Genomic DNA, 60,948 nt, shown 5'->3' with positions numbered 1-60,948 from the left:
CTTTTGTAGAATCGGCCTTTTAGCGAACGTCTTTCGATTCCAAGATTGAGAACAGATCACCCCTAACAGAGGTCGCCTACCTTTGACAAGATCGCGATTTCAAAATGGTTCGGGGATGTTGTGGCGGGTTTACCAAGCTCGAACCCTCGATTGTTTGTCGATGCGAAATGAGTATGGTTCGAGTCGAACATTTTGTGACAAGCAGGGCCGTCGTCGTGGTTGTTGGGGCATCCGCAATGATCGCCTCCTCGTCTTTCTATTGATAGAGAGAACAATGGACAATGGTACAAAATGGTCCATGAATTTTAGCTAAATCTGCAATGTGATTCTTAAACTTTTAAGTTGTTCTACGTGGCCCATGAACTTTCGATAGATAGTCAAATCAATCTTTGCACTTTGTGAAAATATTTAATACTGAATATTTTTATATAGTTCAGAAATTAATTTGAACATGTATAAAAAATATAATAATTATATTTAAAAAAATTAAAAAAAATTGATCGAAATTGAAGGATTGTTTGTGTTATTTTGTTTTAAGTTAGAAAAATCCGTGCAATAATGACAGAGTGCTAATCAATGTATCACGAGAGGGAAAACCGAGCGATATCACCATGACTAGTACAGTGTTGTTGTTTGGAAAGACTTTTGTGACAGACACAGACACCAACACACTTACACACATCTCCAATTCCCAAAAGCTTAAAAAGAAAGAATTTCCCATTGCACAAGAAAAACTCCCTCACACTTCCCCAAGCCTCCCTCGAGAAAAGGGGACCATCGCTAGATCCACATCAAAAGCCCCACCTTGAAAACTGGGATTAGTATTATATATTTTCATAAGTATGCTGTAGAGAGAGAGAGAGAAAGTTACATCTTTGGCTCTCTCTCTCTCTCTCTCTCTCCTTCTCTCACATCAATCCCAACATCACATTAGCAAAGAACCCACATCAAAATTCATTCGGCTGCAACATAAGGTGAGCTCTGTGCATTTGTTTATTGAAGAAAGACACTTCCTTTTGTGGATCAATCTGTATCTGTGTGGTCAAAAAGATCCCACTTCACCAGAAAACATGAACATCTGCTAGTCTTTGCCCATCATTTCCCACAAACCAATTCCCCCACGCCACCCATCATTATCGGTTGGACAAGAGTTATGTAGGCACGGAAGCAAATAAAAACTCTTTAGAAAGTGACCATTGCAGTCCTCTGTCAAATAATGTCTTCTTTATTGAGAAATTACTTGGTAGAATGGAATTGGCTTGAGTTGAGCCTATCCAGCTGAGCTAGCTACGTTTGCCTGTACCCTTTTGCTTTAATGTGCTAGTGGCTTTGGTTTTTCTGAAGATGGGTAGTAGGGAAAATATGTTGTTTTCACCACAGAATTTCTGTTGATGTTGGTTGACACAGTGATTTGGACTTGAAAGCTCCCATCTTTTCATGTCTATGTGACATTGATAGTTGATATGTCACTTGGCTGGTTCATGTCCTCCTTTTGACACTCTTGCTTTCCCTCCCCCCCCCCCCTCTCTCTCTCTCTCTCTCTCTCTCTCTTCCCCTTGCTTCTACATCCATGTGAATGCCTTACGCTCCTTGAGTTAAGGGGAAGCTCAAAGGAAAAAGGGTCAGAGAGAGAGAGAGAGAATGTGGTGTGGAGGAGGTGAGAGTGCAAAGAAGAAGGCAATGTGGCTCTATCCAAAGGTTGTGGGATTCAATCCTCCCGAGAGATGGGGACACACTGCTTGTTATTCTCAAGGGCATCTTTACATTTTTGGGGTATGTGTCTGTAAGAGTTTCTTGAATTTCAGGAGGGCTTAATTCTTGTATTTTCCCTGAATATCTCCTAACATACAAGACCAGCTATCTCATGAAATCTGTTCTTTCTGTCTGGTCTCAGCATGCAGTGTTGTCTCTGAGAATTATATTTAGCTGGAACGATTTGCTTCTTGGTTTGTATGGGTTGTGTGTTATATTTGACAAAAGACAAGGCCGCTTTCTGTGCAGTTTCTTAGTTCTTTGCTACTTTTGATTTCTGCTTCATGATGGAAGATTTCTGGCTTTGCTCTTTCTGGTCTGCACTGTTTTTTCTCCATTTAGGAGGGAAGTTACAAGGCAGGACGACGATTGTCATCCTCCTCCTTAATTCTATAAATATTGTTCTGTCTATTTTCTTTCTTTCTTTCTTTCTTTTTGTGTGTTCGAGAAAGCTCTGCCTTTTGCATGAACATGGCATTCTCTGCTATCTTCTTCTCCCAAGAGGGCCATATAATCCAATCTTCCAGATCACGTCTTTTTCCTGGTGTGACCATAATGACTTTGATCTGAGTTGGTATCTGCAAGAGTGTCTATCTCGGACTGAAGCTTCCTTTTCTGTAACTGTTCACATGATTTAAAGCGCCATAGATTTAGGATGGAGGACAAGAAAGAGTCAAGGATTAGCAAAAGAGAATGAAATTGCAAACAGGGTAAATCCGCGCAGTCGGACCGGTTGTTTGTAGATCTTTCTTTTGCTTCCTGTTAGTCTGTATTTCGTTGTCTACACTTTGAAAGTTGGTAAACAGTTTAAAATGGGAATTACATTGGAAGTAGTAATGAAATTTTCCTGTTTGCAATCCATTTTCAGGGATGCTGCGGAGGTTTGCATTTCGGCGACGTGCTTGTTCTTGATCTCGACAATATGGCTTGGAGAACCCTCGCGACCACCGGCCAAGGACCCGGCCCGAGGGACAGTCACAGTGCTGTTCTTGTGGGGCACCGGATGGTTGTGTTTGGGGGCACGAACGGCTCCAGAAAGGTTAATGACCTTCACGTGCTGGATCTCAGGACCAAAGAGTGGACTCAGCCGAACTTCAGAGGGAGACCGCCGTGCCCTCGCGAGAGCCACTCTGCCACGCTCGTCGGGAATGATAAGATGGTCATTTTCGGGGGTAGTGGCCAAGGCGAAGCGAACTACTTGAACGACTTGCATGTTCTGGACCTAGAGACGATGAGGTGGATGTCTCCCGAGGTAGAAGGCGAGATTCCTGTCCCTAGGGACAGTCACAGCGCTGTTGCCATGGAAAACAAGTTAGTGGTGTATGGTGGAGACTGCGGCAATCGGTATCTTGGCGATGTCGATGTACTTGATACGGACACAATGACCTGGTCCAAGGTATGAAAGGGTAAAAGAAAACCCTTTGCTTGTCATGGAGTTTTACGTAGATAAGAACATTGCTTAGGCTTGTTTCATTTGCTTGACAGTTGACTGTTCAAGGATTTACACCCGGAGTCAGAGCTGGTCACGGCGCCGTGAGCATTGGAACCAAGGTAACTTGCACGCCCATCTCGATCTAGTAAGCATAACTACAAGTGATCCTAGGAAAAATGCATTATGCTCTTAGTACTCCGACTCGCATTGTTGAGGCCGATGTATCAGTGTCAACGCAACCAAATGCGAATTAGAACTGATATAGCTCCTTCTGAAATGAGATGCAGATCTATGTCCTTGGAGGGGTCGGAGACAAGCATTATTACAATGACATTTGGGTGCTTGATATGGTCAATCATCTATGGACGAGGCTTGGTGCACACGGCCAACAACCTCGGGGAAGATTCTCGCATACAGCTGTTGCTCTAGGAACTGACATCTCCATCTACGGCGGGTGAGAATCTCCCTCGATGTTCTTCACATCCTCCTTGTTTATCTTCACCGTCTCTTCTCTGCTCCGTGTAAAAGGAAATCTTATTATTCAGTGTTCCGAATTTGCAGATGTGGAGAGGACGAGCGGCCACTCAATGAGCTATTGATCCTGCAGCTTGAAGAAAAAGATTCTAAATCCCATCAGAACAACCCTTTGTGTAGCATCTTGCCGGAGCAATGGAACAAAAAGAATAGAAGACGGCCAAGAGGAACCGGTAGCACCGTGAGTTACCGAAAAAAGTGCCGACTATTAAGACATCACATTATCTTTGCTTTATTCGTCGTTCATATAGCATTTCTTGCGGTGCAGAACGATACCTTTTACAATGGCAAAGACATCTTCAGCAGAGGAATTTCGGCAGCTGGAGCCGAATCGAAGGAATCCGCTCGTTTCTGTCCAGGTTGGTGCAATATCGTAAAACTCATCGACTTTTGCTAATTTATGATTACTTTTTGAAAGGATTTTGTTTATCAGATGCTTTTCGCCTAAAGCGGGAAAGAACTGCCTATTCGAGGGTCTTGGAAGTAGATTCAGAGCAAGAAGAGCATTCCCTCTCGCTGTCTCAGCATTCGTCCCCATCGCAGTCCGATCAAGAGCAAACTCAAGTTTTCAAAGCCACCAATTCAGTCGGAGGATCTCAAGAATATCATTTCCTTAAGAACTTCAATCAGATCCACAGCGATGGCCAACCTGATGGCAATGTTCTTAGCAGCCCGAACACAATCACGATTGACAATCACGGAAGTCCGCCGGATCTTGTTCTAGGGGGGCAACAAGTCATCACTAGACAAGAACCGTCTGCTCACGTTGCTCCCAATTATCAACAAGGATTGCATTGCCGACCCGAACCACGACCCGAACAGACACCAAATGGTTCGGCGCCTGTTCAGAATATGGTAATTAGCCAGATCTACTGTCTCTTGCAATAATTTACAGACGGAACCTATCGCCATTACTGTCAATTCGTTTGCGCAGATTGGAGCTGAAGTTCGTGGAAAAGTTGATGGAGCTTTTGATTCGGGCTTCTTAGTGACCGCAAGCGTCAATGGAAAGATATTCAGAGGAGTCTTATTTGCTCCGGTAAGCATGGTAGAATCCAAACCTCACATTATAAGATTGTCTGATTGAGCATCATAGTTTTCACTAGTCTATGAATATTTATGGCTCAGGCACCGAGCTTCACGTTCACAAGCGCCGTTCTCACTCAAAATCCTCCACCTCGTCCAACTCAGATTCCCCTCGCCCGCCCGCCGCAAAACTCGGGCCATGTGGAAACCGCGAGGCATGCTCAGCAAGTGCAAGGGGCGAGGCTGCCGCCGCTTCAGGCCGATAGAGCCTCTCCTCTGCTGGGCAAGGAGCCGAAGCAGAGGAGCGATCTTCAAGGCGTGGTTCTGACATTGGGAGGACCGGCTAGCGGTCATTAGTTATAGCTTTACCGATTAACCCAACACTCCCCACTCCATAATATGTGAAAGCTTAAGAATGGAGCGCACACTCATTCCTTGTGCTGCTCATTAAGTACCGCATGCTAAGTGTAATCTCCTGGTCTTTCCCTTTCGTTTGTGCCTACGTAGTTCTTGAAGGCATGCTCTATATTTCCCTCAAAATTCCGAACGAGATTTCACTTCTTTCGTGCTTTGTTTCGACGGCGGATGGCCGCACAAGAACAGAGAGACGGGGGGATGTGGAGGGTGACCATTGCTAGGCCTCCTGCTGTCAAAACGATTAACCCATCAGGAAACCCGGTTGAATATAACAAGACGGCTATAACACACGAGAGGAGGATGCCGGGATTAATCTAATCTTTAGGAAACTCTTCATGAGGGATGTGATCATAGGGGGTTGCTCGCATCACCCTGTCCTTTCTTTGCTTGCTCTGTTCTGTTCTGTTCTTTCACTGTTCTTCTGTGAAATAGAAGCCAAAATGGAATGGAAAACAGAGCGCGGGAGATAAGGGTGAGTGATTTGGAGATTGATTGGATGTGCGGGGGACAGAACACGGGTGGTGGGGGGGGAATCAGAGAAATAGCTCCCGTGCATTTCGCGGGATGCTGTCCTGTCTCCGAGCAATAGCCCTAAGCCCCATCTCTCTTTCTCTCTCTATCTCTATCATCTGCAGGGGGGTCGCAGTCGCACTGGTCTCTGTCCGTGTCTTTGAGATTTGAGGTGAATGAGGAAGAGGGAGAGGGAGAGGGTCTTTCCACTGTCACCCGTCACACTTGTCAAAACGGGTCGCTGTCACTCTGCCTCTCTGTCTCTGTCCGTCTGCGTCATCCACGTACTCCCTTCCCGACTCGACCAGATTCCCCTGTTTCCAGTTCATCCAGAGCAGGGTAAACGAGATTTGCGTGCTTTTGGCTTAATACATAATACGATTTTTGAACTTTAAATTTATTAATGTGATATAAATATAATATCAAATTTATATTTTTAATTTATTCAATAGATTCTTTAAATTTTTTTGTACATATTTAATTTCCTTCGTCTACTGTTTAGAGGAACGAAATTGAATATTTTCACACGATTCAAGAATTAAATTGAATAGTTACTAAAAGTTAATGAATTTTATTAAATAAATTAAAAGTTCAGAAGCACATTGAGCATTGGATTGAAGTTCAAGGGCCACATTGAATAAATTTAATGTTCGGAGGTCACATTGCATGTTGAATCAAAGTTCGGAGATTATTTGTGTCGTTATCCTTTCGCAGTAAGATCCAAACACGAGATATCGAAATTATCAATACGACCCATCATAATTTACAGGAGATGACCTTCAAGTTCTTACTCTCATTTGGTAAAGTGAGGTTGAAAACTTACGGGGATTCGATCGAACGAGTTGAACAATGGCGGATATGGTTTAGTATAAGTTCGAATACTAAAAAATGGATTCAACACTTTCGCTTGGAACGATCATTTAAAGTCGCGATCCTTCAGAAGAAGCCAATAAAGAGATGGGGATGCGAGAATAGGATCTCTTATCCACATCCGAGCTCTAAGATTTCGATTTGTTCACGCAAAATGTGGCATGTCGGAAGAAGCCAATACAGAGATGGGGACGTGAGAATAGGATCTCTTATCCACATCCGAGCTCTACGGCTTCGATCTTTCTCGCAAAATGCGGTGTTTCTAAAAAAATGTTTTCTAGAAAATCGTTTTTCGAAAAAATAAGGTCGTTTTTAGCATTTGGCTGAAACCTAAAAAGTAAAAACGAACTGAAAAATAATTTCGGTCGTTTGGTAAAAGAAAATCAATTTCCACCATCTAGGCCTTTTAATATTTTTTTTATTTATTTAAAAATCAATTTTTTAATTATTTTCTTTTATCTTTTTCGTCTCTTATTTTAATTTCTTTTTCTTTTTCTTTTCTTGTTCTCGTGGCAACCGACAATAGGCCGACAAGGCTTTAGCTCGCTAGCCTCATCTGAGGCCGAGCTCGAGGCTCGCCTCGCTACCTCAACGACCTCGAGATCGCCATCAACGAGGCCGACGACACTTGTCCTTGCTCGCATTTGTTGCAACCCCTAGCCAGCGATTAGTCAAAGGAGAAGGGAAAAAAAGAGTAAAATTTAAAATTTTCAAATATAAAATTTTCAAATTTTGATAAAAAAAATAAAAAGAAAGTAAAAAAATTAATTAAAAAGAAAGAATATGTGAAAGAGATGGGGAAGGAAAGACAGGGAAAAAGGTTTCCCTCTTTTTCAAAAGGGGAAAACATTTTCCTGACTTTTAAATGAGATTTTTTCCGTGGGTGAAAACTGTATTTTTTTTTTAACCAGCTTATTTTCCGCGAACCAAAGGCTGAAAAATCAGAAAAAAATTTTCATAAAAATTATTTTCCACAAAGCAAATGAAGCCCGAGTGTTTCGTTATCATACCTGCAATGAGAACAAGAAAAGAGCCTCGGCGCGCCGTCGACGTTTTCACGACATAAACGCTTAATTTTGGTCAGACATTCGAATTTGACGCATCAGCATCAAACACTTAAACTCGCCGCGTACTGTCTTGGCATGCAATTTGAACAAGCCCCTCTCTCGGTTGAGAACTACAGACAACAACCAATGCGAAGGGACAAACCTTGAGGGTTAGGGGATCGTTCGGGCCCAATGGGCTCGCTTTGGTGGGCCGCGCAAGCTCGATCCACGGGCCGAATTCTCGTGCACTGCCCAACCTAGTTTCCCATGTCTCCACAACGTCACGAGAGCTCGACTTCGCCAAGGGGGGGCGGTTCCGGTCATCTTTCGACAAGACCCCTTGATTCGAGGTCGCGCCCGGTAGGCCGACGGCCTCGCTAGCCTCCCAGCTCGGGCCGGAGAGTTCTCGAAGGGCCGTTTAAATCTCGATGCACCATCAAGATCGGTGATGATAATATGCAGGCAGCTCTCTATGTCCCGAGCCTCATGGAATGGTCATTTTCGAAGCGGTTGGGGTGGGGGGTGGTCCAAGGGCTTTAAGAACCATCACGAAACTTCTGACACGAATGACCACAACATTGACATGTATGGGAGACGATTAGACTTTCTCTTTGCGAGGCCTCTATCGAATGGAGGTTGCTATATTCGTCAATCTCACCCTGGGCTTCACGTGCCACCCTCGTGGGTTGTGGATTACCGACGTTAATTACAGAATTGTTTAATTAAAGTTGAAATTGAAAAAGGGTAGGCACCGAGTTTCGTTTGTTTCACAAAAAAAAACGAGCGAATTTAAAAATATTTTTACTGAATATAGTGTGCTTATATCGTTTAAAATAATTAGCCCATAAAAAATGTTTTCATTACTGAAAAGAATTTGTGGGTAAATATATTTGTAAGCGATAAACATATTTTTCTCGTTTATTTATTTATTTTTTGTAAGCGATATATGTTATTAATTATTTTTCAAACAAATATTTTTTTAGTTTTTAATTACTTATTTTTCGAGAAACAAATACCCGATAAGTATTCACTCTGTGTTCCCTATCCCTCCTATGTTGTTGATGGCCGCCATTGTCGTTCATATCGTCTTCTTCAATGTGTTTCCATTGTCCCCTACTAGCAAGCCTGGATTATACAAAATGAGATACTCAATGACTATTTTGGGAGAAATAGAGAACCCGGTTCACGTGCGCCGTCGGATGACGTGACTTTTCGAGAGGAAACTCGTCCAACTCGTCTCATCCAACGGTGCGTGTGAAATGAAATCATGGCCGTAGACAAGAGATTATAGAATTAATTCAACATGGCGATGTCTTTTGTCTGGTTCTTCGTTAAAAGTAGTAGTAGATAGATTCTACGTGTGGTTCTCTGTCCAAACCGTCAAGGTCTCTCTCTCTCGTTGAAGCCCGACAGGGATAAATTACGAAGGAGAATTCTCTTCATTATTCGTAAATACGATACGATTCGTAATTAAATAGGTTTGCGTTCAGCATCCATGAATTCGTGCCGTAAATGGGTACGGCACGTTTAATTTATTTAGACACGAATTGAAATGTTTGAATTGATGTATCAATATTTCGACATGGCACAATTGGACAGATTTTAATGTGTTTAGTACGTCTACTTAGGACTTTTTTTTCAATCTTCAAAAGTTTGTTGAAACAACCTTACGCCGAAGAGAACATATGGTAAAAATACAAACATAATTCCTCTCGTAAGATGAAGCGCCTTTTTAACAATCCACTTTAGATAAATGTGAAGTGAAATTGCTTATATCGTTTCAAAAGTGTTAATACAATATTTGCTTATCGTATATATTGGTAAACCAATGTATGTTTGTCTACGAGTCAGCGTATTGTGTCGTATTGAAAACCGACACCTCGACATGTTTGATGGTTGTTTAGTTAATTGGACGTGGTAGCATGCTTGGTAGTCATTTAGTCAACCCTAACATAGTGACAAGTCGCGTTAGTTATGTCTAGTAGTACGACTCTATTTATTAGGTGTGTTGTGTTCGACATGTTTATTAAGCGTGTCATGTTCAAGTTAACCATACTCATATTATATTCATATTTCGACACGATTTGTGAGCCTTGGGTAAAATCCTTGTCAACTGGGCCTATTACCATTTGATTACACGGATAATTGTCCAAAAGATTCTAAACCTATTGTATGACTGTAAATTTTGTCATAAACTTTCAATTTAACAAATTTTGCTCTAAACATTTTGACAATTTTTCAATATATTCTTTTTGGTCAATTTTAACTGGAAATTATCCACGTGGACGCTAGCCGTCCTATGTGGCACCATCAGTGTCATGTATATTTTTATTTTTATTTTCGAGTTTTCTTCCCGTTTCTTATTTTTTTCTCGATGATGACCGGCAGAGGAAAATAGGAAAAAAAGAAGAAATACAAAAATAAAAGAAGAGAAAGTTTGAGAAAATTGCAAAAATCGGTCGTGTTAGCAATTTGCACTCTAAATATGTAGGAAGGATCATCTCGAAAAATTGTCAAAGAGTCGGGATTAAGTTGGTCAAATTAAGAAGATAAGGGCTGAATTGATTAATGTACAATAAATTTATGATTTTTTGGACAATATTCCCTTGGATTTCGCGAGTCATGTGCAATGTCTCCAAATTCCGCAGTGGCAATTAATAAGTCATGGACCTTAGTCCAAACGAGAGAACACAGGATGAGAATTACATCCATTCACTTGGAAGGTTCGATTGTATCATAGTACGATTAAGACGAGATGAGTTGTATTGACTCGTGCTTCAATCCAAACATAATTTGTCAGGATATGTTCACTAAAAGTCATAAAATTTTATGATGAAATTGCAATTAAGTCATAGAACTTGCAAAAAATGTAATCGAGTCCTAAAACTTATCAAATTGGTACAATCGAATCATTCCGTTAACTCCGTCAAATTTTACTAACGAAAAATGCTGACATGACTTTTATATATATTTATATTCTCTCTCCTATGTGGCGGCGACGTGTCTAAAACAACATCATTTTGATCAGAATCTGATTTTTATTTTTATTTTTTATTTAAATTAAATTAAATTAATTTAAAAGTAAGGTAAATCTAATAAAGAAAAAAGAAAAGAAAATAGAACCAAGATAGAACCAACAGCAAGGTAGCCTCTTCGCCGTCGCCCCTCCACCACTTTGGAATGGTCGGTGATGGTGGGTGAAGGGTTGGCGGGGGTCACCGGGCCTTAGCCATGGGTTGATGACCCTTACATCATCGGCCTCGCTATTGGTTTGCGAGGGTCATTGGCCCCGGTCGCCGGCGGCTACTTCCCCACCATCACCGGCCCTTACCGGAAGCGGCCCTCGTCATTGGATGTGATCTTGTTTTTAATTTTACCTTATTTTTAATTTAAATAAAACATTAAATTAAAAATCAGATTTGGATTAAAATGACTGTTTTAGTCACATTATCACTACATAGGAGAGAAAATGTATTAGAAAAAGCAACATCGGCATTTTTTGTTAGCCAAATGGACGAAGTTAATGGAAGGACTCAATTGCATTAATTTGACAAGTTTTAGGACTTGATTGTACTTTTGACAAGTTTTATGGCTCGATTGCACTTTTATGATAAGTTTTAGAACTTATAGTCAACATATCCCTAATTTGTCCGGAAAAATTAAGGCACGACACTTGTGACTCAATATGACGAGGGCAATTTTGATATGCTTAAATTCAACTCGACCCGACCCACCATCGGCCCCCTAAGTTAAGAGAAAATATTTTTCTTCCATTCATCCCAGGGAATCTCCCCGAATTTAGCGTTCCAAAGTTCAGACCAAGCAGTTTAAGGATTTTACTTAGGTTTAAACTTAATAATTAATGATAAAAAATGTATAAGCATTGGTGCTGCCTGGCATAAATTGGAATTTCGAACTGGACATCAAGTTCACACAGCTACAAAATCAACAGATAACATGGCATTTCACGTGTTTATTCTCACATGTACGTAAATGAGTTAGCTGCTTGATCATGCTAGCAAGTCGAACGAATCAAGTATCATGGAGCTCAAGCCATTTGGGTATTCTAGAATTTGATTCAATTCGGTACTCAAAGCATCGTTCGGTTCATCTTTGATATCGTACCCAAATGAATGCTGGTCTCTTCGTTTGAGGATGGCCACGACGCCTCAAAACGACGGAGCTTCTCGCATCCGAAGTAATTTGATTCCAACGCGAGCCGAAAGGTCCTTCGACGGGGCATTTTTCCATGGAGCAATTATGAGGGTGGGTAGGCATTGGAATAATCGGCCGAAGTTGGTAAACAATGAATTAAATCTGGTGGGTACCAAACAAGAGGCAGCTCTTCCTTCCGAAGGGTGTGTTGATGAACAAGCTGGTGTAATCAATGATGCATTCATTAGATGATAACAAATCTCAGCAGCAAATGCTGGTTAGAAGCTTAAGAGGCACACTTAGGAAAAGAACTCGAAAAAAGTTTCCAGCTTTTGTATTTCAATATTACATTGCTTGGATCCTACTCGAGTTCATCTACTCATCTACAGCCTATAATCTCTGATTACAGAAAATTGATTGATATAGTGACAAAAAACTCCCTTTAATTCAAATGTCAAGCAGGCTTTTTCTTTTTCTGTACCAAGGTCCTTTCTCTCGTAATGGAGCAAATCATCTTGCAGTCGCGCACTTTCTTCAATCCTTTCAGAAAGTCTCCAGCTTTGGGCATTAATTGAGCTGTCTTTGTCAGACCCTTTGGTTTTTTCAAATTAAAGAACATTTTGGCAGGGTCGAACCGTGAACTGCACGATAGGGTCGAGCATAATGGCGCGCTGCTTCGGTTCAAAGATCTGCCGTCGTTTTGAAAGCGGCGAAGTTTGAAGTTCTTGATGGTGGAAAGAAAGAAAAAGAACATTTGATGCAGCAGGCCTTTTATCATCATCATTTGAGGTGTCATTCTTCAGTTGTAACGTGATCTTGATTGTGAATTAGCTGTCGTGATTCAAAAGTCAATCGAATTTTAGGCACAGATGAGTCGATGTTTTGTTTTGTTTTGTTTTTTTTTTGTTGTCTTTTTGACCCAGAAAGGCTGGGACTTTAGTCTTCCAAAGTTCTGACAAGACACAGCAAAAGCAAAGACGAAGCCCCTCTCTCTCTCTCTCTCTCTACTGAAAAACTGAGAGACATCACGTGCCTCCCTAAGCCCTCGCTGCTAGAACTCTCCCCTGTTTCGCTTTCAATTTTGTCTCAACTCGCCCGTCCTCCCCCGCCCCTCTCGTTCTTCCTCCCACTCTCTCTTTGCACCCACTTCTCAAAATCGGCTATTCTTGCGTCTCAAGACCCTGTGGGAGGTCTAACTCCTTCCTGGATCTGCCTCTGCAGGGGCAAAGGTACGTCCTTTTTCTCGACAGTGTCGCCGTTTTCTTATTGTTGCTGTGCGTCATGTGCTTATTTGTTCGTTTGATCATTGCCTTTATTTCTGCCTCGCTTCTCTCTCCATTGCGCGTTTCTCTTGAGTTCTGGTCTTCTGGGTGATCGAGACATTGCTCGTGCGAGTCTTTCTTTGCTGCTTTGTCTGTGAACAGTTTTTGACATGGTTGGTTAGTGTTATGTTCTTTTGCTACTCGTGTTGTCGTCAAAATGTGCTTACTTTAAGCATTACCGAATTGTTTTTGAACCTTACAATGGTTTGTTGCGATCATGCCTGCTATATTTTGTGCTCTACATGGTGTGTTTCGATTTTCACGGTGCAGAATCTGCAGATCTTTGGTATGAGCTGGTCCTTCGGTTTTTAACCCCAATATTTCTGAAAAAAGAGGTTTTTGTTGCGCCTTCGGTGTCTACCAATGAATGCCGCAATTTCTAGTAAGACTTGCGGTCTTTGTCGGTGATCTTTCCACTATGATTTCATTTAAGCTTCAGTTTTCAGAGATTCAATTTATGATATATATTTTTGCTTTGTATGATTGTTCTTTTCTCCAACTGTGTCGTACGTTGGCTTCTGGGTGTTTCTCTCTCTATTTCTAGTTAGCGTGTTATCTTTTGCGAGTGCTCTTTGATCTTTGACCTTTGTTAGTCCCTGGAGGCAAATGAAACGTCTGGAACTTTTGCAGGAGATGGGTTTCATTTCCAGGAAGATCTTCCCAGCATGTGGAAGCATGTGTGTGTGCTGCCCTGCTATGAGGTCAAGATCTCGTCAACCTGTCAAGAGATACAAGAAGCTTCTTGCTGACATTTTCCCCAAATCCCCTGTGAGTGTCCTACAAAGTTTCATGGCATTGTGCTCTGGCCTTTACATGTGGGCAGATCAATCATTTCAAACAGTTAACTTTAGTAATTTGTATGACAGGATGGTTCACCCAGTGACAGGAAAATTGGCAAATTATGTGAATACGCTGCAAAAAACCCTTTTCGAATTCCAAAGGTGGTGCTCTTGTTGAACTTCTTATGGGTTGTTGGTCACTTGTGCTTTTTTATATGGGAAATGGCTTTCTAAATCTGGATCTCTCCGGCAATGGTTATCAACTATAGATTGTCAAGTATCTCGAAGAGAGGTGCTACAAAGAGCTTCGAAGCGAGCACATCAAATTCATAAATATTGCTGTCGAGGCCTATAACAAGTTGCTGTGCATGTGCAAGGAGCAGATGTAAGTGACTGTCATTTCTCTCCCTCATCAAATCACGAATCATCAATTCAGATCATTTTTGCTTTCATTGCACAGATGGCATTGTAGTGTGCTCAATGCATTTTGCGCTTTTTAGGAGAAAGATTGTGTTGAACCTAGAGTAGAAGGGACACTACAATCGTTCTGATAGACTTGGCTTCTAATGTTTCAATGATAAAATGTTGAAGGTGCTCTTCTAATTAGCAGTGCATCAACTTTAATCATTTGTATTTTGCAGGGTATATTTTGCTGTTAGTTTGTTGACTGTCGTTAGCGAGCTTTTGGATAATGGCAAGCAAGACTCTCTGCAGATACTTGGTTGCCAGACCTTGATGAAATTCATCTACAGCCAGGTAAACTAGGATCTCAGGTAAACTAGGGTCTAATCTTGATCCTAGTTCTTCCCATACTGCTAGATAAAAAGGATAAGATTGAATTTGCGGTGTTTAATTTGTTGGGTGCAATTAATGTAGGACACTGGGGTTTGTATGCTAATAATCTGCTAGTATTATGCATATATTGAGTTTGGAGCTCATTCTATCTTCTGTTTTGGGAAATCTAATTTGTGTGCTTGTTGGCCAACACTCCTCTCTGACTAGTCAAAGTCCCAAGGGTATTGCGTTACTAGAGTGTTTAGATTCCTTCTAATATATTAACTTCAATTCGATGTTATTTAGACGCTGTGAAAAGATGCTGAACATGTCGTCCACGATGCGCGCTAGTATTGTGGTAGTTGCTTGTTTTCTGACATCTTGTGGGATGTTTGGTGAATGATAATGGTGCTTGTTTTTCTCGTACAAACTCCTCATAATATGCGGAGTATGCTATTTACTTCTTGTTTTCCCATTTTGATTTTTGTTTGATAGAAATTTCTGAGCTGTAAGGCAAAACTTTTTTCTATGCTATTTGCTTCTTGTTTTCCCATTTTGATTTTTGTTTGATAGAAATTTCCGAGCTGTAAGGGAAAACTTTATTCTTTGCTTATTTTCTCGTTTTGTCCATGTCGTCTTGTTCAATGCAGTCAGATTCAACTTATGCTCATAACATCGAGAAGTTTGTACATAAAGTATGTATACTGGCACAAAAGAGTGGGGAAGGCCGCCAACGGTGTGCTTTGAGGGCTTCAAGCTTGCAATGTCTGTCTGCCATGGTGATTTTCTTTCCCTATATTTAATTGCTTTTGTACTGCTTGCCTTTCTATACCATTTCTCCTTTCACAGGTATTCTGAATCTGAATTTTTTTGTTAAGATTTTTAATCTGTTGGAGTGGACTTTACTGATAACTTCTCTTCTGACAGGTTTGGTTTATGGTAGAGTTTTCAAGCATATTTGATGGTTTTGACGAGGTGTGTCATTGCTTTTTTTAATTTTCGAACATAAGAATCTGCAATTTTTTAGACAGATGCAGAAATATCTTTGATTTGATGTTGTGTTTCTTTTTGCAAGTGTTTAAGTATCTGAGATAGTATTATTGGCAATTGACTGTCAGTGTTGTGTTCAAATTGCAGATTGTCCAAGTCACTTTAGACAACTATGAGCCTGATATGTGTAATGAAGACGAGGATGAAAGAGGTGGATCACTTCACAATTGGGTCGATGAAGTTGTAAGATCTGAAGGCAGAACTGCAGGGGAGAGTAGTCCTAACTGCATCATCTTGAGGCCGCGGCCTGTGTTTAAGGATCCTTCACTATTAACAAAGTAATCTGGGTTCAATAACCTGTTATATTTTTCGAGCATGGAAGTTGAAATCATGTTAATGGTGTAAACTTCACAAACTAATTATAACCTCTTATTGTTTTGCCTTTTTGCTTTCTGTGAGACAGAGAGGAGCTTGAGACACCGACGGTATGGGCTCAAATCTGTCTCCAGAGAATGGCTGATCTTGCCAAAGAGAGTATTACAACTATGCGAAGAGTGATGGACCGGATGCTTGCATACTTTGATTCTGGCCATCACTGGGTTCCTCGAGATGGGTTGTCCTTAATTGTTTTGTCTGATATGAGCTACAAGTTGGAGAGTTCAGGTAGCCATTATCTTTTGGACTTTATGTGTGGTCTCATCCTTGCTTACATATTTGTAAGCACAGATGAGACAGTGGTCCGTGTACCTGCAGCATTCTTGTCTGCGTATGTTTTTATTCTATTGCCATAGCATTCTTGGTTCAATTTTCTTCTTTCTCTGAACTCTCCAGGGAATCAGCAGTTAATCTTGGCATCAGTTATTCGTCACCTGGACCACAAGAATATTTTTCACGATCTCCAGCTCAAATCCTGTGTTATCCGAGTTGCCACTGCGTTGGCTAGGCAGATCAGAATCAGTTCTGCGCTGACTGAAATTGGATCTGTAAGTGATCTGTGCAGGCATTTGAGGAAAAGCCTACAAGCGACGGTCGAAGCAGTGGGAGAAGAAGAGTTGAACTTGAATCATTCACTTCAGAATGCCATTGAAGATTGCTTAGTAGAAATAGCAAAGGGGGTAAACGCAATATGCCTTTACCACTATGGTTGCTGCTTTCTTTTTTTGGTTCTCTCTTTGTTAATCCTCACATAAATATGTTAGGTTTGTGACGCACAACCACTATTTGACCTGATGGCTATAATGCTTGAGAAGATGCCCACTGCTGGAGCTGTTGCTAGGGCAACTATGGGTTCGTCAATTATACTGGCTCATATGATAGCATTAGTATCAGTCTCTTCAGCCCGTCGACAGGTAAGAGAATGCGACACTTTTAGACAAATCCCAAGTTCCTATGGAATCTCCCAATAGACTTCATCTCATTTAGAATTCTGGATGTTCCGTTTGTATGATAAATGTCCTTAGAGGGAATTATTTGCACACTTCCTTTTTTGTCCTCTTTCAGAATTTAGCAGGGAGGAAATTAATATATCATCATTTTTAAGATACATTCACATGGATATCCACAGAAATTTTTGATATTTTGAGTTACTTATATGGATGCTATCATTTTCCTTTTCGGAGGCCTTTCCATGTTTGTTGTTAACAGTAAAAATGACTAAGAATTTCTATCCATTGGCATCTAGGTGTTCCCCGAGGCACTTCTTGTTCAACTTCTGAATGTAATGTTATATCCAGATGTTGAAGTGCGAGTGAGAGGACACCAAATACTATCTATACTTCTGGTTCCAAATTCTAGCTGCCCCAGACAAGTAGCGTCTTCTGTACGAGCTAACTGTCCTTATGATTCAAGAAGATGGGAGTCTAGTACTGCATCTGCACTTGCTTCAATTACTGCTCGTCTTGAAAAGCTTAGGAGAGAGAAGAATGGTGCTATGCCAGAGAAGCAGGGCAATGCTGTTCAAGATGATTTTAAGGGCATGGACATTAGTAATGAAGAGGGAAAGCAGGGGTTTGCTCGCAAGAATTCCCCCAACTTTTGCAAGATTTCCATCATGGAAAAAACAGCGGGATCTGCCGGCTTATCTGATGTGGTAAATAAGTTCTTGAGTGGTTAATCTGGTCAATGACACGCAGTCTGAATACTTGTAAATATTCAATTATTGATCTGAATTTCTATGCATTACAGGAGCCCTATATACTAAAGTTTAGTGAAGATCAGATAGGCCAGTTGCTATCTGCACTTTGGATACAAGCTAACCTTCCTGATAATTTGCCTTCAAATTTTGAAGCTATAGCTCACTCCTTCGTCCTGACCCTTCTTTCTTCACGTTTGACGGTGAGACTTCTGGCTAAATATGCAGTCTTTGATGATCCATAAGCACTAATGTCGCTTAAAAGGCTAGGTGTTGCTTGCTTATTCTACAGTAGCTTCTTTGTTAACTGGTGACTGAGAACATCGTCATGGCCTAAAATAAGTACCTATCCATACAAGTTGACTCAAACCTTCTCTGTGCTGTTTTCTTGCTGCTCCTTGGTTCAAACATTTGCAGAACCATAGTAAAAACCTTGTGATTCACTTCTTCCATCTTCCCCTGTCACTGCGGATTATATCCCTGGATGCTAATAATGGTACGTCCGTGTGAGTTTCTGTGGACTGCCTCTGTAAATTTTGTGGAAGGGTCCTTGAATGCTATTGATTATCTCTTGTAGGAATGTTGTTCCCAGCATGCCGCAGATCTATTTTTACCCTAGCTACTAGTATGTTGATGTTTGCCGCCAAGATATATCAAATCCATGATCTTAATGATCTGCTCAAATCGGTTGATCCATCTAACGTGAGTTCTTTATCTCGACAGTTGTGTTCGCATGCATGAGTACATTTCTTTTCCTTATAGTTGCTAGTAGCGTCTTGGGGTGAGATAATGTTGCTTATCTTTTTCTTCTCTGAAATTCAGATGGATCCATATTTGGGCATCGGTGAGGACTTGCAATTATTTGTTAGGCCTCAGGCTGATGTTAGAGAGTATGGATCTGCTTTGGATAATCAAAATGCCTCATCGTTTCTCCTCCACTTGAGGAGCCAAATGTTTGAGCCTGACAAGGTCCTCCTGAACATCTTGATCCAAAGTCTATCTAATATTACCGAGGTATTCTTCACTATTTGATGTTTTGGTGCTCTCTCTCTCTGTCTCTCTGTCTCTCATTATGATGAATTTTGTTGGATAAGGTTGCTGGAGAATATTTGGCTAAGCAGCTATCAGAGGCATATAAACCAGAAGATGAATTTGTTTTTGGTCCTCAATTAATACTTGATTTGGACAATAATCAAATTGTTGTCCACTCCAAAAAGTCTCTATCATTTGATAAGGTATGCACTTCATCACACAGTTAAGTTCTTGCTGTTGAACCTCGATTGTATTCTGAGTTTCTTGTTGCAGATAGGCTTTATGTGTGCAGTATCATTAATTTATTGCCTGCATCAAGAATTTGATGATGTAACTGAAAATGTGATTGATATAAATGACTGGTTGCTTATTGAAGCTGTTCCAACATTTTGTGTTGCAGGAATTTTCAACTAATTCGTCTGTTGAGGATGACACGATGAGTGAAGCATCTGTTGTCATGACCGGAATGCCATCAACTCCATCTTTCTCTGATGTCATCAGTGTTGGGAAGCTTCTAGAAACGGTGATCTATTAGCACCGGGTCGCTTCCGGACATAATTATCAGCATATATATGTTTACCGCCTCCCTTTTCATTCTTGATAACGACATAATTATCAGCATATATATGCTTATCAACTCCCTTTTCATTCTTGATAACGACTCTGAAATTAACAAATTCTGATTGTGATGCTTGTGAACAATTTGCTGAACGTATTCTCAGGCACTTGAGGTGGCTGGTCAAGTTGCTGGAACGACTGTTTCAACATCACCCCTTCCATATAATACCATGGCTAGTCAATGTGAAGCACTTGGCACGGGTCCGAGGAGGAAGCTTTCCAATTGGTTGGCCCATGAAAACAACTGTGCCAGATCAGCGGCAGATCACTTCTTACCAGAAACAGATGGGCGAACAGCAATTAGGAGGGTTGGTATTACATTCTATTATCTCTTCATTTTGTGTATTCAATGGTTATCATCTTCACATTAATGTGTAGTTACAACTCAAAGTTGCTGATTGTAGCTTTATTCTACTTTGTCACATCACGAACCCTTTTTTGTTGTGTATGCACAAGATCACCGGCAACGTCGCCCCTCTTCAAGGAGACATAATGCCGATGGATCAATGCTTGACGATGAAACTGCCTCCGGCCAGCCCTTTTGACAACTTCCTCAAAGCAGCTGGGTGCTGAGTTGGAATTAACTAATTTGTTTGTGATATTTTCCTGTGAGCCAAAGCCATGTTTTCAGGAACAGGGGCCTAACCTCTTTATTTGGTAATCAGGGAAGTAGTGGTCGACCTTTGTTTTAATAGTTGGTCTTGTAGGTGTCCTCCCTGATTCGTATGTACTATTTACCTATGCTTAGTTCTAGGTTGCGGTGTAACTAGTCTGTATGATTATATTGCTTCTTCCATTAATTAGTTGACCTGTGAACCATCTTCGCATGCTAGTATCTGGTTTCGTATAGCGGCGCGACCTACGGTTCTGATTCTTCAAAATTGTCCCCTAGATTGTTTTCTGATTCTTCTGAAAGCCATGATGCATGTTCCTCTTTGACGATTGATGTCATAGCCATGACAATTCATCGTGGGTGGTGGTGTTCAATCCATCTGGATTTTTGCTGTAGAGGTACACTGAACTTCTCATCTCACTGAACCCTCCCTTCTCGGCTCTAGAGGCCCGAGATGCTCGAAAATGCGATGACCCGTTCCATCAGTTTTCGTCGGGAGTCGATCGGTTCTTTTCAGAACATGTAGAGACACCATGAAAAGGATTGGTTTTGTCCGATCCACCAGTGAAAGGCATATTGAGAAGCATTCCTCATGCTATAGCAGGAGGGCTTGCATGAAATCAGATCCGACCGGCCGGTTCAACGTGCGATCTTTCCTAACGGGGTTTTCGCCGGTTCGACCAAATCATCTGCCAGAGGAGGATGGAAGGAATGTGACATTATTGAAGTGCGGTCAGACCGAGTCAAACAACAACGTGCCTCACGCACAAGGCAGTTCCACTCCCACTTTCTTGAATGGCTCATCATGGAGCGGCCACAAACAAGCCCCTCGCAGTTTCTGGGTCAAATGTCTGATGCCAACATGCGGTGGGTCTCACTGCCGATGACCTCTATTTTGTTTCTTGTACTGCATAAAGACATGGACCCACTCACATCCTCAACCTTCTCGGCATTCCAAATCTCACATTAGGATGGGCGGCATCTCGTGATGTTTTTCACAGAATAAGATCCACCTTTCACGCGGTTGCCGGAGTATTTGAAGACCGAACCTGGTCATTGTCGATGGTACCGGAGTAGGGTCCCTCCGGTACAATGCGTGGTATCAAGGAAAGACATTTTGTCTTAAAGAGAGGAGGACGGATTATTCACATTTCATTTGATAGTCAGATGCGACTTGAAAGCTAAGCAGTGGTACTTCGAAAGATTTCCCGGGGAAAAATCTATTGGAATTAGTGAAATTCTTTTGATCCAAAGTGTATTGTGCGGCTGGAGTATTATAGGAGGGACTATAACGAATCCAGGTATTTGGAATTACGGAAGGCTATTGGATCAAATGACAAAAACACTGCTGAGAAAAGATGGCTTTTCTAGGATGAAATGAAAAGTATTCAGTTGTAGGGGAAAAATCAATATGCATTTAATCTCAAATCAGGATCAACTATGTCAGAAATAAAGCAAACAACAAGATGTTATTTGTAACAAGTAATTTTGTTGGTTCGGTAATTGGTCACATTTTTTTTCATGAAATTGGTTGATTTCGTATTAGTCTGGATATCTATGAGTTGGAAAGGGACAAAAAATGGCCTGTCTAGGTACTAACCAGGCCAGACTATGAAAAAAAAACAAGCTCTTCCAGAAGCAAAGGTATTCTTGAACATAATTGACGTTGAATCTAAAGGATCTACTACTGGATAGATACATATTTAAGGGTGAGCAAATTGGATCGACTGTGCCGAGACCGGCCCAAACAAGACAAGACTGACAGTCCGGTTACTTGTTCTTAAAATTGGAACCGGTGGCCAGACGGTCCGGTTCCCGATTCCAGAGGCACAGAATCGAACCGCCTGGACTGGATTGGATCGGTCAAATTTATTCTTTTTAAATTTTTTTAAAAATAACCCCAATATTTCCTTCTTTCTTTCCAGCCCCGTCTCTCACACTTTGAGTCTGTGGTAAGGAATGCAGAACATGTAGGTTCTCATCAAATAAGAGAACACGTCTTACTCGTGGGCGTTATTTCATGTACCTGACCAGTGGATGCAAAGCTTTATTTTAGGTAGAGAAAACATAGTCAGAGCTCGGCAACACTGGCGTTCCCGATGAAGACATACTCCGATGATGTTCGTTCTTTTTATTCAATTGTTGCGCCTACGACTTCTCTGCTCGCATTGTGATTTCATTATTCACATATCACCACATCGCGAGGCCAAATGAAACGAGATTGTAGGAAAATTGGGCTTATTGCTTCATTTGGAGTTTTTTTTCTTCGATTATTGGACATTTTACCGATTCTATTGGGCCGCGCGGAAACCGGATCAAAGCGGTCGGTACCGTTTGGTCCGGTTCTCGGAACCGTCGGTCCGGTCTCCGGTTATGGAAATTGGGAACCAGAACCACCGGTCCGGTTTTCTGTTCTTGAGGAGAAATGAACTGGATCAAGAACGGCTTTCCCCTATTTGTGATCGGATTCACGTACGAGATCCTCCATCGAACCGTCATGGTCTTGTATGGCCGATGGAGCAATCCTTTCTGACGGTCCGACTCGCATGAAACGAGTTGCGAGATCATTACGAGCGTCGCCATTCGCTATATTGACCGATAAATCTTTTTCAGTATTTATAACTTAAGTTGACGAGGAAGGCTAACGCCCGTTGGATGGCCAAAGAGCCGTACGGGTTCATGCTCGATAGAACGCGTGGGTTATGGGAGCCTCAACGCCGGGACGTCTAATAAAATAATAGCTTTGATGCCAAACGACGTCGAATATCTCGAACCAATAAATAAATAAACGGGTTTTCCAATCCTGGACAAGGTTGATATTTACCCATCATATAGGATAAGAAAGAACAGCGAGAAATTGTCCGATCATTTTTGAAACTATTGTACGGTATCAATTAAGTTATAATTTTCTTTTTGTCATTTCAGTCCTATACCTTTATAGGGAAATTCTAATCCAGTCATTCCGATCAATTTTTCACCTGAAATCACCGACGTGGCGGTGTGCCGTATGGAACGGCGGGCGATGACTAAACCGCCATGTCGGCGATTGCAAAAACTAATCGAAATGACTATATTGAAATTTCACGCAAAGATTTAGGGCTATATTGAAAAGTTTAAAACTAAATTTGCATTTGTATAATAAGTTTAGGACTAATCGAGTGACTTTCCCGACAAAAGAGACTGAAATAATCTATATTTCCATTAACCGAATCATCACTTTGGAAGGCCAACCCAAGGATACCGAATTCTCTTGATTACTTGTGAACCCTAAAGATATGTTTGGTAGTCAAATTAAAATAAAATTTATCCTATCATGTGATTGGTGTTTACTCAAGGCAAGTTAAAGTCGGATATAAGAAAGATATAGCCCGAATATTATGTTATGGCGGAGGTGGGATAAATGTGGATAGAAATTCTGATATCCATAATATAACAGATATTTTTATTGAAAAATAACCTTCTTAAACTAATAAAGTTAAAATAATATTTAAATTATAATATAAAAAAAATACAATTTCGTTTTTACTTATTACTACTTTTATGTAGATGTTCGAATTCTATGTAGATGTTCGAATTCCTTTCTATCTTTTAACAGAATTTATACATATAAATATATATCATTAGAATTTATATTTGTTACACATATTAGGCAGATTAATATAGTTTACCGCTTAATAAAATTTTATTAGAGAATGATGGAAGGGGGGAAAAGAATTAAAAAAAAAAAAAGAGGAGGAAGAATTAAAAATAAGAGAATAAAAAAAAAGTAGGCAAGAGTATCGTGAGAGATTCTGACTGCTTCCATTTGTGCAATTTTTGGTTCATTGACACAGAAATGCCGTTTATATTAATCAACGTACATGATAGGATGTGAAAATATTCGATTTTATCGCTATGATTCACGAAACTGTAAAAATAATATAGCAAAATATTTGGATTTCATATTTTATCCTTTTCAGTCCTATACTAGCTAGAAATCCAAACGATCAAACTTAGACTAAGAATCAACTGAAGGGACAAAGAGAAAATAAGGAGATTCCCAAGAATGAAACTTTTACCCAACAATTTAACGATATGCTATAATGAATGAACCAAGAATTTAATGTCTAAGAATAACCTCCAAATAAATAAATAAAAATAACCTAACTAAACTATGAAATTTAAATAATAGCGGTGTTATCGAATTCTTGATCTGATCTAGATAAGAGCAACCTAAGACTTATTCAAAGCAAACTCGACACCCATTTTCTCTTCCTCTCCAAGCTCCCTCAATGAGAAATAACTAATTGTTTGAGGGTTGATCCTTCTCAACTCGAGTTGAGATTATGTCTCCCGATTTGATCTGGGATTGTTTTCACCTAATTTTTTTTTTGTTATTTTTTTTCTTTGCTCGCTGCTGATGCTCTTCTTAGGCATGTTTTTCACTTTCATAGGAATCAACTTGCTCCTTCAAATCTTCCGCACTAAGGAGTCCGACGAAATCAAGGAGAAATACAGTGAGTTCCTATTGCCCTAGAAGCGGTTATACGATTTCTCCGAGTTTTGAAAGCTTTCATCTCCCGATCTAAGTGTAGATCTAGGAGTTCTTGAAAGGCGTTTCTGTGCTCGTCCAACCTCTCCCGATATAAATCTAGATCTAGGAGCTTGTTCAATTGTTTTTGGTGTCTCTCTCTACGGTGGTGGTGTTAGGCGCACACCGTCCATTGGGCAAATCGTACCTATTGAGAAAGGGATTGCAGTGTGTGCTCTTCACCGATGACGATGCTAGATTTGTTGATCACCCACCGTTTGTTCTGTCCTAATGTCGAGACAGATCAATTCTTATGGGATGAGGGTGTGTTTATCATAGCAGTTTGTGCTTTATCGTTCTCTCTTGATTGAAGAAGATTTGTCCCATGAGGCCATCTGCATCAAACTCCCGCTGTTCATGATATGGTGATAGATCAGCATTGAAAGTAGCAGGAACACCATAGTCTCCAAAACTCGAAAACCACCACCATTCACTAGAGGAGTTAATTCAGCACATGGCGACCGGGCTGGAATCATTCTTTCTTCAAATGAATCCACACAAGATAACCTCCTTAAGATTAACATGCTTTTTGTGCTGTTTACTCGACTGTGATGCTCGTCAAGTCTGCTTTAAAGCTCCCTTCCTCACTTTAAACGACGCTTTCGATGCACCACTTGGACGTGAATAATAAACCAACATGAAAGATACGCCCAATTCATGCAAAGAGAAGGGTTGTCGATTTGAGGGTAAACAGAGAGACAAAATGAATAAAGAAAATCATCTTTGATTAAAGTGTTACAAACTAAAACTTTTTTTTATAGAATAGAAAAATAAAAAGAAGGATAGCACTGAAATCATTTTATTTATTTATTTAAAAAGAAGAGTTTAAAAAATAAAATAAAACAACAACACCTTGTCGCCAAAAAGGAAACCAATTTTGATTCAGGTCAAAGATTTGGTTCGAGGAGATTTTGCAACTTTTGGAGATTACAATCATTTCAATGAGAGTATTGGCAATATATGGCGTCTAAAGCAGTCTTCTGCTCATTGATGATTGCCCTTTCTTCTCGCCTTTTAATAGGAGGGTATATTCTCATGACATAGACAACCACAAATGTTAAACCAAATTTTTTTTTCCGATCAAAGTTAAACCAAAATTAACAAATACATTTAGGCTTCGCTTGTTTAACGAAAAATGAATAATTCGAAAAATATTTCTCTAAAATTGATCACTTGTATTGTTTACATTAATAAATGAACTAAAAATATTTTCATAGTCCATGAAAATACTCATGCTTAAACTGCTGTCGATGATGGAAAAACTTTCATCGACTAATTATTTCGAGCGATACGAGTGATTGTTTTTTATTAAAATAGTTTTAGAATTATTCATTTTTCATAAAACGAACGAAACCTTACTTTTTTTTTTTAATATTACAAACCCAATGCATAGAATATTGTTTATGCGGATTGTCGTAACTATAACTAGTATCCCAAACCAATTTGGATATAATAAAATTCTTATTAAAAGACTAGATCGAAAATTCTTATTAAAAGACACTTTGCGATTGAAAACCCAAAAAATCCAACAAGTATAAATACTTTTGTTTTTCTTGAGGGGAAGCACCATGAATTCTCGTTTTGAATTCCCTCGATTAGAGGATGAGATGCTTCCCCAAGGAAAACGGAGTGATGTAGAAGAGAGCATATCCTAGGGAACTAATCTTATGGGAATGATCACGTCACTTCCAGATCAGGACTTTGTTGGACAATCACAACTTGTCAAATTACTTAATTGAGGACAAACCCGTGAATGTAGGGCCCACCCTCCAATTCAAACTTACTAATTTAATTGAAAGATGGGATGCTATTAACTAATTAAAAAGTTTTAAATGGGTCGATTTAACGCTTAAGTACTCCAACAAGAATGAAGCATTTGGATTCGCCTACATATTCGACTAGCGTCGTGGCAGGCGCTACGCATGTCCGTGATCATCGAGGAGATATATGGGGATAATTGTCCAAAAAATTCTTAATTTATTATAAGACGGCCAATTTAGCTGCAATCCTTTCAATTTTGTCATTTTAATTATAAATATTTCAATTTTGTTAATATGGTCCTAAACCTTTTGAAATTTTGTCATTTTAGTCCTAAGCCTATTGTTGTGATAATTGCCAAAAAGACCATATTGATAAATCATCAAAAGTTTCGGACTAAATTACAAATCATAAAAAAAAAATAGGATTAGATTGGCACGATTAAAATATTCAGGACTAAATTAGCAAATTATCAAAATTTTTAGAGCTAAATTGACATAATTGAAAAAGGTTGGGACCTTTTGAACAATTTTTCTGAGATATCTATATGAAGAGTAGGAAAAAAATTTAGGAAAAAAATGAGCTATTTAATTGAGTGGGTGTAAATGGGTATTGCGAAATATGTGTGAAGAAAGAGCAGCAGTTTTATTTTTTATTTTTATATATAATCCGTTGTAAGAGATAGTGGAAAATCCAGAAAGCGTGACAAATTGAGATTTCGGCATAAATACACGTGCACGCGCGCACATATATATTATATATCTAACGGTGATGAAATTAAACGCTACTTAACAAATACTGTACATACGTGAGTTTAACTCTCTGCGGAAAAATCACAATTTTAGGAGACAAGAAATTTTTTTTTGGCAGAAAAATAGATCCGACATAAAAGGTATTGTCATTGAACGCACGAACTTTTTATACATCTACATTCAAAGTTTCACAGTAAAAACAAACATGGTCAAAAAGGTTACTCGATGGAAGAGGAAGTAAAATATAAAAAAAATCACAAACCTACTGTATTGGCACCTTTCTCAGTCAAAAACTTTTTAATTGGGTCAATTTAGTCATAGACATTTTTACATCGGTATTAGTTCAGTCTATTTGGCCAATTTAGGTTGAAAATCGTTGACGTGAACACCGGCGCCGTATGTGACACGACTGGCACCGAAGAAAGAGGAAAACAATAATTTTTTTTTAGGGATTTCCTAACCCAGTGATTTCCTTTTTGTTTGAACCTTATAGAAAGGCAGCCTCTGTCACCCAGTAGCGAATGGTTTACCAAGATTAGGTTTATGCTTTACTCCGAGTAAAAAAGTCTCCCCGATTTTTATTTACCCATATAGGACAAATATCTCGACCAAAAAAAAAAATATAGGACAAATGTCAGTAAAAAAAAGTACTTAACTCCTCCTTTTTCATTTTACTTCTATTGTTTGTTTGGATTTGTAATCAATGAAAACGTAAGAGCAGTCAAATGATACGTCATCAGATGATTGTGCAAGGGAAATAGTAGGTTATAGAAAAAACAATAATGGAAAAGGAGGAAAAAGAAGAAGAATAAGAGAAAAGTAAAGGGGATAGATCAGGAATCCAATTTCAACTAAATGAAGTATAAGAAGGGGCACAGAAGGCCTGCTAGTAGGATACCCATCATAATATTTTGTACAGTAGATCTGTGACCGACTCTCTTCCTTTTTGTGTATGACATCGCCACTCTCGTTGGCCAAAAAAGAAAAAAGGAATTTTTTTTAAAAAACACTAAAAAATTACGAAAAATGTCTCCGTCAATGCCAGGGTGTCACGTAGGACGGCGTCAGTATCCACGTCAATGATTTTCCGTATGGACTAAATCGATGAAAATGCGAAAAAGTTTATGACTAAAATGGCAAATTAAAAAATTTATGACTGAATTTGTACTAATGTAATAAATTTATGACTTTTTAGTACTTTTCTCATTAAAGAGGAGATCAATTTGTCATCACAACTGATAGAGTAATTAAATATTAAACCACGCATTCATCTAACGAGTTAAGCTTTTAGAGTAGTTGGCGGTGATCTTATCAAATTTCACATGGTACCGGAGCTGAAGATCCTAAATTCAAATCTTTTTAAACCCAATTTGCCTTCCCAATCAAATTTGTCAACGCTTAGTACTAGCATTTTTGATCTTACAATATGAAGTAATTAAATATTAAATTACGCATTTTTAATATCTTCAATTGACATTTTTGGTCTTACAACATGAATATAAACAGGCCGACTTACGTTCTTTGGCAAATTCTAGGCCGAAAGTCACATGTATCGATGCAAAAACCTTCTTCTTTCAAAGACAGGGTACATTCCTGTCAAGATAATGTCCAAAATCCAAATACTGTGTTAGGTCGGACGTTCCGTGAATTCTGCACTCGGTTTTTTTTTTTTTTTTTTTGCAGGTCATTTTTACGAATAATCTTTGTCGTCATTTGAGTCAAACAAAATTCAATCGAGCTTGATGGAGATGGGCTAGAGTAGAAAAAAGTTCCACTGTGTGTACACTTAATGTTAACCCTAGTTGGTATAGGAGAGGGGGTTCATTCATTTAAGTGCATATTAAAGCTGAAGATCGCTCCACTACCATTAGGGTTATGATGTCATGCTTCCCGAATTAGCAAAATGCCCTCGATGGCAATAATTTAACAAAAGGCAAATGCCTTTTAAATTATGTAAGAAAAGGGAAATAATTACTAGAAATTAAGACAGCAATGATTGCACCCTCCCTGATCATGTGTTTAGGCCAATGAAGATGTCGGGATGGACGGCATGATTGGTGCAAATGGCTGAGTATTGTTGAAATTGATACTCTTTTGCCATAGTCTAAGTTTTTTGGACTGAAAATCTTTTGATAATTTATGGCAAAAGCATAGGATAACTTAGAGATGATTGGTTTCCGATCCTGCTCGATTTTCTATTTCTAAGATTGGAAATCGGTGGATAATTACTAAGGGCGAGTAACATGGACATTAATTTCGATATATTCATTAAAATTAGGTTTGCATTTAAGAAATGAAAAATAGCAGGTGGATTATTAATCTTACATTTAAGAAATTAAAGAATAAAAAATAATAGGTCCGATCCCTCTTGGAATCAAGACCGAACATTGAAAATCATCGGTTTCAATTTTATGGAAGTGAGAACCGGACAGGCGCCCTTGGGAACTGGACCAAATCAGCCAATTCGATTCAATTTGGGTGGTTCTCGGTTTGGTCGGTTCATCTTACTTACTCTTGTATGAGGTCTTCCTTTGTTCTTGCCACTCCAATTGCATGTTTTTTGAAAAAAACAAATTATCATGAGTTTGATAACTATGTGTATACTATTTAAAAGATTTTTAGTACTCAATACTTCATGAAAAGTTAATCCTAACTCAATTCTCAAATCCAAGTAAATAGCTCTTTACTTATCCCATCTTAGTTGATATTCAGAAAGCGAGACTTCGTAAACGAGTACTTAATCACCATACACAAACAAGTTACAATCAATAATAAAACTGCCTTTTTTTTTCTCATTATTTGTAATTAATACTTTGAAAATCAGATCACGGGAACAATCGGCTCGCCTCAATGATCCTTAAAAGAGGAGAGTAATGCTTCTCTTATTTTTCTTTTTTCTTTTTAAATAGACAATGATCTTGGATTTATAGACAGATGCTGCGTAGCTTGCAAATGGAGTGTTGAACTACATGATAAATGTGGGCCTATCTTTAAAAGATTTTTTCTCCAATTGTATTTATGAATAGATGAGTTACAAATTATGGATATTGTCCATACACTAAAAAAAATGCCGGCGATATTCATATAATTGCAGAATAAATTTTCCCATGACAATCATAATTGAAGTATTTAGCTAAGTGTTTATATTTAGTAGGAGTGAGCATGGATCTAGAGTACAACGGGGGAACTAGACCAAATTGACCATAAGAACTAGTATAGTTCTAGGGTCTTGCAACTACCGGTTCCAAAAAATGTGGAACCAATACCGTGCGGTTTAATTTCTTGATCCTAGGTAAGAACCGAGTCGGAAAGTGAGAATCGAAGAATCGAGAGTGGGGAATCAAGAACCGATGAACCAGAGATTATATATTGTAAGTGATATGTCTTTTCATATTTTAATTCCTTTGTATATGTAATGAGCGAATGGTTTATTTAATCTATTCTTAATAAGTAGATTATCATATGTAAATAAAATTTACGAATTGAAGTGGAATGAATATATATGGTGATTTTTTTAATGATTATTTTAGCTTAATTAATAATAATTATAAATATAAAACTATTTAAAGTAATTAATTATATTTGTGGTTTCTTTTGATTCAAGTGGTCAGAATTTGGAACGATTTTTCATATGTGGTTTAGGAATGAAGTTCTACAATTTAGATTTTATGTTATGTGTTTTGAATTTTTTATTGTTTATTTTATTTCACGTGTTCATTTTTTATGGATTATTGATATTGACAAATGTAGATTTTTGTTGTTGCGTTTACTTTCAATTTTTTTAATTGAAAATGAAAATAAAAAATCTAAGAAAAAGATGAAAAAATTGGATGGTTCTAGGATAGACCTCGGAACCAATCGTGAACTAATCGACACGACAGGTTTTAAGTTTCAGAATATGTATGCTAAGTTTTTTATTCGAAAACCTACGGAATCGGTTTCAATATGATAGGTTTCAAATTTCGAGATGCGATTTTTTTTTAAAGGATCACCAAGTGGAATCTTGACCGACCTTAAAACTGCTTACCCTTAATATTTATGATGCTTTTTTCACCAAAAATGAATAATTTGTGAAATATTTTTCTAAAAATGATAGCTTTTATCACTATTAAAAATGAATCGTCCACAAAAATATTTATGTATAAATTATTCAAGTTACATGAACGAATATTTTCTTAAATCACTCAATTTTTTAGCAAGGCAAATCGATGTTCGTGCGATAAGAGCTTCGGACACCATTCGATGTAATAATTTTGTCAAACGAGTTAATATATACCAACATTATATCCTAAAATTAACCAAAAAAAAACAAGGTAAAAAAAAACAAAACTTCTTCCTCGTGAAGAGAGAGAGAGAGAGAGAGAGAGAGAGAGAGGGGGATGAACAGGGGATAGCGGTACAGTACGTGTATCGGATGCCACTCCCTGGCAATGTTCTTTGGGACCCACTCCCCGCAGATGTTCCCCAATGGCGTCGCGATACGTGGATCGAATGTCACGTCACTGTTTTCACCCTTTGCAGAAAGAGACAGAGACGCGACCTCTACAAACCCGGGCTACGCAAAAATCACCTCACGCACCTGATCACAGAGGGTGTCCGAAAAATCTTCTCTTTACTATGGAGCACCGAGGAAAAAAAACAAAGAAAAATCTAACTGCAACTACACTTAGATTTCACTGTGGCTGTGCGTTGCAAGAACGTGCGATCTAATAAAGCTCTGTCTCTCTCTCTCTCTCTCTCTCTCTTCCTAGTCATTGCCTTTCTTTTTCCGGTTTTTCCACTTGTTCTACTCTTCTTGGGAAAGTAAGCCGTGTCCGATCCTTTTCAAGGACCTTGGCTTTCCTTTGGGGTCTTTCTGTTAACAATTTAAAGAACCGAGAAGCCTCTTTTGATCTCCCCTCAGGTGTTTCTCGAGCTAGCTCTCTCTCTCTAGAGGGGTTATTTTGCGATGGCCGCATACGCTGTTGTGCCTCCTCTTACTGCTTTCACGTGGGTCGTCGTCTAGTTCTTGACCGTTTGACAAGCTGCTTCAAGATCATCTTCAGTTTGCAGTCGGCTTTTCTTGCCATCTTGAGAAAAAAGGAAGAAAAAAATTCAAGCTTTCTGGGTGCTTCGAAAAAACAGGGTTTCTAATATTACCTCCAGATCCTTCGTGTTCCTCCTATAGAGTTCGCATCTGGGAGAAGTTTTAAGAGCCTTTAGGGGGTGCCGGCCTTTTGCTTTTCGGTTTCAGGAACTTGGAACGTTCATGACTTGGGAGTGAACGGCGAACAAGAATGGAGGAGTTTTACAGGCTCGACGCTTTGGTCCAGTGTTCAGATGATATGGTTAGGGTAGAGAGCATCGCTGGTGCTGCTAGCACTGCTGATGCTGGTGACGACAATGATTTCCAAGGGTCCTTGAACGACTTGGTCCGGTCCGGGTCGGGTAGATTCATGGACTCCGGTGAAGGGTCCGAGATGTCTGAACTGCTCAAGACCCAGATTGCCACTCACCCTTTGTATCCTCAACTTGTGTCTGCCTATATAGAATGCCAAAAGGTTCGTGCACAAAGCAAACCCTTTCTTGCTTGGTTGATCTGCCTTTGGAACTGGGACGCTTGGTGCTGTAAGCTCACGTTGCAGTAATCATCTGTCAAATCGTGTGTCGATTTGTGTAATTTGAATTCTTTGCCTTTTCCTTCTATTGGGTTTTGGTTGCAGGTTGGAGCACCTCCTGAACTAGCCACACTTCTTGAAGAGATCGGCCGAGACCAAAAACACCGGACCGGTGCTTGCGCCGAATTCGGAGTGGATCCGGAACTTGATGAGTTCATGGTATTTTGCTCAACATTAAGAATGTTTTTTTCTCACTAGATGGATCAAGAATTGTTACCCCTTTTGCCCACTGAGTCACTGGGCGAGACAATCTTGATGGGTGTTTTCTTGAAGGAATCCTACTGTGAGGTCCTTCACACATACAAGGAGGAGCTGTCCAAGCCCTTTGATGAGGCCACTATCTTCTTGAACAGCATCGAGTCACAACTTAGCAACCTTTGTATAGATGCTCCAACAGCTTTTCGTTCAGGGCATTGCATCTCAGGTAATGTCCATTTTTTTTCCTTTTTTTGGGGGTGCGGTGCTTTTTATTCAGACATCATTTTCTTGCACTTAAATACTGGGTGCTGTCTGCTTTGATGGGTCATGTTGGTTCTGTGCATGAAATGACATGTATGGTGTGTAAAGAGTCTTGTAATTGGGTGCAATCTTTATCCGCGCTTGGTGTTTTGAGAAATTAATTGTTTTTTCTACAGATGCATTTGAAACCCTTATTATATAATGGGCGTTCCCCTTATGTTATGTTTTTTTAGGATTGATCTTACTTTGGGCCCCACCCTTGTTTCGTGTGTCATTTTGCAACTGAATGTCTTAGCCATACTTAGTATGTATAGTAGTTTACCATGTAAAAGTTCTCTCTATTGTTTTTTCAATCCTGACTCAATATTTATTCTACCTTGAAACTGAATGTTGTTCATAGTGATTTTCGTGCAAAGATAACAATTGAATTGGTTATGCAATCTGTCTACTCAAAGGCTGGCCGGAGTTCTTCACTAATCCTTTTAACCTCACAGTTCACCGGAAATGACAGTAGGCGTATGAGACTACTCTGTTAAAGTGCTGTGGCTTTGAATAACATGTTTTCCGAGCATGTACTCTACCATTAAGCATACAAAGACTTGATAGATAATAAAGTATGGCGTGAAAGTATTCATTTAGCCAACCTAAGGCTTAGTTGATGTTGTATACTTTGACCGACAAACTGTGAAGATTTTTGGTCGCTGAATGCGCTTAAGTGTTGCAATTAAATCATAAATCTGACAGCTTCTTCTCATGGTGTAGGTCTGTGGTATTCCAGATGTTCCGTGTGTTGATAAACTACCTGCCTTTTGTCTCAACCTTCAATATGAATTTGAATAAAGATGCAAGTACTTTTACTGTTGAGAGGGGCTCCCATTTTTGTGTATAAACTTAATGCATGAGCATAAGTAGGTGAAGCATGATGAATTTTGAGAAGGACAACTACTGAGGACGATATGAGAGTCCATGGCGTAAAATGACCGCTTGGAGTTCTGTACTGAGATTAAATGGTGAAATAGGAGCTGGCTATTAAAGGCAGTTAAAGCTAGCAGCAGCATTTTGCCAGTGAAAAGCAAGCTAGAATTGGTTTAGAGAGTCTATACAGGTGCCTTTACTTTGATGAGTTTGGAAGCCTGTAAAAAGTCCTAATGGAGAATTCAAGATTTTGCAAGTTACATGAGAATATGTCTGGAGAGAAGTGCACCGAGTGCACTGGTAGGAGTCATGTTTAAATTAGAGGGAGAGCATTGTCTAGATTTGTATGTGTAGAGAAAGTGCTCTCATAAATTTTTATTCCTTAAGAGTTAGAATAGAAACACCAAGGACTGTTTTCAATTCACGCTTCACCAAAATTTCAAGGCAATCATTTCCTTAGGTTATTCAATCTCTTCATTCAACAGTAACAATTTTTTGTGTTATGCATGAAGTGGAGTACTTTGGTGAGGCGAAGTTCTTTAGGTTATGTTATTTGTAATTGGAAGGAGAAAACATCTTTCTGGTTCTTGATGCCTAAGGATAGCTCTCAATATGAGGAAGTTCATTGTGAGTTAGGTGCAAAGCTAGAGACTAAGGTGTTGATTGTTGTTTACCAAAAACTTAGGAGCCATGGGCAGCCTTCTGACAAATAATGCACGGAAGTCTACAAAATGTCTGTTAAGGATTTCTCTTCGTGTTCACCATGGTTATTCCTAGTGTGCGAATGCTTTCCGTCGAGCTACATGACCAATATTGAGCTGATCAGTCCTTTGTGGTCAACAAAAAAGGGGAAAAAAGAAGAAGAAGAAGAAACGAAGAAGAAACTGGTCAGCCCTTAGAAGGGGGATCATATGGTTCGACAAAGTTGGCTCTTCATGAAAGCGAGTATCCTCCATCCTCCTTTCTTTTAGAATTTTAAGCCCAATACGAAGGCATAGATTGGACCATCTGACAGGACATTTAGGATAGTGCAATAGGAGTTGCTCCGCGTATCTGTCATTGCTTGTTGTCTAAGTCTTTCATTTCCTGGTCTTTACCTTTCTATATCTCCTTCTCAATTCAAAATACTGGCTAACCTGTATCTTTCCACTTAATCCCCTAACACAGAAAATGGTGTTATAAAGTTTGAAAGATTGCTTGGAAATATCTTGACATGCTAGTTTATTATGAGATAATTGAAGCTATATCTAGACTACTTGGAAGAAGCACTTGACAACATGTAGTTGTAATTCTCAAGAAAAAAAGGGCCGCCTATGAACGAATGCAAAGGTGCTCTTTAAAAGCTTAGGACGTGACCGTGTTAAATGAAGTGTTGATGCAGTTCGGAAACTGTGTGATGTTGTGGCTTTTGTCCACGTTCGGATGAAAATAAAATTATTTAGTGCAGTTCTTCTTTCTTGAGTTTCCTTTGGAAAAGATTATCCTAGCTCTATCCATCGACATTTCACATTACTATATGTTTGGCTAAAGGATTCCTTACCTCTAGAGATGCGGCGCATTGTTGGCGAAAGTCGGGACACTTTCCCTTTAGGAATGTGCCTGTCGATTGCATATATAAGTCAACCTGTTATACTTAATATGCCATTGATAAAGTAGACTGGACTCATTGCCTTTTTGGCCTGTTTCAGATGAAGCGGGCGGGAGTTCAGAAGAGGAGCTCAGCTGCGGGGAAGTGGAAGCACCGGAAGGTCAAGAATATTTGTTCGGAATGCCTCCTTGCGACAAGAACCTGAAGGAGGTTCTCCTGCGCAAGTACAGCGGTTACCTCAGCAGTTTGAGGAAGGAGTTCTTGAAAAAGAGGAAAAACGGGAAGTTACCGAAGGATGCGAGGATGACACTGCTCAACTGGTGGAACTCCCACTATCGATGGCCATATCCGACGGTACTATCATCATCTGGCGCATATCTGTCTTTTAAGTGTCCTAATTTTAAGGGAAGCTAATTAACACTAACTAGTTTTGGCCTGAATTCCAAGGAAATATGTATGGCATCTGATTTTAGATGGCTGGCTTTTGTACTGATGTTAGACTCATCTTATCCTTCTAGAATAGAAAGTTGATGATTTCAGTCTGACTAGCGAATAACCTTTCATGACGTGTTTTCTGTTTCCTAAATTTCACAGTAGTTGAGTCTTGGCCTCAAGTTTATTTTGGTATTGATATGACTGAATCTCCTCTGCTTGAGATGCTCGCAATTCGGGTGCAGGAGGAAAAAGTTTTGTTCTCACTATGCACAGTTTTTCCTGCCATACTGCGTCCAATATTCTATCTTTTCTAAACTTTTGGAGATTATCATGGTTTGACGTTGATCTTCAGAAAAATCGAGGTGTGCGCAATTTTTTTTTTTTCCATCAGTGCGACGTGGCTAATGAGCGATATGGATTGCAGGAAGAGGAAAAATTGAAACTATCTGAAGTCACGGGGCTAGACCAAAAGCAAATTAACAATTGGTTTATTAACCAGAGGAAGCGACATTGGAAGCCATCCGAAGACATGAGATTCGCCTTGATGGAGGGCGTCAACAGTGGTATTTGAGCGTCTACATATTTTGATGCTGGAGGTGGAGGTCGACAGCGATGTTTGAAATTGATCAGACGGATTCTGGGTTGGATTCATGTTATGTTCTTCCTCTCGACGATGCCCACTCATTCTTTGCCCGTGTAAGTTGTTTCTTGATGTATGTAATCTCTTCGAACATGCGACTCCTTATAGTTATAACTGTCTTACATATTTTAGCTCTGGTGTTCAAGTTCCAAGCGAAATGAAAAGTCGGTACCTGTTTATCTCATGGAAGGAATAGATGGGGCATAAAGCTAGTTCTCTCTATGGTATCTAAACATGAACTTTGTATGCTTTTTCTTAAGAAGACACTCCTGGCTCATTAATGAGATCAAGTCGATTAACAGCTTAGGGAACAATGAGATCAACACTAACAAGTGGACATTCTGGGTTGCTGTCCCAGGATTGATCTCATCCATAACGTCATGCTGTCTAATGGACGAGTCTATCCAATAGTTTCGTTTGTCGTCTGTTGGTGAACAGTGTTCTTGTGCCTGGCTCCTGAAAGGTTGGATCTGTCTATTATACCTAGTGGATCTTGTATCGCCTTTCACGGCTCTTACCCGTTGTTGGATTGAAGCTGTTTGGCACAGTAATTGACTTGTAACTTGGGTCGATTTTTGTATATTCTAATGTGAGTTCCGTTGTGATAGAAAAGTTAATTCAGGAATTTCTTTTGGACATTGTTAAGAAATGTCCAATGTGTCCCAATTTAAAATTTCGTGGGATCTCTGCTAATTATTTTAAAGGATATACTTTCATGACAGTCCGATAGTATTGTGAGTTATTTCTGATTATAGATTCACACATCATCATGACGCATTTTGTATAAAGCATTCATTAATTGAAAAATTGTGAAGTCAGAAATAATAATAGTACTGTCGGGATAGCAGCTTCCTTATTTTGAACACCGAGGACTGATCAATAAAAACATCGACATATCTTGCAAAATTGGGAGAAACACAAATGGAGTCATCCATGGCAATTGTGATCCATGATCGTTATATCATATGATGTGATGTGAGAGGGAAAACATAAAACGTGCCCGAACATTCGCCGGGTCGGTGCTACTATCTGCCCGAACATTCACGGGGGCAGTGCTTGAGTAGCAAGTGAAAGGTCAAGTGAAAGGGTTTTCATAGAGAGAAAGTTACGGAGTGATCCTCCTTTCAATGGCCAATTCCTCACTCAAGTGCATACTCAGTTAGGTCAACGCATTTCTTGAAAACCCGTCTCTACACTGAAAGATTCATTGGAGTGAATGGTAGGGCCACCTCCATAAACAAGACAAATTCTTGACCAGATTGTACCGATCCAGTCATGACAAAGCTCCTGATCCTCATGCAAATTCAAATTAAAACGCCTCGTCACAGTTTCTTGAAGGGAACATGCACGCGTAGTTATGCAGGATAATTACAGCATAATAACACGAGCAAGAAGATTGTACTCAAACTTGTCTTCGAAGATAAGAGAACTTGCTCGAATTCGCTCCTCTCTCGGGCCAAATCTTCAGCCAAATGTTCCTACATGTGTGGGCATGTGTTGCAATTCATGATCAATACTTGCGTGCGACGATAACTGAATTGATAACGTCATCCTCGGTATGAAACACCGAAAGAACCTCAAACCCTCCGAGATCACTGTGGACATCGACCACCGGATACAGAAAAGCCCTAGCGCTGTGCACGCGCCTCGCCATCAAAATAGCCCCGCTCTTCATGTACCCCCCCAAGGGCTCGATCACCCTAGCCTTCTCTTCCTCGTTGATGCCCATGAGTGCCGCGAGAAACACGGCGTCGTACTCCTCCAACTCTCTCCTAACTTCGAGGACATTACGAGTGCGGAACGACAGCCTCTTGAACAAGCCCAGGTAAAACGAGACCGACCGCATCGCTTTGGAATTAGCCAAGGGGTTGACGTCGTAGTTGGGGACCAAGGCGGTCGTCAAGTGATTCGAGGCTAGGAATACGGAGGTGAGAGGGAGGGGGCCAGAACCCACGAAGGCAACCTTGTTGGGGACGTGAGGGCAGTGTTGGGTCAAGAGGGTGAACTCGAGCTGGGCCAACTAGAGGTAATCCTCATAGTTAGGGAAGATTTCAAGATTCTCAATCGGGCGATCGAAACACCCCAGGACCGTCGCGAAATGGCTCTCCAGGAGGCCCTCCGTCTATCCACACAGCCTTTTGAGGTCCGAACTCATTTCTTGAGCCTTCTTGTATAACCTGGCGATGTCGATGTGGAGGCAGCGGTGGCAGCGCCATGGGGCGTGCACGTGAGGACAAGCTGCGTGAAGAGGGTGTCGACATCTTCGGATGGTTTGAGGCTGTCGAGACTGAAGATCTTCTCGCGCAGCTCGAAGACTCTTCAGATCAACGGGTCTCCGTGGCAAACCATGTCGACACTACGAGCTTGTCTGGAGACACATACAAAAAATAAAAAAAATAAAAATAAAAAACCTACGCACACAGAGACCCTCCCAAGAAACAACCTACGAATTAGAAGAAGCAGGTTTCCCGTAATTGAAAACGAAGAATTTCCAGAGCTCTATGATAACGTTATTATTTGTGGGCGTCTCTGGGGTCCACTCACTGCGGAGGGTCGGCATTGTTTGCTTCGTATTTCAGTAATGAAGGTGTGTTCATACTGTTTCTTTTAAAGGTTATAAACAATTTTCCGGAGGAGGTAACGAAGCCATTTTTTTTCTTTTTCTTGATCAGACCATTCCGGATACTGTTCTACAAGTTTCTGATCCTAATGTTGTTCCATACTCAAGAGTCAGGAGTGAGGGATCAATACACCTTGATGGGCGGAGGTGGCGGGTGGCTGTTTTTTGTCTCCCTAAATGATCAGAATACATCCATATAACTGCGTTTCGTCGTTCGGATAAAACTCAGGATATGATATATTTTATGTGTTTGGTAGCTATCCAATATATGATAAAGGGGATATAGAGGGGATAAAATTATCCTAGGGAAGAGGGTTAGATAGAGCCGGATAGAATTTCTGTTATCCATAACACCATAAATTGCTTGCTTGAGCCACCCTTTTCCGCCATTGCCCCATTAGTCTCTGGTGGCGGGTCGCCTCTCCAGATGTGGCGGGCAACTTCTTCGGCGCCGAGCCGCCTCTACGGCTGCGGCGGGCTGCTTCTCTGACAGCGGCGGCCGGAGCAATTCTATCTGTATCAATATATATGATTTTTTAGCTTCTCCGGCGGCGGCGGCGAAGTCGGGGTTGCCGTTCCAGATCACTCTGTTCACCGATTTGCACTTTGGAAAGGACATGAGGACCGATTGGGGGCCCCGCCAGGGCATGAACTTCGTCAATGTCATGACCACCGTGCTCGACGACGAAGTTCCTGGTGAATGCTTGTTTGAGTAGTGTTCGTTTTCTTCTAGTGTGTTTCGCTTCGTGGTTAGCTCGCGCAGGAGGCTTGGCCAGTGTATTGGACCGCCCAAATCCCTGGAAATTGCAAGGAAAGTCTATTTTATTTGTGCCCTGAGAATGTGAGTTTGTTGTGGTGGACGAGCTCGAGTTAGTGAACTGCCGGTCATGAGGAGATCGAATGTTGAACAAGAGGGCATTATTGGGTGAATTGGGAATGAATTTGGATGAGATAGAGAGAGGGGAAATAGTTTTTCGCCTACTGGAAAACTAAGACTCTGCTAACAATTCATGGGCCTTGAGATCTTCCAAATTTAGCTTATGCTGCTGCAATTTCTGTGAATCGGCTTCGAACCTGCTAAGTTTAGTGCATGGCAATTAATTTATGTGTTTTCAGCCCTGAAGGCCCTCCCCTTGAGCTCTGACCCAATGGCTGGCAAGCGGCCGGAGATCTGCCGTTTCGGCTCCATAGAAGATCTGCCGTTTCGGCTCCATAGAAGAGCCTCGGGATGATATACGTCAAGAATCATTATATCAATATACAGTCTTTACCAAATAATGGATAAGATAGGATATAAAGACATTCGATATTAAATCCGAAGTTCACGAAACGATAGATGGGATATGATTAAATTTCCTGGATTTCTTATCTTATCTTATCCAGTCTCATCCCGATTAGAAATCCGGACGACCAAATGCAGCCTATTTATTTTTGGTGATGATTTAGGAAACCGTCGCCCGTCGTTGCCTTTTTGCCTAGAAAGATTACGGGCGACCGCTTGGTGGCGCTCGTCGCACGGGGATAATAAGGACCGTTGCTATCCATTCCGTGAAAATGTGCACGTGGGAATGGCCCTCCTGCCCCTAGAAGCTCTATGACGATTCCCAACATATGTTTCTTTACTTAAGGAAATACAGACACGGTCGCCGTCCCAAGAAAGCGCTACTAGCGACGGTGTCGCTTCCCCGACGTGAATCAGGAAATGTTTCATCACTTCGCGATGCTCTTTAAAGTCGATCTACTTGATTCAATTCAGATATGAATATATCGCAGTCATGCGATGGAACTCGGAAAGGAAATAGAACATTTCCATGAATGACAGATGCATGTATGTAGTTTATAAATACAAGGAAATAGAACATGTCCGTGAATGACAAGTGCATGTATGGAGTTTATAATCAAGTTCTATAATATACTGTATTAAATTTATACAAGTAATTATTATAAAGATATGAAAACAGATGTATGCTATGAAAAGAAATAAAATTCTAAGCATAAAATTATAGAAAAGGGTAAAACGGTAAGAAGAAGTAGGGATATAGAATAAAAGAAAAATTATATAAATAAATTGACAGGAATTGTAAATAAAGTGCGTACCGCCATAGGCAGTTGAACCTGCTGATTGTGGGGTATATGAAAATTAAATTGCAGATATGTAAATAGATAAACAAAGCCTCGAACACCACAGGCAGTAAAACCCGCCGATTGTGGGTTATAGGCTATATTATGGAAATATGAACAGTTTAATACCAAAATCACTGAAACCCTTCCATACTGAAACAACTTTACATATTTTGATTATCAACAAGGATGGTGGAATGTCTTTTTTAGATAGAATACCAATTTTCGCCATACTTGGCTCTTCTATTTTGAAGAAAATTTCGATATTACCTAGCTTCCATACTGGTTTCTCCGTTGGTGGGAATGCTTTGGAGCAATTCCAGAAATGCTGCACTCAAAAGCCCAACCAGGATATCAAATATTTCTGAAAAAAATATAAACCCCTTCCTGTTGAGGAACCTTTCCCTCCTCTTTTGACATATTTCATAACCTTTCAAATATCTTGGGTCCTCGCTTGGGAATTCGATTACATCAAGTCCCCATATGATCCAAAAAATTTTATACTTGTCCAGAGTTATAAAACCAAATGGTGGAATGGTTTCACATTCTGGGAAAGAATCACTGAACCATCAGTTATCAAATGGTTAAATATTAGGAATACTCCTGCCAATACCCTATTTTTGCATAGCAGATCCATTGTTGTTTCAAAACTAGCTAGAGCACCTACAGAGGAACAATTCTACCAACTTTTGAAGCAGGCTGTGGTTGAATATGAAGAGTCTCAGGAGTCTTCTCATCATAGTGGCAACACAAATGAAGACGATTGTTACGGCATCGACCTAACAAGAGATGAAGACTTTGATTAGACAGAGATTTGCATATTGTGTACCATAATCACTGTACATTGTGCACTGTAGACTCTCACTGTACACTGTAGCGGACTTTTATTTCATTGTATACTGTAGCGCTACACTCTAGCCATAATTCTTCCATATTCTCTTTAAATAACCTAGTCCAGTTCATGAGAAGGGGGAATTTTCAGGATCTAGAAAATCGGAAGCCACAAGATAGATCATCCAGAGCCCTCTAAGCCTCTTCCAGATCTCTCTTCAATCTTCCAAAACCTTTCTGATCTTGAATACCCATGCACATCTTCTATAGCCCTTCTTGAATCTTGGAAATATTTCATATCGGCTTCCCGGAATCAAATCCAGTAAGTATCTTCCTTTGATATCCCCTCTTTTACCTCAATGTTCCAGATCTATTCATGATCTGTGGATTTTAGAGTTTTCTTTAGTTATTTGCACATGTATGCACCAGGTCTGTTGATCTTTCATAATTGTATAACTTTTCATATTGTAGTACCTCCTCCGGTATTGAAAGATCTGTATTCAAAGTCTTCTGGAGGTTTTTCAATATATTTTTTGGGAGTATTGAAGCCAACTAGGATATTGGTATTGAAGGAGATTGCTAGCTAGGAGATATTAAAGGGGAAGACTATAACGATGGTTTTTCCGGAGACTGGGCTGCTTGGAGCCAGCTTCGGATGGGGGTGAGATTCCCATGGGATATTGAAATTTCGACCTTAGCCTTACCTTTGTCTTTTTTGGGAGGCATGGCTTTTCCCCTGCATAAATTCCAATGTAAGAAAATCTGGGAGTGAATTTGAAACACCATTCATAAATGCAATGTCAAAATCAAATACAGAGAATATGGCTTGCCATCTAGCAAAAATCTGTTTTGATGCAATATTTAAAACAACCTTTCGTAGGACATCCTTTGCAAATTTGCAATCAATCATTAATAAAATTTTTTGATTCAACAAATCTCTTTGAAATTTTGTTATAGAAAGTACTATTGTAAGGATTTCTTTTTTGATAATAGAGTAGTTCTGTTGGGTTTCATTCCAATGTTTGGAAATGAATTCTACCATTTTTTCTTTATTTCGAAATTCCTCCAGACCCTAATTTTGAAGCATCTGTTTCAACAATTTTAAAAGCAGATGGATCAGCTAGTTGTAAACAAGGAATTTTATCCTTTTGACAGTATAAGTATGCAAATCAATCCATGGGATTGGGTTTTTCTTCAACCTTTGATGTAAAGGTTTGCAGATGATACTACTATTGGGTATAAAATCAATCACATAATTGAGACTGCCTAAAACCTTTGTAATTGAGTTTTATCTTTCAATTCATTTGGAAATTTATTTGCGAATTGAATAGATCTCTCAATTGGAACAATGGTTTCCAAATGTCTATAATGTCCCAAAAATCTGATTTTGGTTTGGAATAGCACTATTTTGGAAGGGGATAGTGGTAAACCATTCTTTTTTGCAATACTGAAAAAATGATTGATGTGTTTGAAATGAGAATTAATGTTCACATCATCAATGTATACAATTATAAAATCATAATATGGAATAAAAATGTCATTTATTATTCTTTGAAATTTTGAAGGAGCATTTTTTAATCCGAAAGGCATCACATTCCATTCATATTGTCCAAAAGGAACAGTGAAGGTAGTTTTGTATCTATCCTTTTTGGGAATTTGTATTTGCCAAAAACCAGATTTCATATCAAATTTCAAAAAAAAATTTGAATTATGTAATCTATTCAACAGATCTTTCTTGTTTAGTATGGGGTAACGTATCCATTTTAAAGCTTTATTCAAATGTTTATAATTTATTACGAGCCTGGGTACTCTTCTTTCTAATTCAGCATTTTTATTAACATAGAAAGCTGAACAACTCCAAGGAGACTGGCTCTTTCTTATCAAACCTTTATCAAGAAGATCTTTAATTTCTTTTTGACATAAATTAAGGACCTCATGATTCATTTGGGTTGGTCTGGCCTTAGTTGGAATATTCTTTTCAGAAAAAATACGATTTGTAAGGTAGATCAACAATATGTTTCTTCCTAGACCAAAATGCATTAGGAAGTGTGGAACATATATTATATTTTATATAAGACTCTAAAGTAGAATTCCTCTTCTGAATAATAGGAAGAGCAAGGTCTTTTTTCTATCTTTTGCATTCGAGTTCCTCATTTAGATATGAAAGATGGGATACTTTGTCTTTTATAAGACAATTAATCTCAAATAATGAATGTTCCTGTAACATATTCAAATTCTAGGTTTGAGGTTTATTTATGAAATGGAATGTAATCTTATTATTAAAACTTTCTATTTCAATTCCTTCTCGGATTACCCTGAAGGGTTGAATCAGATTTATAAAAGAGGTTCCTAATATGACATTCTGTTTCTAATCTTTTACCAGGAGAAAGGATGTTTTTAATGAAACATTGTCTTTAATTATGAAAGCTTCCAGTAACTATTTAATTTTCAAACGATCACCTGAAACTGATTTCAAGACTTCAATTGTTTTATCAAAATATTTACTAGGTATGAGACATTGTCTGATACAGTTTAGTCAGCACTTGTATAAAAAAGGGCAGTAGTATTCAAAATAAATTCTTTATCAGTTCTTATGGAAATATCAATTATACATTTTCTGGTTGTTACTTCATAAAGTATATGAAGAAAGGAAGAAAGGTTCTGACTCATCTGGGTCAGGACTCTCCTTAATCTTTCCTTTTAAGATTTGCTTTTTGAAATCCAGAAATTCCTTTTGAAAATCAATTTGGGTTATCTTGAGATTTTTGATTTCTTTTTTGAGTTCATTAATCTCGTGATGAATATCAGTAGTGTTGGTGGGACGAGTCTCCAACCTCTTTCCCCTATTCAAAATTTCAGTGAGATTATATGATATGCTAGGAAATATTGAACAGGAATTTTGAATTTTTTGTATGACTTTCTCCTTTTCATCCGAATCAGTCATATTATCAATTTTATCCAAAATATCATTTTCTTCTTTTGTGAGGACATTAATTTCTTTTTCCTCTCTCCAGGTTCTAACTCAAGGATTTCAGTATCATTGATCTGAAGACCATTTTCTTCTTCTTCTTCTTCAGAAAAATCTGAAGTTTCATCTTCATTATCAATCATAAGTTGATTTAATTGATTCAGAACTTCTTCATCAATATTCAACTCATTGATTTTCTTATTTAATTTGCAAAATTTTCTGGTGTGACCCTTTTTTCCGTAATTGTAGCATGTGAATTTATTGAAATCCTTTTTTGCTACATTTTGCCTTGATTCAGATTTTTTATGAAAATTTTTCTTGGTTTTGATTCTATTAAATTTCTTCTTTTTCCTATATGTTCTTTCAAGAGGACATTTACCAGAACATTTAAGTTTAGAAGATTTATAATTAGGATCATACTGTGCACAAAAATCACCTTATCCCGATTGGTTAAGTGACTTTCATTTCTTAAGTTGTTTTTGCAGCTTAATGTCGTTGCACATTTGAGTCCCAGTTTTATAAATATATGCTTCAAGTTCTCTGTAGGAAAGGAGATCATATGGAATTTGTTCTCCATATTGTTCTCTTATCTTATTTCAAACTTGATTTCCTATTAAATGAGGCAATCCCGCTAAGAATTTTTCTTTTCGGAATGGTTGTTAACAGTCTGGTCTGAGAAGGACTCTTTGAAAGAAAATATCTTTATATTCCCCAAATTCACCTAAGGATCTACATTTCATATTAGAAAGGAGATCTTGATTTTGATCTCAAATTATGGAAGGGTCCCTTATGAAATGTTGGGATATGGAATATATGAGAGTGCTGACAGCATCTTGAACCATTTGACCATAATCACCAAATATGATTTGGCCATTATCGTCAACCTTAACCGCATTTAAGATTTGGTCTCTTTGTTCATTAGTGAGATAATTATCCCACCATCCTTTTAATTGACCAATAAAACCTGCAATTATCATATATGCAACTTGCTGGTCAGTAGTGTCCGGAACTACTCTATAAGTAGTAGCTAACATGACCATTCGATTGAGAATTTTTATTAAATTTTGTCCAGAGACTCCATCTATATTCCATTCATAGATTGCATCTATAGAATATTTATTTTGAATTCTTTGGAAAGATTCTTCTGAAATTATATTTGGAGGAGTGGCTCTCGAGTAATATAATTTCTGTGGTTCTTTCCAAGTTATCTTATTTAATTCAAGAGTATCTTGCTTGTCTAGGACATGGAGTAGGCTTTCTTGGGTAGATGGCTTATCGACCTTAGGAGTATATAATATCAAAGGTTTTCTCTCCTTTTTTTTCTTCTTTCTTGCAAAGCTTTAGTGAATTCTTTACTAAAATTCTTTGGGGGCTCAAAAGGTTTAAACAAAGGAATTTTTAAATTATGTGAGGTAGATAGAGTAGGCTGGATGAAAGATTTAGAATTTGAGGTAGAAGCAATACTTATGGAAGATTCTATTCTATCCAAATGAACTCCTATAGTATGGATATGTTGATTCGTAAATTTATTTTGCTCAATCAATTTTTGGATTCCAGTATCTTCTGTTTTAGAAGGTAATTTGAAAGGGGAGGTAGGAATTTCCTTATCACAATGAGCTATTTTGAGCTTTCTTAGAGGTGGATGATTAGATTCAATGATTTCGCCATCTTCTAATTTCCACTTGTGTTGTTTATCCAAAACTAATATCTCTTTAGGTTTTAAAAAATATTCTTCAAACCATTCAAAGAAAAACATATGAGTTCCAATCTGATGCAAGAATTCATAATATTTTTCTTTAATTTGTTTGGCTTGTTTTTGAAAATTATCAAAAAACGATTTTCTAATATCAGTGTTTTCTATGGAATTGAATTCTTTATTCAAATATATTCGATCTGGTTCAAAGTTTCTTTCTAGAACATTGAGTTTCGGATCATCATCTTCCATTTGAGATTGAGTGGGTTCAGAAGATTCTGGGCCTTGACTTTGCTGATATACATGCCTAGATATCCCTGAGCTAGTATCAATTCCACTCAAACTTAAAGGTGGAGCACTGGGATTGGAATGTCTTGGTGTAGAAGTATTGATACTACCTTGACTACTTACTGGCAAAGTAATAACAAGAGTTAGATTTGGATGAAGATCTACAGACCTTCAAGAAGAAGAGGCACTAAAAGATGGCCCAGACTTAATATCAAAAGATTGATGAGAGAATTGTATGGTTACTCTTCCCTCATGGTGTTGTATAATATTAGTGGGATCACTATTCTGAACAACAGTTTGGGATATTGGATTTTCTATTTCCCATGGCTCAGGAAAAATGACATCATTTCAACTAAGGTACTTTGGAACTATGGCATTGGAACGAGTGATATCGGTTTGTAAAAGAAGAGTTTCTCCTTTTGGAGCCTTATTTAAAGTATTAATATCAAAAGCAGAGGACATTGCTTTATAATGGACTTTATAAATGAGGGAGAGAGGTATTGAACCCTCAGCTACACTATAATTATGAGTTTTGATCTGTAAGACAAGAGATTTGAGAATATTCTTATCTTTCAAAGATATTGAAAAATTCGGGTAACAATCAAAATGTATGGGGCTATTACAGAGACTTGTTTCTACAGTAGCAAGTATTGAATCTTCATAGTTTAGGAGTTTGGAATCTCTTAAAACTAGAAGTATAGAAGAATTTAAACCTTCCTTTAGGAATGGTTTAATTCCTATTTGTACCATTCCTATGTGTAGGTAATAGTATTTCTGGCTATGTTTTTTCAAAGATTTTTTATTTAAAAGATGTATTAAAGAATATGAAGAAGAGAGAGAAATATCTCTTTCTTCCATAGTAATTATGTAATCATTTGATTTAAAAATCTTCCGGAATTTTGATTCCTGGTAGATTTGGTCATATTTAACCTTTGGAATTTTCCAGTTTTGTATTGATTTATTGAAATTCTCTATAGTTATTTCTTCGCTATGCAAAGGACCTTTAGACTGAGATAACTCAAATATCGAGCTATTGGAAGAGGAATTAGTTCTTCTAAATGGATTCATTTTATATAAATTGTTTTTATTCAAGCAATTGATTCCTCGGATTCCTTGCCCTGCTGACCAACGGACTTACGCACCTCTACCAGGACCACAGTAGATAAAATGACCTAAAACACTCCTATCTATTTAAGGAGTGACCCAATACACTCTTATTTTCGAAAATTTCCTCTTATATTCCCCTTTACTGCCCTCTTATCTTATCCTTGGACTTATTATTCCATATGAAAATTTATCAATAACGAAAGCAACTTCTCTTTTGATTCCAGAGAAATGGTATTTGGAATAGGAAATAACGTGTCGGACTACAAATGGGCTAAGTAGAATTGACATTGACACGCGAAACGCCGATACGTCGTTTCTCAAAAATAGAGAATTTCGATACGTTGGAACACGTTGTAAATTAAATGTACATTTTTATATATACATGGTAACTTGTCATTTTTATGATTATTTCAATCATGTTAATTTGATTCAAATTTTGACCAAAAATTTTTGATTCAAATCCACCAATAAATCAACATCAAGATCAACATCACCTTTATCCCAAACTAGTTGGCGTTGGCGGTCGATGAACCCAAAAATAAATAAAATAAAAGCAAGACCAATTAAAGGAAAAGAAATAATTACACTAATAAATCCACCAATAAATAAATAATAAAAAGAGCCTAGAATGAATTTACACTAAAAATATTATTTCACCATTTGTTAGTAACATACATTGTTTCGAATTGACAAATTCAACTACATTCTATTCTAATAATCCATAAAACTTGGAGAAAGAAAAAAAAAATCAATCCACATTCCACAATTCAATTTAACATTTAACAATAAGTCCCAAAAAAAAAAAGAAAAAGAAACAATCCTTGTTAAAAGATCATTTATGAAATAAGAAACATTTGGCTTTTAGGTTTTTGATAGATTTCCAATTTTACACCTAAAATAATGAAAATTTTCAAAATTGACCTAGCGCGTGTCAGAATAGCGTGTTGGGATTCTGAACTTGCTTGTTGCTGCGTGAGTTGACCATGTGTCGGAAGTCTGACATCGACACGGAGCCCCCCGACGGGTGTCCGTGGATATCAAGAAGGTGGATTCTTTAACACTCAATAAGAGTTTGTCATGTTATTTAGTTAATCAATTATTTTTCTTAGAATAGAACTTCATCAGTTTAAATTTAATCCCCCCTCAACCTCCCAAATACTTCATATTCTTCCATGTGATCTACGATATCCTACTTAAAAGTTCACTTTATATTGAAGTACTAGGGAGTCGTGGTTAAGAATTTGTACAAAGTTTTTCCATGTTAGCTAGCTCTTTTTTTTTTTTTTGGTTGGGGGGTGGGGGGGAGGTCGTGGTGGTGGTCTAGCGCAATCAATTTCTCAACCGCATTGGATCGACTTTGATCAATCATTGTTGACACCTAAATTTTGACTAACATTTTCAGTCATTTTTGCATAAAAAATTAGAGCTAATCTTTTAATTCTAAACAAAAATAATTAAATTATTTTTGATTTCATATAGGATATTCATGTTGCACTTGCATTCAAACTAGATCGGGGGCAGACGAGCTCGAGTGTATAATTCCTAACTAAATTAGTTGGGCTAAATCTATATAGATATCAATCTGGCCGAATGGTTGGAAATTATCACGCGAGCTGTAGAGGATGTCTTTTGCTCAACAGCTCATACTCTCACGCCTATAAGAAAGACCCTTCATGGTGCTTTCGAAAGGGGGGAGGCCATTTTGATTGACCATTCGGCCGATGAGGGAAAACGTGAGAAGGAGGCCATTGACGTTCACATATACACGGCCACAATGGAAAAATCGTATGAGAGACAGGAGTTCTTCTACTTTGCAGGTCCTGAGGGTTGGACACAATTTCGGCCAAATTGAATTCGATTGATTCATTCACGTTCAAGGCCAGAGAAGGGAGCGCTCTTTCTCTCCGATTTTTTCTTCTTCCCGATTCAATCAATCGCACTGAGCTTTTTGGCTTTTGGCATGAATTTTCGGAGGCCAGACCATATTACAGACTGACACATTTAGAGGCTCCACAGTCGTTGAATCACGGCAGACTGAAAAATTGAGGGGCGGCTCATTGAAGCACATACAGAGAGAAAACACATGGTGCGATAAGGGAGAGAAGGCTTGGCGGAGTCCCTCCATCCCGAGCGCTATCTTTACTCATGCCAAGTCCCATTGTCGAGTTCACTGCTGCAGATCATCCATGTTCACATGGGAAGTGGGTTACGACCCCTTGGACGAAAAAATCAAAGAAGAACAGACGTGATCTCGGGAAACTCAAAAGTGCTAATTTGTTCTCTTGTGATTTTGACCAGATTTGAGGAAGCACGACCAACAACACCTCGTCGAGTCCGACGAGCTTGACGACTCTACTGTGCCGTTGGCCATCCGTGTCCGTATCGTCGATTCCCATCCGTTAGTTCAAATTGGAAATAATTCGAGTCCACATTCGAATTAGGTAAAATAATATATCTAATTTTGATTTACTGATTTTATTTCTTATTTTGAACTAATAGAATATTCCCATTGCATTTTTTTTAGTGGTTAGAAAAACCGATTCAAATTGGGGATTATCTCCTATCGACAACGTGCAAATTCGAATTAATCTCCACCCTAAAATTTGTCTCGATGGTGTCAGAATCGAGATATCTAATCTATAACTACTAAATTTGATTCCTCGATTCAATCATTTACCAAATTTGAATCGGAAAATATTTTCAAAAATCATGCATATCTTCGATTGCATATTTGATTGATTGTTTCCTAATTTGAAAATTCAAAAAGATTTAGAAAGGTAAGGTTTATTAGAAATCTTATCATGAAAATTCAATTGCTTTGAATAGATAAGATTTCTTAAAAATCTTATCTCGTAGGATAGACAAGCATTTAGAAAAGATGTGATTTATTAGAAATCGTATCTTATAGATTAGGTACATTTTAAATATCCTCATGTAGATTAGGATTGCATCTCCATTTAGATAGATAATTTCATCTTAAAACATTTAGATTTAGGATCCAATATTTTCTAGATAATTTTAGGATTTAATTGAAATTATTTCCTAGACATTTAGGATAATCTTTGTTTAGGATAGTTTTAATTTCATTAATAATTAAATCCGAAAATTCATTCAAAATACCAAAATATATCATTCATATGCATTGCATATAGTTTAGAATATTCCATGTCGTACATGTAGATTACGCATGTTATTTTGTATGCATGTCATATTGGTTAAAATGTGTAATTGCCATGACATATATTTTTATGTCATTTGCCACGTCATTATGCCATATCATTCGCATGTATGCCATGTCATTCGCCATATCATGAACTTTGCCATGTCACATTCTCATGTCATTTAGAATCATGTCTAGGTTCATTCACATAGTTTGCATGTCTAGATTCATGAATCCAGTTTACATGTTTATGTCTTTTAGCCTAATGTTGCATGTCACTGAGGTTAAATTCATAACATTTTCGCATGCCATTTAAGTAGGTTAATTTAGTCAATTCGCATGTTCTTTAATTGGAATTGCATGTTATTCTAGGTAAATTAATTTTTTGCATGTCATTAGAGTTAGGACATTTTAATAAATGTTTACATGCCCGTCTCATTTCATTTAGTCTTAGATTGCATATGTATTTTACTTCATTTGCATTCTTCATTAAATAAGTGAAAATCATAAAATTATTGTATTAGACTAAGTCTTACGCTTGGGAGATAAACGTTAGGGTTTAGGCTACTGTGTCCAGATACGTTTTCTTTTCCCTATCCTTGCAATTTATTTAATGCTTTGATTATTGGGTGTTAATAATGTTTGCGCATCTGTATGATTACCTCACATGTTAGGATTTTAGATTAAATTAATGCAAGCTACCTACTTAAATGTTTTTTATTTAAATGGAAGGTACCGAAAGGGCGTTATAGAAATATTAGCGTAACCAAGTTCCCAAACTCAATGAATTTTTGGTTCATAGGAATAAAGTGTTTCTCCCGATACTTTATTAAGGTGTCTAATTAGCTTATCATAAAATTATTAGTGGCGACTCCAATTTGAAAATCTTTTGCTTATTAATTATATGAACCATAAGTTGCGAATTGGTAAAGTTTGGAAGAGCTCGAGTTAGGTTAGTTAATTTAATTAACTTAGTAATCCATTAGCCTAGAAACCTAATTTTAGGTCGTAACAATCATTAGTGATTATGTTGTTGTCATAAGGGTTGTAATTTAGTGCAACCTCTCCTCGTGACATAGAAATTAGAACTGCCCTCAAATGACGTACGAAAGAAGTTAATCCTGGCAAGGACGTTAAATGTCCTTTCGACATCGACTTCGAACTAATAAGAAATCACACCACGAGAGCAACCAAACATACGTAGTTCGATCATCGGCATTGGTTCACATAGGTCAAATTAGGAGCACACGAGGTAGAAGAAAACCCTAGCCCTCCCAAGCATCCAAAGTCTCACTCAAGAATTCAATTTCCAATCAACAAATTGTGGGAGATTCTCTACTAGACTCTTATCACTTAATTACTTGCCGGAAGCAACAAACGATCAAGCTTATCGTAATCAATTCTCTGATAGCTAGCAAGTAAGCCACTCAATCTTAATTATTTAGTCATAATCAGCATCTCTCGGTTCACACCGACTGCTTATCTAAAAATGCCACCTTTTGTCATATCCAGTCGAGTCACGTGGTGATCAATTATCGAGTGATTTCGACGGCGAGAAGGCTAACTTAGTACCACCCAATGATTTGGAAGAATAATTACAAGAATGGCAGGCGATTATCGCTAGTCTAACTTCTTTTACCAAAGGGGTATTGATGCAAAATAAGCATCATGTGTAAAGATATTGTGCAATGCATAATAGGTTTTATATATATATATTGAGAGGAAAGGGAAGACCCGACCCCTGTTGGAGCAGCATAGTACCATGTGACCCATTTAATCGGTTTATGATACATTCATTGTAATGCAAATATAGTGACTCATGTCCGATCCAACCCGACCCATAAATACTTTTATATTTAATCCACTCTAGGAAAATTCATATCCAAATTGAGGTGAGAATGCGGAGTCGGTAGGCGGGAGAGAATAAAAAGAGAGTTATAGAGATGGGTTGGATCTAAGTAAGTTGTAAAATCATATATGACTCATTTAACACTAATATTATGTTTGGAAAAAAGAAAACACTGAAACTCATTTATTCACTATGATTAGTTCATATAACAATTCATCTCATCATACACGGATTAAGAAATGAATTTATAGTCTATTTTGACAGATCTAGTTGGGACGGTAAACCTATTTCCCGAGGTTGCTCTGTGGTCTGGTGTGAAAGCTGAGATTCTGTTTGGATACTTCTTTTCTTTCGAGAATTGATGAATGACATTGAAAGCTGTTTTGTCATTAGTCTTGCATTCAACATGCATGCTTGTCCTGCCCAAACATCACTAGCTAGAATCATCCCTTCGTCGCTCTATGAACATGGCCACTTTTTATGCAATACGAGATCCACAATCTAAGAACTAATCTCGTTAACATTTTCATGCCTTCCTTAATGGAAAACATTAGCTATGAACTTTATGTGGACGGCGCTCCTATTGCCTCTTCGACTGTCAATTTCCACACCTTTCTCCACCATGACCAGCGTCCATGCGACCGCCGGTAAAGCCATGTAGAATAACCAGCGTCCACGTCAGCGATATTGGCTAAAATTGGCCGGATGGACTTAATTGACAAAATGTAAAAATGTTTAGGACTCAATTTGTAGAAGTGCAATAGGTTTAAAATTTTTTGGATAATTTTCCCCTGGAATTAGGAGGCTAATCTGATTTTCTATAATTGCTATTTTTCCTACTGCAATATGTTGCTGAAGTGCTCATACAAATTTCCAATGCAATTCACTATAATTTACGCATTGTGATTGTGACTGAGATGAGCCGTGTGGGGAGAGCATGGCTACCACACGACACCGTATCCGTGTTGATTGGGACTCTCTTTGTGAAAGCTAGCTAATCGTCTCCATTAATTTGAGGGCGACCCTGGATTTTGGTCCCTCTCTCCATTGGAAAAGGAAATGTCCAAATCAGTCAGCAAATATATTCACATGCTCGGGAATCTATGCCCGAAAATCTGGCTAAATTATCGCGACCCCCTTGTAATCGCCTCATCGGTATCGAAGAAAATCGAGTTTCGACAAAAGGGTTTCCAGTCTCCAACCCGATACCCAATCCTAACCTAAAGTCGATGTCGGCAAAAACCATATATCATCAATCATAGTCTTCCAGAACGACCCTTAAATCCTAATGGATTGAAATCCTCCACGGTTACGGGACGATGTAGTAAAGACACTATCGGCGAATTTTCCTTTTTATGTTTGATTGCGTATTCAAATGTGCTCGTAAAATCAAAATGGATAGCCTATCATACTTGTCATGAAGACTCATTCTCATAGTCAAACCAACCCCATGTTATGAAAAAATCAAAAAGGTTTAGAATTGAATTGACACAAATACAATGGATTTATGAATTTTTTTGACACTTCTCTCCACACAAACACACATATATCACAAGTACGTTATTTTCCTATTCGATATGCAATTCGATTTATTCCTATCCCTTTTGCCATCCTAAAAGCCCTACTAGGAGTCGCTCCTTGCCCAAGTCCTCTAACTTCATACCACTACCCACCCTCATGGAACTGGATCGTTACAGTTAATAAAATTCATAAAGCTCAACTTGATAGTACGAAAAAGATATTACCATAATCTGCTCTATAATGCAAATATAACAGTAATATACACAATAATGTTGATCAACCACAAAAGAGCAGTTTAATCGTGTTTTATCTACTCTAATCGTACAAAAAAATCTTACTAATTTTGCAGTCCAAAGCCTGCACTCTAAACTTACAACTCTTCGTCTGATTCGGAGTAAGTAGTTGACTCGTGAGCATCGTAATTTTCAGAAGCCTCGGAGTAAGTAGTTGACTTGTGAGCTTCGTAATCTTCGGAAGCGTCGGAGCTCTTGCCCAGAGGAGTCTCATAAGACTCTTCAGAACCTTCGAAGCTTTTGTAAACTGGAGGTTCATTAACTCCCGCTTCCCCTTCTTCAGGCTGAACAAACTGAAGCAAGAACTGCACTCCATTGACGACATCGTACACCATAAGCCCAATCCTACCTCCAACCCAACTGCCCAGATGGCTTCCCACTAGATACCCAAACTTCCCAAGTCTCTGTTCGCCGACGAACCCTCCAGCATAAGCACCAACCAGGGTCCCAGATCCCCTGAGAAAACCCTCGGTGATAGTACCACCATAGTAAATAGCTTCGAAAAAATCCCACCCTGAAGATATGATGGGTCCTATTATGCGTTTGGCCTGCCGACTCGCGAGTTTCGCTGCTTTGGTCCCTTCTTTCTGCGCCTGCTTGGCCGCATCCTTGGCTGTTAACCCTTGTGACAATGCGTCGACAAGCGCAGTCTCGATTGCAAGGTGCCTAGCCTTTTCGACGTGGGCTGCCCTTATGTTGTAGAAATAGAGCTTCACGCCCTCCTTCACCGAGCATGCTAGAGTTCCAGAGCCCATGTCGAAGCAATTCAGGAATGTAAACTTGCCGCTCTGTGATGATGCCTCTTCTCCCACGAATTGCCGGCATTTTTCAGCTGCAAAAGTCCAAATATTACTAGACGTATCAGCTCTCATTGATGCCAAAATATTGAAAAAGAAAATCCACAGGTCATCATAGAGCATAAACACAGAGACCTCAAAAAACCACAAAAGAAACCAATTCAATCACACAATTCCTCCAGCTCAGTGGATGATGATAAGCAAGCTCTGGCAACTATCTCTTTCACAAAAGCTTGGATTCTAGAGGTCAAATTGCGCGACCAATGTTGAATCTACTAAGTCGCTTATGGAATAACAGGGCATATGCAGTCTGAAAATCAAATGTTTCAAGTAGATGCTACCATCTAGGCCGTCACAAATTCAATCCTCTTTAGATGCTCTAAGCAAATGGGAAGTGCATTAACGCAAAAATTTGACATTTATTTCGGCAAGAAACTATCTACTATTAACACTTCGGCCAGATTATGACAGGCGACATGAAAACAACTGGATCTTCAAGAGGTTGCATGAAATCTTCATGACCTAACAACGTGGGAAGCAACGATCGCGTAAAGATATGAATTTTACATCAAGTATGATACCTCATGAACTACCCCCTCATCGATTTACTTCAACATCACGTTTCCAAAATTAGGAAAGCGAGATTCTAAACAACACCCACAAACGCAAGCACCATGATTCGACTAGCAGGAACGCTGATCACCTAGTTCTGTATTCCGAACGAAGAATTCCAGTCCAAGACTCGAACTCGCATATCACTGAAACCAAACTGCATAATCGTCCCAATTCCCCAGACCAAGTTCGTACCAAGATCTAAACTTTCGAAATTTGCAGATACGGGGAAAAAGGGAAACGATATTACAGAGCGAATGAGGAAGCAGATCGATGAAATTACAGTACCTGTCATGCTGAGAGCGATGATGCCGGCGACGAAGACCAGCAGCTGAACTCTCTTCCTCTGGATATCCATCGCTACCCAGCACTAATGCGCCGATTCAAGAACCCTAATTCAGATTTAGCTTCAATCCGGCAAGATCTCAAGGTTAGGGACCACATAAACAAGGGAAAATTTTCAATATCTAAAGCGCCCACGTGGAGTGTGAGCGAAGTTGAACGATTCGATCAAACGCGCGATTGTTTTTTCAAAGCCTATGCAGGTTGGGATCAAAGTCAACACTTTGAAGGACAGGTTGTGTGGGCCGAGCTCATGTAGTCCGGCCCATCAAGGAGGTAATTGCCCATTGAAATTCAATGATTTGAGGACCCTTTCAAGGTTCTTCGGACAACCAAAAGGTTGGTTAGCCAAGTTGGTAAGTACAGGACATCGCTTTTCCGACCCGGAAAAAAAAAAAAAAGACTCGACATCACTTCGCGTTCGTGAATTCTAGCCATGGCCCGAGCCCTGGCTCTGAAAACAATGTCGGAACTATCCGTATGGGTCCCTCGCCTCGAGTTCCCAAGTCGCGATTGGGACATTGAGAATGTGATGACACCAGATTGGGTTGATAGCGTGCTCTAAGATGTCGAAGATGTCGAAAATGCCAACCTCAAACGAAAAGAGTTTCTTAGGCCTATTTTTACTACAATCTTCTCCTAATTACTAGCGCAGTGGCAACGTGGCAAAGAACTACCTAACCTTCAAAATGGGAAATTCATATAAATCAATAATATTGTACAAGCAGATTATGATTTTGTTGGGGAAAGTGAAAACCCTCGTAAGAAAATGAATGAACGAATAAATAATGTAATAATTAACAAAGATGTTCCGCATAAATTGTTTGCAATGTTGAAAATATTTTTTACAGTCTAATTTTTCAATCAATGGAAATGATTATTTTTTAAAAAATATTTTTAAAATATTCGTTTTTTATAAAATAAATTGAGCTAGAAAGTTGGAAGAGGTCTTCTTTTTGTGTGATCACCATTCAGCAAAGGCTTGATCATCGAGCAGGTCCCATCGACCGAAGTTTCAGTGTGAAAGGATGAATCTTCCGCGGTCGATGCCCGCTGAGGAAAAGAAAATGGCAAAGTGATGTCATGTCAGTGTTGGTGCCAACTCCCTTGATCTGCTGTACGTAGTAGCTTTTCAATATTTGAAACACTTCAAGATAGCTAGCAAATTTTCCCATCTTAAATTATAAATCCCGAACCCGCGATGGGGTCAGTAATATCACGGATCAAAGTAAAGCTCGAGCGAAAAATCCAGCGCTGGCAGTCCACATATGTAGTTAGTCATGCAAAGAACAAAGCTTACATCGTATGAACATACATAAATGCATTCTTTAACCACTCAACCGATCCCGTAAGGTTACCATAACACGGAAACGTAATATAATAATAGTAATAGTAATTTATGAACGTGTTTAGTAACTCTTGGTATAGACAGCTCAGCTCACGAGGGTTTCAAGTAAAAATCCACCGCACGAATTGGCCCTCGCTCCTTGGTTGAAGGACGAAGAGAGAACTTGGCCGACCTGAACATGTACATTTTGGAAAGTGGGTCGTGGACACTTCAATGGAATGATGAGCACATCAAATCAGAAGGGTATAGAAAGAAGTTCAACTAGGGCAAAATAACGAACTGCAACATCACATCAAAGACCCCAAAGCTCAGCTAGGGCAAAAGCACTCCCACTCACGAGCACACCAACGTGGACTTTGCCATGCTTCAACATACAAGTCCAAAAGGGGCGGTGAAAGATGGATGCCGAGACGTACGACTTTGATTCCCGAGCTCCACGCATGGGCTTCCTTCCTCCATCCTCAGATCAAATGGATCCCACCAAAGATCCTTGGTAGTATCTTAGCTTCTCTTTAGTGCGTGTTGAAGAGAGCATGACGTGGACCATGCATAAATCTATTGAAATCGATCATAAATTCATTTTTAATCCGTATGTAATGGGATGAGTGAGTTGTTGTATGTGTCAATTATTTTCAATAAATGAATTCACAATATATTCTGCACTCAATATAAGTTTTCCCAGATTGTGTTAAAAACAAAAGTGTTTTAAGAATATAAATAAGGTCGGGTATGAGTCACCGAACTTGTATAACATGAAAATGGATCAAAACAGGTTAAATGAGTATATTTGGATCGGACCATTTTTGACCCGATTGATCGATTTGATGGTACAGGTGGAACCGTGCATGACCATAATGCTGAAGATTTCATCTCTTGAAACTATGGGCCATCCTCGTGCATGCTTCATAAGAACGCGCGAGTCTACATGGGCGGAATTAGTTGCCTTCATACAGTAACAACGTCAAGTTTCAAAAATAGTATTTGTTTTGGGGAGTTTTCGGTTGTTCGGAATGACGGAAGCAGATTCGCGAGTTAATTAGGGCCGGCCTCGAAACAATTCTCGGTCAGTGTTCCTTGAATATTCGAAAAAGGCAAAAAAAGAAAGAAGGAAAGAAAGAAAGGAATGGAAATGGGTGTGGACCAAACACCAAGCTAGTGCCACACTTTCAAAGTACATCTCATCCTTCCACCATGTCTGTCACGAATTTCTCCTCATGCTCTAAACTTTATCTAAGTTGGGAGTGGCATGTGACGACCGCGAAATCACAATCGATTCCCCATCAAATCCAAACTTCTGCTTTCCCTAGAAAATGATTGGGTCATCTACTCGAGTCAAAAGGGTTGTGGCCCGCCTTCTCGAGATCTGCAGCAACTTTGGGAAAAAGTTGCGTGGAAAGAAGGAGAGTGATGTGCAATCTTCTAATCTAGTTTTTCCCAATCATTTCCCTTTGGAATGCTTAGCTTTCTCTCTTATCCACTTGAAGCTTTTTTGAGCAGCCCCGCGAAATGGTCGCTCGTCAACCCCAGGGCTTAAAACAATTGTGGGGTCAATAAAAAATGAGAAAATTATTTAATTTTTTTAAAAATTATTGTGATTATGCTAATTTAGTTCTAAACTTTTTTTTTTCAATTGAGCCTTATACCTTTTACATATGTGCCAATTTAATCCATTTGGCTGACGCTAATATGGTAATTTTTAATAATATTTTATTATTTTTTCAAATTATCTTGTTTTTTCATCTTTAATTTTTTTAAATTTTCTTCTCCTTCTTCCTCCAACCAGCCGCTGGATCTCAACTTTGATGGGCGAGGACGAGCCTTGCAAGTGGCCGGTCGCCGGCGACTAGCTGGGGGAAGAAGGAGAAGAAAAAAAGAAAGAAAAGAAAAAACAGGAAAAGCATATTTTAAAAATAAAAATTAAAATATTGTTACAAATTGCTATGTTAGCTTCGGCCAATCAAAGTTAGTCTAATGGACTGAATTTGTATGAATGCAAAATGTTTAAGATTCAATTGATAAAAAAAATGAATTCATGAGTGAAATGGCATAATCTTATAATTCTCAAAATCAACACGATAAGCGACACCGAGAAGAGACTTACACTCAAATATTGAGTATTTCTTTAGGGTTTATTACATATAATATAGCAGAATCCATTAAACTCACGAATCACTTTCAGTTAATTGCACAAAAATTTGATGGCAAAAAGAGATTACATACCTAATTGAATTTTCTAGGTCGTTGGGGTCACTAGCCAAAGTAAGTAATCAAGTAGTTGGATAATAAAGTGCGTCGGAGATGCTGACCCGTATACTGTTAAATCGCTTGATTGGAATCCACTTCTAAACTCTATTCCAAGGGAAGAAATAGTGGAAGGCACTAATTTTACTTAAGTAACCGCCGGGCATTGGAACGGAGAGATTTTCAGGTAAATCGAGAGTTCCGCATTTCTGTCGACTCTAAACCAATAGTCGAGTGTCGAAATAATTTGCATGTGATGATCAATTTCGGGTGCCAGAGAAGCCGTAGGAAACTAAAGCAATCGTCCATCTCACACTCCGACCGCATCCCCAACTTTAACCGGTGTGCGGAGGCGGCGTGACAACCATCCACGAGACATTTA

The 60,948-nt window shown here is 38.8% G+C and overlaps 5 protein-coding genes across 8 annotated transcripts; 3 read left to right on the top strand and 2 right to left on the bottom strand.

The window, feature by feature from the left end:
• Positions 1-855: 855 nt before the first annotated feature.
• Positions 856-5,292, top strand: LOC115752778 (acyl-CoA-binding domain-containing protein 4-like). Of its 2 annotated transcripts, XM_048278991.1 has the most exons (10): positions 856-866; positions 1,614-1,773; positions 2,621-3,148; positions 3,238-3,303; positions 3,472-3,638; positions 3,746-3,899; positions 3,987-4,077; positions 4,152-4,573; positions 4,653-4,766; positions 4,847-5,292. In XM_048278991.1, exons 2-10 carry the CDS (start codon positions 1,642-1,644, stop codon positions 5,099-5,101), a joined length of 1,929 nt encoding a protein of 642 aa, XP_048134948.1. In that variant the 5' UTR covers positions 856-866; positions 1,614-1,641; the 3' UTR covers positions 5,102-5,292. The 2 variants fall into 2 exon arrangements, with proteins under 2 accessions (XP_048134948.1, XP_030546990.1); XM_030691130.2 differs by lacking the exon at positions 856-866 and having other exon boundaries at positions 1,573-1,773; positions 4,653-4,757.
• A 7,553-nt stretch (positions 5,293-12,845) lies between these two features.
• LOC115752777 (protein SEMI-ROLLED LEAF 2) lies at positions 12,846-20,215 on the top strand. 2 transcript variants are annotated; one of them, XM_030691128.2, is made up of 20 exons: positions 12,846-12,971; positions 13,695-13,832; positions 13,931-14,005; positions 14,113-14,228; positions 14,485-14,599; positions 15,268-15,396; positions 15,545-15,592; positions 15,755-15,945; positions 16,071-16,270; positions 16,439-16,722; positions 16,807-16,956; positions 17,289-17,696; positions 17,792-17,941; positions 18,156-18,234; positions 18,316-18,440; positions 18,561-18,752; positions 18,833-18,973; positions 19,171-19,293; positions 19,493-19,696; positions 19,845-20,215. In XM_030691128.2, the coding sequence occupies exons 2-20, from the start codon at positions 13,698-13,700 to the stop codon at positions 19,959-19,961; spliced, it is 2,982 nt and encodes a 993-aa protein (XP_030546988.1). In that variant the 5' UTR covers positions 12,846-12,971; positions 13,695-13,697; the 3' UTR covers positions 19,962-20,215. The 2 variants fall into 2 exon arrangements, with proteins under 2 accessions (XP_030546988.1, XP_030546989.1); XM_030691129.2 differs by having other exon boundaries at positions 12,852-12,971; positions 13,698-13,832.
• An 11,633-nt stretch (positions 20,216-31,848) lies between these two features.
• LOC115752779 (homeobox protein knotted-1-like 1) lies at positions 31,849-36,954 on the top strand. 2 transcript variants are annotated; one of them, XM_048283829.1, is made up of 5 exons: positions 31,849-32,621; positions 32,784-32,897; positions 32,979-33,162; positions 35,801-36,054; positions 36,560-36,954. In XM_048283829.1, the coding sequence occupies exons 1-5, from the start codon at positions 32,358-32,360 to the stop codon at positions 36,704-36,706; spliced, it is 963 nt and encodes a 320-aa protein (XP_048139786.1). In that variant the 5' UTR covers positions 31,849-32,357; the 3' UTR covers positions 36,707-36,954. The 2 variants fall into 2 exon arrangements, with proteins under 2 accessions (XP_048139786.1, XP_030546992.1); XM_030691132.2 differs by having other exon boundaries at positions 31,857-32,621; positions 33,012-33,162.
• A 1,125-nt stretch (positions 36,955-38,079) lies between these two features.
• On the bottom strand, positions 38,080-39,124 carry LOC115752838 (nicotianamine synthase). The gene is given in 2 exon segments (XM_030691224.2): positions 38,080-38,990; positions 38,993-39,124. Coding segments are annotated over 2 exon segments (837 nt in total). The 3' UTR covers positions 38,080-38,285.
• A 16,031-nt stretch (positions 39,125-55,155) lies between these two features.
• LOC115752791 lies at positions 55,156-57,099 on the bottom strand. Its single transcript, XM_030691154.2, has 2 exons — positions 56,924-57,099; positions 55,156-56,058 (listed from the first exon to the last, which is right to left on the bottom strand). Exons 1-2 carry the CDS (start codon positions 56,991-56,993, stop codon positions 55,304-55,306), a joined length of 825 nt encoding a protein of 274 aa, XP_030547014.1. The 5' UTR covers positions 56,994-57,099; the 3' UTR covers positions 55,156-55,303.
• Between the last annotated feature and the right edge of the window lie 3,849 nt (positions 57,100-60,948).

Source organism: Rhodamnia argentea, chromosome 1, assembly GCF_020921035.1.
Source record: "Rhodamnia argentea isolate NSW1041297 chromosome 1, ASM2092103v1, whole genome shotgun sequence".
Taxonomy (NCBI): domain Eukaryota; kingdom Viridiplantae; phylum Streptophyta; class Magnoliopsida; order Myrtales; family Myrtaceae; genus Rhodamnia; species Rhodamnia argentea.
This window is presented reverse-complemented; position numbering and strand designations above follow the sequence as displayed.

Bases quoted from the DNA above. Each gene is read 5' to 3' on its own strand.
- LOC115752791 (XM_030691154.2), bottom strand. From the start codon at position 56,993: ATGGATATCCAGAGGAAGAGAGTTCAGCTGCTGGTCTTCGTCGCCGGC. The intron at 56,059-56,923 runs GTACTGTAATTT...GGACTTTTGCAG, and splicing joins CATCGCTCTCAGCATGACAG to CTGAAAAATGCCGGCAATTC.
- LOC115752778 (XM_048278991.1), top strand. From the start codon at position 1,642: ATGTGGTGTGGAGGAGGTGAGAGTGCAAAGAAGAAGGCAATGTGGCTC. The intron at 3,149-3,237 runs GTATGAAAGGGT...TTTGCTTGACAG, and splicing joins ACACAATGACCTGGTCCAAG to TTGACTGTTCAAGGATTTAC. The intron at 4,767-4,846 runs GTAGAATCCAAA...TTTATGGCTCAG, and splicing joins TATTTGCTCCGGTAAGCATG to GCACCGAGCTTCACGTTCAC.
- LOC115752777 (XM_030691128.2), top strand. From the start codon at position 13,698: ATGGGTTTCATTTCCAGGAAGATCTTCCCAGCATGTGGAAGCATGTGT. The intron at 15,593-15,754 runs GTGTGTCATTGC...TTCAAATTGCAG, and splicing joins TATTTGATGGTTTTGACGAG to ATTGTCCAAGTCACTTTAGA. The intron at 17,697-17,791 runs GTAAATAAGTTC...TATGCATTACAG, and splicing joins CTGCCGGCTTATCTGATGTG to GAGCCCTATATACTAAAGTT.
- LOC115752779 (XM_048283829.1), top strand. From the start codon at position 32,358: ATGGAGGAGTTTTACAGGCTCGACGCTTTGGTCCAGTGTTCAGATGAT. The intron at 32,622-32,783 runs GTTCGTGCACAA...TTTTGGTTGCAG, and splicing joins CCTATATAGAATGCCAAAAG to GTTGGAGCACCTCCTGAACT. The intron at 32,898-32,978 runs GTATTTTGCTCA...ACTGAGTCACTG, and splicing joins CGGAACTTGATGAGTTCATG to GGCGAGACAATCTTGATGGG.